Source organism: Sceloporus occidentalis, unplaced genomic scaffold (genome assembly GCF_023333645.1).
Source record: "Sceloporus occidentalis isolate IW3139 unplaced genomic scaffold, rSceOcc1.0.p SCAF_2, whole genome shotgun sequence".
Classification (NCBI taxonomy): domain Eukaryota; kingdom Metazoa; phylum Chordata; class Lepidosauria; order Squamata; family Phrynosomatidae; genus Sceloporus; species Sceloporus occidentalis.
Window position 1 is genome coordinate 121,220,615 of NW_028316982.1, and position 60,687 is coordinate 121,281,301.

The 60,687-nt window shown below is 42.0% G+C and overlaps 2 protein-coding genes across 4 annotated transcripts; one reads left to right on the forward strand and one right to left on the reverse strand.

Moving 5' to 3' along the window:
* Positions 1-9,126: 9,126 nt before the first annotated feature.
* LOC149318937 (sphingomyelin synthase-related protein 1) lies at positions 9,127-38,574 on the reverse strand. 3 transcript variants are annotated; one of them, XM_089510735.1, is made up of 7 exons: positions 38,378-38,489; positions 32,265-32,354; positions 25,423-26,018; positions 16,567-16,662; positions 14,630-14,747; positions 12,657-12,807; positions 9,127-11,500 (listed from the first exon to the last, which is right to left on the reverse strand). In XM_089510735.1, exons 3-7 carry the CDS (start codon positions 26,004-26,006, stop codon positions 11,196-11,198), a joined length of 1,254 nt encoding a protein of 417 aa, XP_089366861.1. In that variant the 5' UTR covers positions 26,007-26,018; positions 32,265-32,354; positions 38,378-38,489; the 3' UTR covers positions 9,127-11,195. The 3 variants fall into 3 exon arrangements, with proteins under 3 accessions (XP_089366861.1, XP_089366859.1, XP_089366860.1); XM_089510733.1 differs by lacking the exon at positions 32,265-32,354 and having other exon boundaries at positions 38,378-38,574; XM_089510734.1 differs by lacking the exons at positions 32,265-32,354; positions 38,378-38,489 and adding an exon at positions 27,391-27,891.
* An 11,546-nt stretch (positions 38,575-50,120) lies between these two features.
* LOC149318938 (dual specificity protein phosphatase 13A-like) lies at positions 50,121-53,861 on the forward strand. The gene is made up of 3 exons (XM_089507926.1): positions 50,121-50,302; positions 52,578-52,795; positions 53,644-53,861. The coding sequence occupies exons 1-3, from the start codon at positions 50,136-50,138 to the stop codon at positions 53,856-53,858; spliced, it is 600 nt and encodes a 199-aa protein (XP_089364052.1). The 5' UTR covers positions 50,121-50,135; the 3' UTR covers positions 53,859-53,861.
* Positions 53,862-60,687: the final 6,826 nt, after the last annotated feature.

The following is a 60,687-nucleotide window of genomic DNA, read 5'->3' on the forward strand; positions in this document are numbered from 1 at the left end:
CTGCTCAGGACAGAATGACTGTGCTAGTCTTTGTAAAACAAAGCCAGTGTGACTTTGAAAGGTTGAAACATGTACTTGTGCATTTTGGTTGGCCCGATAAAGGTATCATTATTTGGATGTTATTGGATTTGCTATATGGGCAACACAGCTAGATGTTTTTTGGATTTCGAGATACAGCATTTTAGCCATCATAGGGGAATCCTAGAGAGAGCCAGTGCACTGGGACCTTGCCACCCGAGGCTTCTGCCTCCAACAAAGGTAAAGCATTTTTTCTAATATTGGGACTGATCGGCATGCTTTACCTCTACACCTCCTAAAGTTTTCCTGATGCAAAACATGAAGGCGTCTTGAGAAATTCAGTGTTCTTTATCTACATAGGAACCTGTGGCTTCACAAAGGGAGATATGCTGGATTCCAAGGGAACATCTTCTTTGAATTGCAAATGGACATTAAATTTCCTTGTCTTCGAAAATTTACCAATGACCACATGGCTAAAGGGGGAAGCGCCAGCCTGTAGATAGCCTTCCCTACCATATGAACTAAGGCCAGAAATAGTAAATGCAGGCCTATGACTAACATTTTCAATTTTTTTCTCCTGTTTGCCTGATGAAGAAGCCAGTGTGACTTCAAAAGCTTGCAACATGTGGATTGTGCATTTTGGTTGGCCAATAAAAGTATCATTGTTTGGATGTTATTGAATTTGCTATATGGCCAACACAGCTACCCCAAGATGTTTATCAACAATACTGTTTAGGGTTGCTGGGAGCTGCAATTGAGCAATCATTGGAGGGCCACACAATTGTCACCCCAACAGATACAATGCTCTTCTTCAGGGCATCAGAATTATACAAGATTTCACAATATTTAAATGTTCACCTACTATGCTGTGACAATACTTGAAATGAACAGTCCATTTCTTCAGGACAACACAGCTTTATAAACCCAGTTACCAAATTATTTTATATTAGGTCTAAACACAGGTGTATTCTCACCCAACTCCACATGCAGGTAAACTGGTTTCCCTCTTTTTGTTTTGTGTAGCAACAGAATAATGATTGTGACGCAAGGTTAGTCACTGTGGTTGAATACACATATCATAATAGAGTGTAAAGGGCACAATGAGCTGTTTTTATGGAAATATCTATTGCTGCCATTTCAACTTCTTTCTGTTTTAAGCATCTGTTAGGGAGCACTTTGTCTCTTCTTTAAAAGAGGCAGAAAACCAGTATTTACTAAGTAATCAAGCTGGGGAGGGGAGCAAAAGCAAGCCCTTGTGTTCAATTTACAAATTCCAAAACCACTTGAAAGATCAGAGTTGCTCTCTCCTGTTTTCTACTCAAAAACCATCTTTTTTTAAACCATTTCAGTCACAAAGTTATCAGTGCAATTAGGTATTCTTATATTCTAGACTTGATCCCCCCAACCCTCTGTTTACATGCTAACAGGTCAACATCTTCAACATGTGGTAAGCTAGCCTTGCTACATTTGGGGACCTTCCTGCTCATCCTGACAAGTTGGGCCCAGCATATTGCCACCGCCCTGCAAGTGCTGCTTTGAAAGCACCAGCGCTCAAAATAGGGGTTTTTAGACTTTATAGTTACTGTCTCCTAACTGGAAGATAGAGCATCACTTTCATCGAAGACTGTGGAGATCAAGGAATGTGCGCCTTTGTTCTGTCGATATTGTGATCACTTACTGTCATCCCATTGGGTGACAGCCATCTAGATTGTTGTGAAAATGCCTTTAGAAAGATGTTCTGAAATATAGAATCATAAGAGTTAGAAGGGGCATCATGAATCTTTGAGTCCAACCTCCCGCTCAGTGCAGGATTTCCAACCCACTTTGTTTATATGAAATTGTCTTCTCAGAAGGAATAAATCCCCCACCACCATCAATTTGTCTACAAGGTATATCTTTGTACTACACAAAATTTTAGATTTAGTGGTTACAAGTCAGCAACCTTAAGCATACCTTTCAGTTTGGGGCAGTTTCAACAATACATTTGCTGAGGAGTTTCACAGGGCTTGGGCTCAACAGTATTTACCGCAAAGAAGTATATGACATACTATAGGATTCTGCCTTGTAGTCAGGTGCCCTGACTTCACACAGAAATTATTTCAGAGCAGCACAGAAGGGAATAGAAAGCAATAAGCTAAGAAAAGATAGCTCAAAGAAACTAGTGGAAGCAGGAGCCTAGAAAACAACCAGATGTTTTAAGACAGAACAACCAGAGGCATATAGCGGTAATAGCTTTATCCACAGAATAAAGGGAAGGGACCAAACAGAATAAGAAGCAGCAGCAGCAGCAAAACAAAGCAGTGAGTTTAGGGAGGGCTGAGATGAAAAGAGCGGGCAACTAAATAAGTGAAATGTTTTCAGTTGGCTACTATTATAGCAACTAGCAATGCAATCTTACTCCTGTCTATGTACAGGTTAGCAGTATAAGCAGTCCCAAAACCATCACACTGATGCAGGAGTATAAAAAACAGAGCCCATGACACCCCCATATACCTGTTTTAATACTCTTTCAATAGAAAGGCGAGTTGCACTGATGAGTTAACGGGAATTTGGGATACATTTTGCATCTGTTTTGGTTTAAATCTGCTGCAGATATTCAGGTATCCTTTATAATACCTCTCAGCATAGAAACATTTGCATTTCACATGCCCATCTGTGGCCTTGCCTTTACAATTCATTTAAAGCATTAATCTAATTAGGGGTATTGGTTCTGACTCCTTAAGCCAATAGTGTAATTGGGTTTAACAAAATGCTCTTGCTACCATTTTTTTTTTTACTGTACATTTATAAAATTAGCAACTCACAAGAATGTCATTTGTTAAGATGTACGCAGCCTGGCAACTAGATCAAATATATTAGTCTGTGAAGGACTTTAAAACTGCCCAGCTCAGGCAATTTTGAAACTGGATGTTCTGTTGATACCAAGTGCATGATTAACACATACAATATGCAAGAAAAGGGTAACCTTCTAGACTGTGGGAGGCTTTGCTTAAACAGAGGCCCTGAGACTTACGTGCATTGTCACAAATCACGAAATGCAAAATGGGAGTCTCAGCAGTATTTGATTAGACTTAAATAACAGGATCTGCTCTCTAATGGTCGGTGCAGTCTTCACTAAAGGTGACTGAGGCCCTATACAGACAGACCAAAATAAAGCTGCCTTGGGTCACTTTGGAGGTATGCCGTTTAAATGATGCATGTGTCCTAAGAGGCCGGAAACCACACCAAAGCCATGTTCCAGACCTTAGGACTGGGGCATGGCTTTGGTGCGGCTTCCGGACTCTTAGGACACATGCATCATTTAAACAGCATATCTCCAAAGTGAACCAAAGCAGCTTCATTTTGGCCTGTCTGTACGGGCCCTGAATTTAGTCCCATCCAAAGCAGACATATATTAACCAACTCCAGTAGACTGATTAAAAAGAAAGCAGAAAGGCCAGAGCAGCAAAATGTGCAGAGATCCACCTAACTCTTCTGTAGGTGAATATTTTTGGCTTACAGAATCCTTTGAGAAGTGAACTCACAGCACTCAAGTTCTCATGTGAAATGCAGCTGGGAAATGGTAATTCTAGACTCAGTAAATGCAAGACACAAAGAGCAGCGACTTGTAGAAAAAAAAGTTTAGCTACTTGGACAAAACAAAAAAGCATCATACGTAGGATTAGTCATTTTTAAATTTCATTTTAGATTTTATTTAGTTCTTCAATAGTTTAATATAATACATACAAAACAATATAAATTAAATCTGGGTTCAACTTTGAGTGAAATCCATCTTTATATACACACCTGTGCTTCAGATTCATCAGCAGACGAAACATCCAAGTCTTCCAATAACACTATATTCTCTGGGGCAAAAGAAAGTTCCAAAATAAAAGGATCACGTTAAGAATCACGGACTCTAGACCAGACACTTCTCTCCAGTTTCCCTGGTTGCACTACAATTCCTGCAAATGTGTCATTCATTTAATGTATCATAGAATCAATATGACTGTGGAAACCTGTTCTTGCAACTGGACTTCCTCAGGGCAAGTTAGGCCACTTAGAATATAGGAAAAATCACTGTGTCTCTTTGGGTATAACCTTGGGGGTTCTCCTGAATATACGTATTGGGTGCTGGCTTCTTCCAGGATCTAGTCCAGATTTGGCAATCCTGAAACTATTTGTCCATCAGTCCATTAAAAACCCAGTGGAACTAAAAGGTTCCCAGGGTTTTTTTTTTAACTAAGTTTATAGTATTTTAAGATGTAAACATCCCAATATTGTCAATATGGCTTTAGACCACCATAATGTCATGCATCTGAAAACAGGGAGAACAGCGTGTGCAAATGTGTACACTCTATTACAGACTGAATTCTCTCACAGAACGATTGTTTGAAACAACACTTTCAAAGAACGATTGTTACTATATAACCTCTTCTATAAATCAAGAAAAATTAGTTTAAAACCTGAATCAACTTATCAACTGGTCAGTATAAGTACTGTATCTTAACTCTTATTAAAAAAACTAGAATTACTCCTTCTCTGAGTAGAGTATTGAAATTTGAGCTCAGTCCATCCCAGGTGAACATGAAAACAGCACCTTCTACTCTTTCTGCTCTGATGCTGCATCTGGCTTTTTTAAATGTCTGGGTGGGAAAATGTTGACTGTAGCTCTTTGGTGCTTCCCGTCAAAGCAGTGCCAAGTGAGTAGAGGCGGTCGGTGATTGTTTTAGGGTCTCCCACGATGGACTATGCTCTTCCATTTTGACACTCTGAGAAGGGGATTCCAATGATGTTATTCCAGCAATGAGAAATCAGGCTTTCAAGGATTTGAATAAGACACCTATGTATGTTTGTCAGCTTTTCTGGGCTAAAATCAGGCAAAGTTAGCACATTAAAGTTAAAGGCTGTAATCACTAGTAACCAAGTAGCCATTTTCTTTGCTTTGCCTTTACATCCTTTTTGGCATGTACACATTTCTTTGCCTTGCCCACATCTGGTTGCCTCTTCTACACATTGCTCAACCACCATTTACCATTATTCTCTCCTCATCTATCCAGCGTTTAGGGAGACTACAGTTATGCCTGCTTGAATTCTGTAAATTCTTTGGCACTGTTTTCCTCTGCTTCGTCCTTTACATCCTTTGTTAAAAGTCTGTAGGTTTTACCCTTGACTCACCCCACAGGTCATATCAAAATCCATAATTTTGGCCTCAAAATCTGCTCTCAATTTATATATGAGGACAATGTATAAATGAGTTTATAAGTTAGTTGGGTTACTCCAACGAAGTACCGTTGAAAGATAGCAGTGTACACAGTCAAAATACCTAGCTTTCCCAATTAAAAGGAACCTTAGCACACCACAGATTTTGAATAAATAATACATTAAAATATTCATTTATCTAACAATCTAATTAGTTTATCTATTTCTCAAGTTTCACAGCAAGAATTCGAAAATTTAAACACTTTTACCAAATTATAATTTAAAGCCTTAACATAGTATCCAAGTCACATGTTAAGACACCATGAAAGAGAATCAAGAGTGGACATTATGTGGATATTATGCACTTACATCAATGAGTACAATGCACTTGCATCAATGATGGCCTTCATAACTGCTAGAGATCTGTTATATTTTCAACACCAGTTTTGAACACCTGTTATATTTTTACCACCACTTTCCATTCCAAACACATCATTTTCCAAACAAAGACAATACTGCCTGAAAGACCAGGAAATAAATTACAGTGTAATACATATTTAACTTGTTCCGCACCCCCCCCCCCCCCGTGTAAGGAAAAAAATGTGGATGGTAATTTTTTATACCCCTGTGGCGGCATGTGCGCCATTCTTTTCTAACGTGTGGCACTGCAACTTCCGGCACTGCTTCCAGCATATACTGGAAGTCACCTAAGGTGCGCCCGCATATGATGGGGTGCGCTGTAATTCTATTCCACAATGGACAAATGTTGGAGATGCTGATGGATGTATCTTTTCTCAGAACGAGCAAATGTGTAATTAAACACAGGATAACAAGTCACTAAGGCCCGTTACACACGGGCTCTTCCGGCGTCCCCGTGACGTGCTAGGGGTTGGCCGAGGACCTAGCGTCCACACCGGCCTCACCCCTAGCACGTGACGAGGGCGTAAAGATAGCGGCGCCCTAAGCACATGGGCACCGCCATCTTTACATGCTGGATGCATAGCATCCGCACGTCACGCACCGGATGTGACGCCGCAAGTGCGCAAGTAACGCCTCGCGGCGTCTCATCCAGGGCAGAAGAAGCAGCGCCATTTCGTTGCTTCTTCTTTGCTGCGTCCAGGAACCGCAAGGTTTGGATGCTGCGGTTCCCGGACGCAGCAACCAGCAGCGGCGCAAGACTGCCCCTTCTGGGCCGTCTGTAACGCGCCTATGACTATTAACTATTTAAAACAGATTAATCCGTAGAATGGCTAGTTTGATTAGAACCCAAAGTGCAAATCTAGTTCACAGGACTATTTTTTAATTTGAGAAAAAAAAAGAGGTTATACACATTTTATACTGTTATGCTTAAATAATGTTATCTCCTCAAAAGGTAAGTTAGTTTTGGTTACTCTTTTTCCATACCCTCCTTCCTTTCTACTGTGTTAACTAATATACAGCCCTAATTTAACTAAACTAGTCACAACTAAGGAGTTTATTGCACCGCTAAAAAAACCCAGCTTACCTCTCCCGAGTTAAATTCTAATTTGGGAGGCAGCCAGGTTCTATCGCACATAATATGCCACCGAATCTGCCGGCCGAATACAGCTCAGATGCAGCCCAGGTCACAGGTGTACTCAGCAAGCTGATTTTCAGTTGGCTGTATTCAGCTGGCAGAGCAAGTGGCAAATTACGTGCGATAGAACCCAGCTACCTCCCGAATTACAATTCATCTTGGAAGAGGTAAGCTGGGTTTTTTAGTGGTGTGATAAACTCCTAAAACAACACTTTTATGCTCGCTAATTTTCAAGTAAGTCCCAGTGATGTCATGTTTCAGTGCTTGTGCTATACCTCTTACACCAGTGGTTCCCAACATTTGGTCCTCCAGAAGTTTTGAACCTCAGTTCCCAGAATTCCTGACTGTTGGTCAAGCTAGCTGGGGGCTTATGGAACTAAAGTACAAAATATCAGGAAGACCAATGGTTGGCAATCCATTTTAGACTGAAGCGGCAATTCTCCAAATTGAATTCTCTTCTGTACAAAATATTGTTTACTGAGCAGAAAGTATCATGTCCCGGAGAAAGATTTTTAACTTGACCTTCTTCTTGGCACTCTCTAGTTTTCTGTGTATGGTTTTCCTTCCTGGGGGAGCACTCAGCTGTCACCTACAGCCTGAGTGACCATAGTCTGCACAGAGATTAACCACCTGCCAGAATAAAGCCCAGCAGGACTGCTTCCGAGGGAACAGGAACTGGATCATACTACATGTTGAATCCCACTGCTGCTATTCGTTTATCCCACTTTACCAGACCGGGGTAACTGTTTCCATTTGAACTGACAAAAATAATACTGCTTACCATGTAATGTAAATCTGAACTGTAAACTTAGCTGTACATTTTGATGGATATGGTACTAGTCTTCTACCAAGTTTGTAAACTTAAGGGAGTACATATAGCTTGAATTCCCAGGTGTGTCTGAGATTTCTTGTAAACAACCAACACTACAAGCTCCTTACTATGCTGTATTTTCACTCTTCCTGTGGAGCAAAGACCCAGTAAAAGTTAGGGTATATATCACTAGGAGTAGGACAGAAAGAAAGGTGATATTTTGGATCTTTCCTCTTGTATGCCACATGAAAAATGCTATCCTAAAAGAAAGCATAATTCTATTCAAAAATGCAAAGATGAGTATTTACCATTAATATTTAGTAAAGTTAGAGTAGTAAAAATGCTGCAACTGCAATTGCATCTGAGAGGCTTCTTTTTGATTTAAAAAAAATGGTGCATTTAAGTACAGTGGGCCCTTGGTATCTGCTGGGTTTGGTTCCAGGATCCTCCATGGATAACAAAATCTGTGGATGCCCAAGTCCCATTAACTGCAATGGCATAGTAAAATGGTGTCCCTTATATAAAATGCCAAATCAAGGTTTACTACTTGAAATTTATACTTTTTAAAAATATATTTTCAGGATGCTTGAATCCATGGGTAAAAAAATCCATAGATAAGGAGGGCTGACTGTATATCAGTAGACTACTTCCTTAAATATATGGAAAAGTTCATAGGTATCCCTACCATATAGTCCCATCCCCTCATTAAGCAAAAGGTAGAATAACTAACAAAACCCAGTGTAATATACTGGTTTGACCATTGGACTACGACCTCGGAGACCAGGGTTCGAATCCCCACTTGACCATGGAAACCCACTAGGTGTCTTTGGGCAAGTGGCACTCTCTGAGTCTCGGAGGAAGGCAAAGTCAAACCTCTTCTGAACAAACCTCGCCAAGAAAAAAACATGAGTCTGAAATGATTGAAGGCACGGAGCAACAACACTACTACCTCCAACCCAATTTCTTAAGAAACCAATCATTGCATACCAACAATCACATACAACATAGGAGCCAACACATTAAGGAATGGTTTACAACAGGTACTTGGTTATAGAGTGTTGACTCTGAAACAGTGCTGACTTAGTAATTTGTGAAGAAATAAAGGAAGCTCTAAGATAATATTTCCCTTTTAAAGTAACACATAAAAATACTTATGTGATCATTTAACTGTGTACAAATATATTACTGTTGCAATATTAAATATAGCTAGAAGATGTTTGGGTCTGTACATACTTTGAATGTGCAGATTTGCAATTTTACTAACACTTATTTCCAGTTCAGCATACTTTTGGAAACATTTCTTCAGCACTCCAATGCTCAGCAATATTTAACAAAGAATCAGAAAGGAAAGAACGTTTAAACCAGGGGTAGGCAACCTGCGGCCCGCGGGCCGGATGCGGCCCGGCGAGGCCTTGGGACCGGCCCCAGCCCGGTCCTGCCACCGATTGCCACTGGGGCCTTTGGGGGGCAATTGTCTATAGAAGCCTCAGAAACATGCATTTATATTAACATTTTTTAAAAAATCAGCAATTTTTTTCGCGTGTCCTCCATTTTTTTTAAAAAAGTGTCTTCCATTTGAAAATTTTGTCCTACATTTGTCCTGGTTTATTTATATATTTAATTTTTTTTAAAAATTATTTAATTATTTATTTTTTGGCTTCGGCCCCCCAGTTGTCTGAGGGACAGCAACCCGGCCCCCGGCTCAAAAAGATTGCCTACCCCTGGTTTAAACTCTATCCCATTCTGGAAATGAAGGCAAGTAGCTACCTTTTACTTCTGCTAAGGATAGCTCCTCAGTAATAATCAACTATAAAAGCAATGTATGTTTTGTGTGGATGGCTTAATTTAATTTCTAGCAAGGTGCAGCAGAAATGGGGCTTAACCAGATGCCAGTGGCAAAACAAAATTATCTAACTTCCACATAGAGGCTCAATATAGTTATTCAACCTGTTATTCTGTTACTTGGAAAAAAATTCACAACCAATAAAACTTTACTATTCCATGTTATAGAAGTTTTAGCATATTGCATGGGCTTCTTATAAGTGAAAATCTAGTTTACTTGACCACAAGTTTTAATGTCAACTTGGGTAAATTTATCATTTTGGGTAATCTGTGTACATAATGTGACTGAAGACCTTTAAATTACTAAATTAAAAATCTAAACCACCCATGAATGTTCAGTTGTATAAGCAAGGCAGCTTTTGACAGGTATTGTTTAATATACAGAATGGAAATTAACCCAACTTAAATTGTGCACCAGCATGTACTACCTATTTTGAAATAATGCAGTATAAATCACTCTTGAATCAATGTGCTAATAGCTATGGCTGTGTAATTCACATAATTTTTGAACATTTTTTTACTCCTAAGTACAACTTCTCATTAAATAGATGGCTTTAAAAATTAATTGAAAACCTGAGTATCTTCTATAAAAGCTAGATTTAACAGGAAAATATAGGGTTTTAATGAGTACCAAGTGCTGTGCACTAATTCCTGCAAGACTCCTAATGCTTTAAGCCATAGTTCTTTTCGTTATTTTTCCACAATCAAAATACTCTGAAGTACTGAACTCTACTACAAAGATTAAGCTGATTAAGACCATTTTAACTTGTGAAAAGAATAGCGCATTTGCAGAAAATACTATCAGAAGTTTCTCAGTCAACCAATTAAATCTCAACATTTACTAATGCTACACAGAGTAAAATGAGATGCCTCTGAAAATTGTACAGTGACTTGGAGAGAAAAGAGACTGTTGTTAACAGATTTTGCAAAAGCTACATTTAACATTTACGTCAATAAAATAAAAATAAACTTTTCCTTTGTTCAATGGGACATTGCTTGCTACACTCCCAATGAAACAATACTATTCCCCCAAAAGCAGTGTTTTAAAAGCATGCAGGGATGTTAAGTGTTTAATACTGTACTGGAAAGAAAAATTGGTGCACCCAAACTAAATCAATCTCATTTCAAAAGATCAAGCATTTGTTTCTTATCAACTGGGTGAAATGTAAACAAGGAAAACATTTGGATAGCAAAACACTATGAAGTGATTTACTCCAAGATAGTGATGCCTTCTTCACAGCTGCCACTGCTCCAGAAGCTAACAGTTTGCCCCTTTGCTTACACACCAGGCACAACATGTATATTTCATAGTAAAGGTTCTGTGGGCCTTTTCACCAGTTGAGTGTTTCCTTGCCCACTTACCTCCTATCGTACACCGTATTCTTTATGTGACAGACACATTATTTTGAAAGTATGACACTTGTGTTATTTATTAGTTTGAGACACAATAGCTAACTAGGTAGTATTTGATTCTATCTAGATCCAAAGTCATTCTCTCAGCTCAGAACAGTTTTGAAGTCCTCCAAATGAACTCATTCTAAGAATTGCTGAAATGGTAACTTAACTTTATCCTCACTCGTGCAGAACCTTATTACAGGTTAACAACTCTGACTACAATTTAAAAAAAAAAAACCACTAATAGGGCTTCCTTTATTCTTGTGGCTAAATGAGAATCAACAAGGCTAGAAGAGGTCACATGGTTAAGAAGAAACCTTTTTTGCCTAGCCCATTCTTGAAGCAAGTTAGTCACAAATAATTCACACAGCTGTGAATTAAATCCAATAATTTTTAGCCAATCAGTCTTTTCATTATAGTTGGTTTTGAGAAAGGCCAACAATACTCATTTGGAACAGTGCCATTTACATTGCATTCAAAAAAAGAGAACATGGGAAACCAGATTCTGGCCCTCCTGCTTTGCTGATAGGCTCTTGTGTTAGCCAACGTGTGATAGTACAAAAATAGTCTTGTAGTAATATAGAAGGCAATGAAGACATCAATAGAATAATGTTCATGTGCAGCCAAAATGAAGAAGATTCCAAAGAGATTCAGCACCCAGGACAGAGTGTGCAAGAAGTTCCAGCTTCTTGGTGTATCTAAAGAAGAGAATAAAGCATTGAAACAAACATAATTTCTAATATTTTATAACAACGAGACAGGTGAGAGAGCCAGTGTAGAGTTCTAGTTTGAGCCTTGGACTATGACCCTGAAGACCATGGTACGAATCCCTGCTCAGCCATGAAAACCCATTCAGTGATCTTGGGCAAATCACACTCTCTCAGCCTCAGAAAAAGGCAAAGGCTCTGTACAAATCTGGCCAAGAAAATCCTGTGACAAGTTTGCTTTATGGCTGCCATAAGTTGAAAATGACTTGAAGGCACACAACAAGACCCACTCTGGAGGGCAGCTAACCCAAAGGAAATGCAAGTAATTGTTCAGTAGTTTTTGGTCTTCTGATTGGTAAGTGGGATTGTTCCCAATTAGAGGACCAAAAAATACTAGGTAGTTACTTGCCTAGCAACTGCATTTCTCTTAGCAAAATGAAGGATAGCATAGACCTCATTTGGTTTAAATGTCTGTCAACAACATGCCTCCTCATTATGACATCCTTACATTGATCTTTCTCTTATACGTTTACCCACCTCTCCCTTTTCCCTTGCAATGTTCTTTAGGTTGTAAGTATGAAAAAAGGGTAGTGTCTTGCTTATTTATTTATTTTCTGGAGCATCAACAGTAACTTGGTACTATATGTGAACAGACACTTTTCATATTATATTTGCACCAATAAAAAAATAATTTAAGACGGTATCAGCATACGATCAGTTTACATGTAACATTTTAAAAATATGAGCAAGAATGCACTCCTTGAGCATTCAGCATCCAGTCATTCTTGCCTTTCTACGCTTTCTATAATTAATCCAATCACCTATTATAGTGGACTTTTCCGAGCCACAGGGGTTGATTCTGAAGGGGCCTTGTGGATTGGAAAAGCATGAACAGTCGTGCCTCATATTATTCAATGGGCAGTGATAAGTGCACCTCTGTGTTAGTGCATTCTGCGTGCATGTTCCTCATGCGGCAGGCCCACTGTGCAACCATCTATCTATATAGTTTCCTGTCTTTTCTTCAGTTGAAACCTGTTTTCTCCCCCATCTTTTTAGCCTCTTGAATAAAAAAGCAAGATATGACAATAGTTGTGGAAGTAGCGACACACTTGATTAATGGCAATAATCTTTTTAGTGTTGCACTTACATTCAGTGACGAAGAAATTTAGCATAGTCAGAACAACAGTATGGCCACTGAACATGTAGTCTCCACAGGTATGCACTCCAGTTAGTGTCATTCCAAACCCGCTCCAAATTGCAAAGGCCCGCTGAAGTTTTGCCCATACGTTGCCATAGAGCTAGAATTAGAATCATACATATATTCAACCTAAAAATATATTTTCATATTTTACAGCTAATATATATTGAGGTCCTTAAACACATTCTGTGCATATGTATGTCTATGTATCTATGAACCATAATACATAAAAAGACTGAGCAAGATCTACGTCTTTTCACAGCTCTCGCATTTTTAATGAATGTTTATGTAACTTTGCCTTTATGAAGGTGTAAGTGTTCAAATAGCTTCATCTTCATCATTTCGGAATTCTGTGCAACAACTCTGTAGAGTAGTTCAATATTATTCCCATACTGTACATGGGAAGGTGAGATACAGTAATTTGCTAAGATTATTTAGTGAGGTCATGACTGAAAAGAGATTTATGACTGTGAAAAGCCCACTGAGGAATTCTATTTTAAGCAGCACTGATTCAAGTCTGGAAGAATTATCTTATGATCAACTCATTTCTCCATTCCCCCACATCCATGAGATACAGTGAGCTACAAATTTTTGAAATGTGCTCTTTGGGCTTCATGGTACATCAATCAACACAAGAAAATCCACTAGCCTTCTGCCATTCAATACTGAAATGGCAAAAACTGTCACCATAATTGGACAATGTCTACCTATAAACACAGTAAATATATTCTAGAGAACCCATGTTGCTCATATCAGCTAAAGGGAAGGCTATTTTCTGAACCTTTATATCAAGCTACTGAATACAGATTTCAACAACCAGCCTTCAATACACTAGAATTCAATTTGGAGGAAAGAAGCATAGATCAGTTCATGCTCTGTACACAGAAGGTCCCTAATTCATCTCTGATATAGCCAGTTACAACAGGGATGGACAAAATGTTTCCTCTAGGGCTGTTCTTTCTACCTGCAGATCCCTCCACACACACATACACAGAGCCAGCTTTTGGGAGGCAGAAAACATTACTATACAGAACTTTTGACACTTCTAAGGGTAGCAGTTCTTTAGTTTTTTGAGGCAGGATCAGAAGCCTCCCAACCCTTCTGATATTTTCAAAACATTTTTTTTTTTAAATTAAACCAAAAGCAGGCTGGAAACCACTTCTATGTTTTCCTTTGATGGAGGGCATCTGGGGGCCTGGTACAGCCTGTAGAGATTCCTGGCAGTGGAAAACTGGCCCCCAGAATGTTCTGTAGTTCTCCATTCAAAGTTTAAAGGTTCAAGTAGGTGGTGATGTTGAATCCCCTACCCAAGTCACTGGAGAGCTGCTGCCAAACCAATCAAACTATCCTCCCAGAACCTATTGCATTCCAGATGTGTGTTAGCATGACTCCTATTACATCCTGCCATTAACTATTTTGTCTGAAGATGATGAGAGATGTAGTCTGATATGAAAAGGGAAGGCTGGAGTAGACAGGACTGGACTGAATGGGCAAAGAGTCTAAGCTGAAAAAAAGGGACTTCTTATATTCCTAATTTGAAAGAAGGGCCCTCCCTTCTAGTCCATCTGCCATCACCCTGGACTCCGATGGAGAGAAGGGCAGACATAGCTCCATCATGCCTAGCCCAGAGAAAGAATACCATGGCCCTGGTATCAGAGGGAGAGAAGAACTACTGGACTTGATCCCCTTCCCCACTACCATTCTCTCCTCCTTTTGTGTCATGTCTTTTTAGATTGTAAACTTGAGGGCATGGAATTGTCTAATTAAAAATTTGTAAGCCACCATGAGACCCTTTGAAGAGCAGGGTATAAATACTCAAAATAAATAAATAAATAAATAAATAAATTTGTCAGAAGTGTCATTTAGTCCCAAGAATGCAGCAAAAGAAAAGAAAAAACCAAGCAATGGAATTGGGGCCTTACCTTTCCAGAACACTGCAAATGTTGGCCTGGCACAGACAGGGAGGTCACAAACATTGTAATGCAACGCAATAAAAATACTGTACCCATCAGACTGCATAATCGACGTAAAAGGATAGATCTAGAAAGAAGCAGAAGAAATTGGCTTCAGTATTCAATCCTCAAATAAGGTAAACTAAAGAAATTCATGGAAGAAATATATCTTGTCCCTGCTATACCAAGGCATCCCATAAACTGCTGTAGAGAAGTGGTCAAGTGGGGGGACACCTCTCCAGAGATGCTTTTCAAGGGATGCAGGTGACTGTTTGAGAACGATGAAAATGAATACTTTTCTTCCAGGAGATACACATGGAGTGAACGAACCTGCTTGCATTGATAGCATTTGGACTCAGGTTTTTTTTATTTTGGTTTGCTTGGGTGCAATGCAGATGGCTGCATTGGAAGAACAGGAATCATGTTTCATTGCTCAACATAAGAGTAATGAGATCAATCTAATTTCACACACAAAAAAAAGTTGTCATGTCTTTCAGAAGAAAGTATGACATTCTAAATTATTGCTGGATTAGACACAAGCAATCAGTCTGAGTACTCGGTTGAAAAAATACCCATTTTTTTAAAAAACAAAAACAAACAAACACGTGTTTGTTTTGTTTTAAGCATTTTTTAAAATGTTAATCTTTTCATGAAAAAGAATTAAATCCTGCTTATTAATACTGTGAAACATTTTATGGATCATACGTGATCATCCATGTTTTAATGCTTTCTAACATTAACAATCCAAAGTTATTAGGCTTTGATATGATTTACATCTTTCATAAAACTTTGGGTATTGACAAGTTGGTAAACTAGGAGTATAAGACTCAATTAAATAGCAAAATACAGTTCAGATGTTATGTCTACTAGCTTAAATACTTGTTTTAAAAGTGTTCTTTTAAAGCAAATTGTTTTGGTTGAACTTCTGTTAATTGAAGGATTTGTTTCTGAATGGCATTTCTTGCACGATAAAATTAAGTGATTAACAAGGAGCAAATGACACTGGATGCTGGTCTAACAAAAACCAATAAAAAAGTCATTTGGTTTAAACCAAGATTTAAACCAACCTGGTTTAAACCTGTCAACTCTTGTCCTCAGAAATCCAATGTCATAAAGCAGAGCACTATACACTGTCCCTACAGGCACAATGCAAGATCATGGATGCTGCCTATAAAAGACAGCACAAAACTGTGGACCTCATCTAGAAGCACTTTGCTCCACCTATGCAGCACCTTATTAAAACATATCCAACATGCAAATTGCACCAGGTGAGTGATCACAATAATGTAATCTTCCTCCAAGTACAGGTTTTACTATGCAAGTTGCATCTTCATGGGGCTCAAACGTATTAGCAGTAAAAAAAGGGGGAAAAAGATTGCATTAATTTTCCAGGCATCAAAATAAGATCGCGATTGGCTGCCCACCAATCAGTTCAATATCAATAATTATTGACATTAACATCTCCTGCTGACTGAAAAGCTGCTGGTAAGCCTCAGCATAAGGACCTTTTGAAACAGAGTATGTGCAGCAGTTGTCCCATATACTTGTGGCAATGACATACCATCTTCTTTTTCACAGCCAGATATACACTGGGCTAGTACAATGTGCTGCAGTTTGCCATACATGTCTCTCACAGTTTTTCACACGTCAATTCATTCTCAACTGTTTTGTGGTACTGACTGAACATGTGGCAAACTGCTACACACCTGTGCCTCACCGTGTTGAGTAGCTGCCATGGGTTCAGTTTCGGCCTCCCATAGTACTTCTTTGTATCCAGTGGACTTTAGTATTCCCAATTAATGGCAAATCAAGTTCTCCTTGATTCTCTTCCAGAACAGTGGTAGATAACAGATATGCTGAAGTCCTAAAACAAGGTAACCTATTAATTCAAGACACAGGAACTATACCTATGTTTATGAAGTAGGAGAACGAGCAACCAGATGTAGCAGAGAATCACTCCACATACTTCAGTCATGGCAAAAGCCCATGGTATCCTAGGAACACTAAAAATAGAAATGAAAAATAACATGATATGAGTATCTTAAAAGTCAAAGTCACTGACCTGCATTTTCAGCAAAAGAAAATGGAAGTTCATATGTAATCACATCTTTAAAAATCTAACTCTGTTCATGTATATGACCAATTACACATCACATTGCTTGTAATGGCAGACAGGTTTATTTGAACTCAGTCTTGGTACTTAAACATGGCATATCAAGGAGTAAATCTGAATTTATCAGGACAAAAATTATGTGGAAGTTAATAGTTTATATTTATTTTAAATTTGAATTTTGCTTAGCTGGTCTAAAACTGGGAGGAAAGGTAATTCAAAAAGACAACGTGCAAGACTATCTATCTAACATTCTGCAGTCATAATATGGCTCTGCCACAAATAAACACATTTTTGAAGCCAACTAGAAAAATAGTATCTTGATCTAGTAACAGAATACATTAGTAGGCATCAGTCATGCAGATAATATGCCTATTGAGCCAAAGTGTTATAAGGCCACGGTAAAAAAAAATGGCTAACCATGCAAATATGTCCCCCTTTACTACTTTTCTACTGGAAATATCAGAATTAATAGATATTACTTTTTATTAAAAATCCTCTTTTTCCTCTTTCAGATATATGGGTAAAATGTAACATCTTAAAATATTGCTTTAGCTTTTCTTTACTCTCTCAAAATGCTTTCTAAGTAATATATAAATTACAGTAATAACTCTTATAGACCTATACAGTATGTTTAGTCTAGAGAAAAGAAGGTTAAGGTGTGACATGATAACCATGTCTAAATATTTGAAGGTCATATCGAGGATGGAACAAGCTTGTTTCCTACTGCTCCAGAAACTAGGGAACAAAGCAATGGATTCAAGCTACAAGAAAAGAAATTCCACCTAAACATTATGAAGAATGTTCTCTGATAGCTAAGAGCTCTACAAGAGTGGAAAATGCTGCCTCAGACAGTGGTGGGGTCTTTAAACAGAGGCTGGATGCCCATCTGTTAGGACTCAGGAGTGTTTGATTGTATATTTCTATATGGCAGGGGGTTGGACTGGGTGACCCTTGTGGTCTCTTCCAACTCTATGATCCTATATACCACTTCCATATCTTTCTCCCTTCTTCACATTGATCCATCTTTTGCTACAGTTGAACGAAATTGGTCTTTACTTGGAAATAAGAGAAAAATTCAAGTTACAAGCTAACATACAAAAGGTCAAAATTCAATCCATACAGAACTTCAGTTTTCAGGATGCCATGAAGATTAAGAGTGAGTTCAGAATCAAATACTATTAATCCTGCATAAACTGATTCTACCCTGATGAAACATTTATAATCTCTTTTGAAATCTGTAAGTGACTGAGTATCAAAACAAGAATCATGACATGAAAGTAGTCTTGCTTTACCATTCACTCTAATTTTAATAACTTATTGGACACATTGGCCAGCATCTTATATAGAGTCAAACCTCTTGCCTATTGGATTACTCCATATATGGTTTGTTGTTTCTATGCAAGGAGATAATGAAGACCTCCTTACACAAGCAGTAGCCACATCAAATGATGGCACTGCAACATGGTCTACCTAGCAGAGGACATCACAGCCACCTGTTATATTTCTACTGGCCTAGGCCATTTCTCTTCCTCGTTTTTCTTAATGTCTCACTCTGACCAATTGTAACCAAGGCACTATGTGGAAGGATGGGGGAGAAATCCCTTGTTATAAAGAAATAAGCAATATCCTAAGCCACTTCTGCCTTGCATCCAAAGACTGATCATCCCATACTGTACCTCTGTCTGGTATCCCTCTAGGAATTTTGCTCCTTATCCATGTTTAAATACATAAACTAAAGTCGGCTGAGAAAACGGTTGTAGAAAGAAGGTTCTAGACTCAAAATCCCATGCCCATGATTTATGGATTACTGAGCTAGACCTGTCCCCAAAAGCAGTTATGCTCTTAGTGATATAGCCTCCAGATTTAGTTCACGTGAAATTGTCACTCTCATATAATGAATCCTCACCATGCCTACAAAAAGAGCCAAGTCTGCAAGTAATATATAACACTTTCAATTTTCATTTTGTACTTGAAGCATCATAAATCTCATAAATGCATTAGGAGAGATGAAATAAATGCCAAATATTTTTTCAATTCAATGCTTTTATTTCAAGGCAAGTTACAAAAAATCAAGCCTTCATGCGTTTCTGAGGTGTACATAAATCTGTCCTGACACAAATGTCTGGAGAGGACACCAGCTAACAGTACTGATCACCTGACTACAGAACCTAAGAGAATTTTGCTATGTTCTTCCAGAACTACTGTTCTAAATCTCTGAGGTTAAGATGAGCCTTCAGCCCTTTACGGTGGGAGAAACCAAATATGGGGCTATGCATTTCACTTAATTATTAATGTCGATGGAAGGCTATTCATGGTCATTCATTTTCAAGTAGTACAGACACAGCCAACCCTTATGGTCCTGTGATGTCCTGAGAGACAAAAAACAACTATGACAATAGAGAGGGAATCAATCCTGAGAAATTTAGCATTTAGAACATCTTTATTGCTGCTTCATCATCTGCTTCATCACTGCTGCTGGGTCTTGACAGCATTCTACACAGGACAAATGTGCACCTGATTATTCCCAAGAAACAAGTACTTATTAAAAACACACACAGCTACCTACATATGTAAAATATGCAGCGATACAAATAATCTAAATCAGTAATTTAAGCTCTGTAGAGAATACCCATGAGGGAGACTGTCACTTCTGGGAGAATCTCTAAATAGAACCCAGACAACATTGAATCTTGTAACCTACAGCCGGATAACAATTTTTTCTATTTCATAAACACTGTCAGTAGACAGCCCTAAACATATGGAAAAGCTCATAGGTATCACCACCATATAGATTTTTTAAAAATTAAACACAGGATAGAATAGCTAGCGAGAGTCAGCATGGTACAGGAGCTTTGAGTGTTGGACTGTGAATCTGGAGATCAGAGTTCAAATCCCTGCTTGGGCATGGAGACCCACTGGGCAAGTCACATTATCTCACCCTCAGAGGAAGGCAAAGGCAAAAACCTCTTTGAACAAATAATGTCAAGGAAATAATGTCATGACAGGTTTCACCTTAGGGTTGCCATAAGCCGGAAACAACTTGAAGGCACACAACAACAGGACTAGCTAGTATATCTCTAAAATCTTCATACAGAAAGAGCAAACATTCCAAATGAATGAAGATGCCAGCCATAGATGCTGGCGAAATGTCAAGAACAAACTCTTCTAGAACATGGCTACATAGCCCAAAAAACCCACAAATACTACGGAGGCCATTCATGAAAGCCTTCGACTTCACATTCTTAATATGACTGAATCATGTAATAAATTTAAGAGCTAAGCTACTGATGACTTAATCTGCAATAATGGCTCCTCTATCTGTTCAGTCATTGCATTCTTGTTATTCCCATCTATTATAAGCCAATTATAATCAGGGAAAAGCTCAGGCCTTTTTCTTGACCTACAACTTCTAATGAATATTTTAGCCTTAAGTGCTTTGCAATCAGCACCAGTGACATATCCTTCTGGGAGAGAGCACATGCGTTCTGTTTCATCAGCCCAAATATACAAATGCTTGAGAATTCTGCTGGCGTATGTTCTGCAGTCACATGCCCCCGTGTTACAAAAGGATAATAAGAAAGAAGCCACTCGTGATTGTTATTTTGGTTTTGTTTTGCTGCCTTGTCTTTTAGCACTCACTTCTCCAAATCCATCCCAGAACTCTGATACTAGCAGTTCTATCTAACATTTAGTATACAATCTTTATCTTTAAAATATTGACAAACTTAATTTTTTTCAAAAAAATACATGGGCTAAATTCAGTGTCAAATTCTGCAGACATTACATCATGTGAATCAAAAACAAAGGATGCCTTGTGGCTACAGAAATGATAAACTGGCCTCAGTGCTAGCCTAGAGGACCAAAAGCTGTTGCTGGGTGACTGCATCCCTTCCTCCCAACAAGAACTGCTCATGTGATCTCTACTGCAGGACAGCAGGCTTTTTTTAGCAGTGCTCAAAAATTGATTTGAAATAGTCCATTTATGATGTAGATGTTAAAATATGGTGAGCTACCCAAAGTGGTAAGGATGAGCAGGATATAAATGATCAAAACAGCAAATAGCTTTCTTGTGTTTCCGTACTAATTTTGAATTGCACTGGCTGCCAAGACAATACCTGCAGCTTACATAACGTCCTGCAGTTCAGGACCAGTCCACCTTGAAAGCCATCTTCTCCCATATATACTGCATGGTCTTTTTGTTCAGGAGCAAAAGGAGAGGCTTTGCTTACTGTGCTAAAGCCAAATTAGGTCTGTGTGGCTGTACTGGGCAGAAGGGCTTTCACTCTTGTAGTATCCACTGAGCAAGAGTTTCCACAAAGATGTCATGCAATTCCCAGTGTTAGATTTTTTTTTAAAAGGCTTATCTGTTTATCACACATTTCACGATTATCCATCAGGAAAATAATGTTACTATTCATTCCTGAGTATTTATGTAGACCAGGGGTAGGCAACCTTTTTGAGCCGGGGGCCGGGTTGGTGTCCCTCAGGCGACTGGGGGGCCGAAGCCGGGGGGTGGAGCTTCCACCCTCCGGGGCGGGGCCGTGTGCCGGGGGCGGAGCTTCCACCCTCCGGGGCGGGGCTGCGTACCGGGGGCGGAGCCTCCACCCTCCGGGGGCCAGGCCTCCCCACCTTTGCTGGCCCCTGACGGGGCCCCAGGCCCCGTCAGAGACCGGCAAAAAAGCTGGTGGGGGCCACCAGCGCTGGAGGGCCCCCTGGAGGGCCCCAGCGACAGCACCGGGCCTCCCAGAGGCCCCCTGCCGTCCCTCGGAGCCCTCCTGGAGGGCCCCAGGGATGGCAAAGGGCCCTCCAGAGGCCCCCTGCCACCCTCGGAGCCCTCCTGGAGGGCCCCAGGGACGGCAGCAGGCCCCCCAGAGGCCCCCTGCCGCCCTCGGAGCCCTCCTGGAGGGCCCCAGGGACGGCAGCGGGCCCCCCAGACGCCCCCTGCCACCCTCGGAGCCCTCCTGGAGGGGCCCAGGGACGGCAGCAGGCCCCCTGCCGCCCTTGGAGCCCTCCTGGAGGGCCCCAGGGACGGCAAAGGGCCCCCCAGAGGCCCCCTGCCGCCCTCGGAGCCCTCCTGGAGGGTCCCAGAGACGGCAAAGGGCCCCCCAGAGGCCCCCTGCCGCCCTCGGAGCCCTCCTGGAGGGCCCCAGGGATGGCAGCAGGCCCCCTGCCGCCCTCGGAGCCCTCCTGGAGGGCCCCAGGGACTGCAAAGGGTCCCCCAGAGACCCCCTGCCGCCCTCGGAGCCCTCCTGGAGGGCCCCAGGGATGGCAAAGGGCTCCCCAGAGGCCCCCTGCCGCCCTCGGAGCCCTCCTGGAGGGTCCCAGAGACGGCAAAGGGCCCCCCAGAGGCCCCCTGCCGCCCTCGGAGCCCTCCTGGAGGGCCCCAGGGATGGCAGCAGGCCCCCTGCCGCCCTCGGAGCCCTCCTGGAGGGCCCCAGGGACTGCAAAGGGTCCCCCAGAGACCCCCTGCCGCCCTCGGAGCCCTCCTGGAGGGCCCCAGGGATGGCAAAGGGCTCCCCAGAGGCCCCCTGCCGCCCTCGGAGCCCTCCTGGAGGGTCCCAGAGACGGCAAAGGGCCCCCCAGAGGCCCCCTGCCGCCCTCGGAGCCCTCCTGGAGGGTCCCAGAGACGGCAAAGGGCCCCCCAGAGGCCCCCTGCCGCCCTCGGAGCCCTCCTGGAGGGCCCCAGGGACGGCAGCAGGCCCCCCAGAGGCCCCCTGCCGCCCTCGGAGCCCTCCTGGAGGGCCCCAGGGACGGCAGCGGGCCCCCCAGAGGCCCCCTGCCGCCCTCGGAGCCCTCCTGGAGGGCCCCAGGGACGGCAGCAGGCCCCCCAGAGGCCCCCTGCCGCCCTCGGAGCCCTCCTGGAGGGCCCCAGGGACGGCAGCGGGCCCCCCAGACGCCCCCTGCCGCCCTCGGAGCCCTCCTGGAGGGCCCCAAGGACGGCAAAGGGTTCCCCCAGAGGCCCCCTGCCGCCCTCGGAGCCCTCCTGGAGGGCCCCAGGGACGGCAGCAGGCCCCCTGCCGCCCTCGGAGCACTCCTGGAGGGTCCCAGAGACGGCAAAGGGCCCCCCAGAGGCCCCCTGCCGCCCTCGGAGCCCTCCTGGAGGGCCCCAGGGATGGCAGCAGGCCCCCTGCCGCCCTCAGAGCCCTCCTGGAGGGCCCCAGGGACTGCAAAGGGTCCCCCAGAGACCCCCTGCCGCCCTCAGAGCCCTCCTGGAGGGCCCCAGGGACGGCAAAGGGCCCCCCAGAGGCCCCCTGCCGCCCTCGGAGCCCTCCTGGAGGGTCCCAGAGACGGCAAAGGGCCCCCCAGAGGCCCCCTGCCGCCCTCGGAGCCCTCCTGGAGGGCCCCAGGGATGGCAGCAGGCCCCCTGCCGCCCTCGGAGCCCTCCTGGAGGGCCCCAGGGACTGCAAAGGGTCCCCCAGAGACCCCCTGCCGCCCTCAGAGCCCTCCTGGAGGGCCCCAGGGACGGCAAAGGGCCCCCCAGAGGCCCCCTGCCGCCCTCGGAGCCCTCCTGGAGGGTCCCAGAGACGGCAAAGGGCCCCCCAGAGGCCCCCTGCCGCCCTCGGAGCCCTCCTGGAGGGCCCCAGGGACGGCAGCAGGCCCCCTGCCGCCCTCGGAGCCCTCCTGGAGGGCCCCAGGGACGGAAAAGGGTCCCCCAGAGGCCCCCTGCCGCCCTCGGAGCCCTCCTGGAGGGCCCCAGGGACGGCAGCAGGCCCCCTGCCGCCCTCGGAGCCCTCCTGGAGGGCCCCAGGGACGGCAGCGGGCCACCCAGAGGCCCCCTGCCGCCCTCGGAGCCCTCCTGGAGGGCCCCAGGGACGGCAGCGGGCCTCTCAAAGGCCCGCCGCCGCTGCCGCCGCGGCTGCCCATCGCGGCTTTTCGCCGCTCTGGGCGCCGCCATTTTGGGCGGCAAAATGGCGGCGAAGTCTCGCGCAACCTCCCCCAAGGTCGCGCGAGATTTCGCCGCCATTTTGGGTATAAAAATGGCGGCGCCCATAGCCCGAGAGGCCGCTCTGGGCGCCGCCATTTTTTCAGCTAAAATGGCCGCGAAGTCTCGCGCGACCTCGAGGGAGGTCGCGCGAGACTTCGCCGCCATTTTGCCGCCCAAAATGGCGGCGCCCAGAGCGGCGAAATGCCGCGACGGGCGGCCGCCGCGGCGGCGGCGGCAGCGGCAAGGGGAGGCAGGGGCCGGTCGCCAGGCCTCCGCGGGCCGCATCCGGCCCGCGGGCCGGAGGTTGCCGACCCCTGATGTAGACCTCCTGCCCCTTTTATCAGATCCTGTGGTACAATATTCTGACAGTAGCAAAAGCAAAAAAATCATGGTGATCTTGTGGATGACACATCTCCAAGACACACTGTTCTCCTAAGCTCTCAAAGAGTCATACTCATGACTTCCTTAATTAAGTCCATCCATCTAGCATGTGGTCTTCCTTTCATTCTTCTTCCTTCCAACTTTCCTAACATTATTGTCTTTTCTAATGATTCATGCCTTCTCATAATGTGGACAAAGTATGACAGTGTCCATTTAGTCAACTTTTACCCAGGGAAATTCCAGGTTTCATCTTCAAGGACCCATTTATTTGTTCATTTTGCTGTCCACAGTATCCTCAGCACTCTTCTCTAGCACCACATCTCAAATGAATTTATTCTCTTTTTAAGAGGTTTGCCTTTGCCTTCCACTGAGGCTCCAAGAGTGTGCCCAAGGTCATCCAGTGGGTTTTCATACCCAAGCAGGAATTCGAACTCTGGTCTTCAGAGTCACAATCCAATATCAAACCACTATACCACATTGGCTCGGGTCCTCTGTCGAAAACACTAAGCCATGAATAACGTGACATGGATTCGTAACAAGGGATATCTGCAAGGTTTCTGCCAAACTCCTATACAGTAGAGGGGGATCAATGGATAAAGAATTTAGGAAATTATCTGACCCAGAAAAAAGGATCTGGGTGTAAATGCAAGAGATCCACAATTCAGACTAGAAGCTTTGTGCATACCTACCTTCAAATGAAACCTACATCTCTTAGTATATACTGTATTAAGGTTATATTAAATAATGATAAAAAAGCAAAAAAGAAGGGCAAAGAGGGTGGGAGAGATAATCTAGCAGCACATTGATTTATTTTAGCAAAAGCCTTCATTTAAATATAATAACAACTTCATAGATTTCAACTTATAGAGCCAAACAATAATGTACTTAGTTAATAAGACACAATGATTAAACAGAATTGTCCTCACAAATGATACAAATAGTTGAAACTGTATCATTCAGAATGTGGTTTAGGTCATTATAATCAATGCAGCCCTGGAACAAATAGAGAAAAGTGGAACACCAGGATAATCTAGTTTTTATATATTCACTCAGTAGTAAAAGAGCTCGATTACTCAAGACTAAGGATGAGCAGCAAATACTAAGAGCATCCAAAACTCATTCTATGCACACATTGCAATTTTTTTTTAACCAAACAAGTTTCATTTACATACCACTTCATACCGCCTAAGCAGTGTCTAAGCGGTTTACAACTGTAAGCTAATGATTGTATGTATTTATTTATTTCATTTTTATGCCACTCACAGGGCAAACTGTACTTTAATCAGAGCAGTTGAATATATCTGCATTAAGAGTTTTTCTTTGGAAGGTTTAAGCTGCACTTACCTGTCTAGGAATATGTCTGGTAGTGGTGGGTATGTCTGCATGTCAGGCACACGCTCATGAACGATGACCATGACAAACGATGTGAAGCCAAACACAATGAAAACATATATACAACTCAAAGCTGTTTTCCAGTACTCTGGGTTCAGTCTTCGTGTAGAATGTTTGTTTTTCCCATTTGCATACTGATACTGTTCCGCATTCAAGTCAGCAGCAGGCTCGCAGTCATCACAATCCCGTTGCACTTCACCATTACAGAACCAGTCTGTTCCTTGAAGAGAGCCAATTACAGGGGATAATGAACCAATGGGACTGTCATTGTTATAACCAAGCTCTTCCAGAACTTCAATATGGTGCTTCTGTAACTTGCGTATTGACAACATTAGCCTTTTGATATCACCAAGAACTTTGATTTCCAAAGGAGGAGACCTCAAGTCATATTCGGTCAGGGTCAGTAGTGTAATTCCATCCAGTCTGTGTTTATCACACAAAATGTCCACATATTCACAAAAACCTTCTTCCTTTAGCCACTTGGCTACATGTCTGGTAGACCAACGCCGAATGCAAAGCTGAGTGCTGCCTTCCATTTTCTCTATCTCCTAAAAATCAGATATTTTAAAGATAAAGTTAGTAATACACAGAGGTTATCAGGTTATAACTTCCTAAAAAAGTGCCTTACAATATACATACTAAAATTCCAATTTTCTTATAAAATACAAAACTGAGTCCTGCCTATCCTTAAGAGTCCCTGAATTAAAATCTAGAGAAAACAATCCACCTTCAGACATCAGGTTTCAAATAAAGAACATTACCATCCATATAAAAGGCTTAAGATCCCCAAGAGGTAAAGCAGTTAAGCAACAGAAGAATAAGAGTACTTTCCTCCTATATGCATCTGTTGATCAGTACCACATGCATGGGGACGGGCTAACCATATTATAAGCCAGGCAGGGAGCTTTCTGCAGCACTTACATTTCCTCAATGCACATGACACAACATGCTTGACAGACCCCCTGAGCATTACATAACTTAAAACCGATGGTGACATATTTCTGACAAATAATTCGTATGGCAATTACATATACGTATAATGGTCCATTATCATGCATTTCCATAGAACTACTTCTTGGGTGCACCAAGTAGACCTGTGGATCCCAACAAATGAGGGAAACAATAAACATGCATATTTGTATGTGCCTTCAAGTTGCCTGTTGATCTGTGGCAATCCCATGAATTACACATGGTTTTCTTAGATAAGGATTTTCCAAATCTGTTCTCTAAAATACAACCTCCAGCACTAGGTGTTCACTGGTGGTTTCCCATCCAAGTACTAACCAGGACTAACCCTGTTTAGCTTCCACGATCAGATGGGATTTGGGGTACTGCAAGCATATTTGTGATAAAAGCAGGCTCCAAAGCAGGGGTGGGCAACTGGTAGGGGCCATTTTTGTATCACACTAACAGGCCATGCCAGTACATCCACCATGACCAGAAGTAAGAACACATTATTTCCAGTTAAGTTTTCAGTCAATTTTTGCTGATTTTTTAAATGAACAATTGGCAGCGGTAGGGCTGCATTTTGCATGGGAGGGTCTCCATTTTGTAGTTTTGGGGGCAGAAAAATCACCTGTAAAGAAATTGTTTTGGGGCTTCAGGAATTACAAATTGATGCCCTTAACTGGTCTGATACCATCTTAAATAATTTAATGGCAAGTACCTTAAAGAGGCGTCACTCTTAAGTTATTAATTGTTCTGATGTTTTATCAATAAGTAGAAAATTAAAAAGACAACATCACTGGCACCACAGTTTTAATTCCAAAGTCTTAAGTACAATCTAACACTGTTTAACAAGGCACTTCAGTATTATATACCTGTCAAGATAAAGCAAGAATAAATATACTGCACCTTTATCAGGAAACAAGGAAAAGTGACATGCCTAAAAGTAGTTTTTGCTTGTCTACACATACTTACGTTAACAGTTTATGAAATCCTAGCAGCTGGGAAGAAGAGTAGCTCTTGGCAATTTAAACTAATTTTCCCTGTTTGCTAGTTATAAAGCAAATCTTCCATGCTGGAAGCAAGCAGTTGCTTTCTAGACAAATATACTTCAGAAAGTCTTCAATAGAATACATTCTGGGGTATTACTTCTCTGAAAAAACTAGTCACATGAAGAAAGAGCATAAAGAAAACAAGTGTCTTCATATAGGTTCCCCATAACAGGGGTCAGGGCAGGGGGAGGCATGCGTCCCTAATAAAAATGTCAAGGACTGAGAAAAATGGTGAAAAACTCTGGGAGCTCCCCCCGCCCCTCAATTTCTTTTAATATTTGAAAGAGTAGCTGCTTTTCATGAGTCCTTCACATCTCTAATCACAACTCCGGCTGCTCTTAATATGTGCTAAATGCTCGTCTACTAGAGCTGTGTGACTTTAGCTCTTCATCCTTTCTTTCCTTGCTCCCACCAGTACATACACTGTTAATAAAATTGTCTAAGCAGTGAGTCCCCATAAAACCTAGATGATGGAAAGGTGGGAAATAAATGTAGTTTGCTTTTCAAATGAAAACAACAACAAAAAAATCCTAAGTAAATCCAAGTATTACTTTACCAAGGATTTAGTAAAATTGCAAATTTGAGTTTCTTACCAAATCACAGACACACAGAAAACTGATTAGGAAAAAATTCTAACTTTCCCCCCAAAAAATACACAGCCAAAAGAGGAAAATAAAATGCAGACTCTGAAGAAAACTAGAGTCTAGACCAGTGATGGCGAACCTATGGCATGCGTGCCAGAGGTGGCACTCAGAGCCCTCTCTGTGGGCACACATGCTGTCGCCCTAGCACAGAATCTGCCAGAGTTTCTTACTAGAAAGCCAGAGGGACGTGGCACTTTGCAATAAATAAGTGGGGTCTGGGTTGCAGTTTGGGCACTCGGTCTGTAAAAGGTTCACCATCACTGGTCTAGACCATTTGATAAGTTCAGAAATCAATTGTTTGAAGGATTAATCACCAAAGTTATCTTCATCCCTCAAAAGCTCAGTCAGAATTACTCTAAAATAACTGCAAGACAATAATCTCCTCCCAATACTGTACAATAAGGAAGCATCATTCTTCAAATTTGTATATCAAATACAGTTAGCCCTCGGTATACATGGATTCGCCATCCGCAGATTTAGGCATTAGCAGATGGCATGCCCACGTTGTTTCCAATGGTGGTGGAGCCACGTGGCTGCGCCAGCATTGGAAACAATGGTACCTCTTGGCTGAGAAGCCTGTCCTGGCTGGAACATAAAAAGTTAACTTAGGCCCCACCGGGTTGCCTCTGCCCCATCTCTTCCACATTCTCGTCAGCCATTGGTTGGAGAGAGCCGTAAATTACCAAGCCCTGTTGTTCCTAATGGTGATGCGGCTGTGTGGCTGTGCAGTCACTGAGGTCAATGGGACTTGAACATCCGTGGATTTTGGTATCCGCAAGGGGAGGGTCCGGAATGGATTCCCTGCAGGTACCGAGGCTAACTTTATACACCAATACAACAAAGGTAACCTGTGACAGCTTTGTATTAAGAATAAAGTCTACAGTAAGGTCCAAATGATGGAAACTATTATTCCTGGCTATTTTTAAGCCTAGTTTACTGTGTACAAGTATTAAACACAACTCATTCTGATACATGACTACTTTGAGAAAGCTGACCAGATGAGGAAAATACATTATAAAGAGGGGCAAGGTCTCCATTTACATTTCCCACAATGGGAGCCAGGGAGAGAAGGAGACATCAATCTCCACTAGAAATGGGAAGCAGGGAAGAGACACAGAAATGTGGAAGAATCAAATGTCTGGGGGGGGGGGGGATAATGCTTTCTTTATTAGCATTCCAGAAAACTTCCTATGCCAGGGTTTATTGTTTCATTTATACCCCACTTTTCAGCATAAAGACATAATCAAATTGGATTACAAGTTGTTAAAGGAACATTTCCTCCTGCTTTACAGGAAATAAGTTCAATAAAGTGCCAATATTAAGTAATTTGCCTGCTGGCTTTACTGTAATCAGTAACATATAATACGCCTCCTTTTCTGGGTTCTACAGAAGCTAATCAGTACCTTCATAAAGTAGCATTGATTCTTTGAAATAATTGGATTTAGGGCAGGGTGCTAAAAAATTCTTGGCCCAAACAAGAAGGAAATGACCCAGAGTCATTAATCTTACATGCTAACCCACATATCCACCCCAAAACTTGGTGCACTTGGCACATTGTAATCCCTGCGAATAGAGGCGGGATTATAACAGAGAATAAAATCAACAATAAAATACAAGATATAGTATTATCTAAAAATACAATCAATAGAATGAACAACAAAACTACCACCAATCACTAAAATGACCAAATCATCGTCTGTTTTCCATGCTATCAAAGTCAGAAGTGGGAGTGTTCTTTGAGATCAGCTATAGAAGGTCAGATAGATAAGCCTCCCGGAAGAGATCCATCTTAAGTGCCTTCTTAAAGGCTTCTAAGGTGGTAATAAGACGGATCTCTTCTGGTAAGTTGTTCCATAGTTTAGGGGCCACAGCTGTAAATGCTTTATGGGAAGTTGTAATTAGTCTAGTTTTTGTATATTCCAATAATTTCTTCCCTGAAGATCTGAGAGTGTGGGGCAGATTGTGTAGGGAGAGGCATTCCTTTAAGTAATTCGGGCCCAAGCCATGTAGGGCTTTAAAGGTAATGACCAACACTTTGTATTGTACCCAGAAGCTGATCAGCAGTCAATGAAGAGATTTTAATATTGGAGTAATATGGTCTGATCTTGATGTTCTGGTCACTGAAATACTGCTCTGCTGCTGCTATCATCACTGAATCATTCAAAAACCTCCTTCCTTTCAAACTTTTTTTAAGGGATGGAAATGGGAAATAGTCATATGGAGCAAGATTTGGTGACTGTGGTGAATGGTCTATCCACTTAGGACCCACATTCTTCAAACCATCCATCTTCTTGCCAACCCCAACCTTGTGAGCAGGTGCATTATCTTGCAAAGAGAGAACACCTTTCAACAGCTTCCCTTCCCATTAATCCTTTAATGCTACTTTTAATTGTCAGAGCAAGTTAGAGTAGTATTCTGCATAAACTTTTTGGCCTTTCTGAAGATAGTCATCAAAATACCTTCCTTATCCCCCCCCCCCAAAAAAAAACCCTGCAGCCATGACCTTTCCTCCTGACCTTTCAGTCTTGAATTTCTTTGACTATAGAAAACCCAAGTGGCACCACTGCAAGGACATGTAACCACGTTTCATCAACAGTGACAAGTTGTCCCCCCAAATTATCAGTAGATCACCCCAAATGCTGCAAAATCAACTTGGATTTGTCCATTTGATTTCATTTCCCGGCAGCATTTCGGCACTCACTTGGCTGACAGCTTCTGAACAGCCAACTGCTCATGAATTATAAACCAAATGTGTTTCACTACTCTACCAAAATCAGGTCATGAAAATGTTCAACAATTTCAGGTGCAGACACTGTTGAAGGTTTCCCAGACCTTGCTGCATCTTTGGTCTGGTTAAATGTGGGTACTGCGGCCATCCACAGCCACAAAGTTGAGTTCAATGTTCAATTGAAATATACCTTCTATAACATAAATTTATTAGACCTGGTTCTACCTTCTTGGTAGAAAGGAAAAGATATTGACCCACGTTCAGCAAGTAATTGTGACACTTCAAAAAGAGAACGAGTTTATACATGGCTCCAAGACTTGAGCCTATCAAAGTCTCAACCATCTTCACTTTCCACTTACAACTGACATAGGAGAAACAGCTGGCAAAAGTGCTCTGAATTCCCTGGCATAAGGAACAAACCTTGATTTATTAGGCAGCAGCAGAAAAAGATAGGACACCCTGGGCCTAGGTCCACTAGGCCTAAGTGGCCTAGGCCCACAGACTGTGGGATGCCAACATAGAATTTAAAACCGTAAATCTATACACAAGTCTAGACATATTGATTGTAGGACTGCAAACCCTTCTGATAATGGTAGTCTAAAAAGTCTATGGCCTGTTACAGACTGCCAAAATAAAGCTGCTTCGGGTCTCTTTGGAGGTATGCTATTTAAATGATGCATGGGTCCTAAGAGTCCGGAGGTTGCGCCAAAGCCACACTCCAGTCCTAAGCACTGGAGTGCAGCTTTGGTGCAGCTTCCAGATTCTTAGGGTGCATGCATCATTTAAACAGCATACCTCCAAAGAGACTCGAAGCAGCTTTATTTTGGCGGTCTGTAACAGGCCTATGTTTCACTTGTATGGACATACTTTAGATCAGGTACAACAGAAAATAAAGAGCACAGCACAACATGAATGTTACAAAAATTTTGACAGATCTATTGCTGAGTTAGTTAGTACACCAAACATTCAACTCCAACTCCTGTTTTTATACTGCCTAATTCCCAACTATTTCTTCAATGAGAAATATATATTACTAGCAACAAATTTACTGTAGTGTAACGGTGACAGAAGGCATTTTATCACTACCACATGAATTATCAGGCTGCCTAGACTGACAGAATAATGTATTTCTTTAGTAAAGTATAAAATTATGTATTATACGTCTTTGTTTTGAAGCCAGATTTGATACATTTCTACCAACTTCACACAAAATTGCTTCCATGTCTGACTCCACTGCCCTGTGACAGACAACAGCACCCTGAGTACAGTTCTCTGCTCTCTTGAGAAACAAAGTTTATGAATGTTATCTGTGCAGTGCTACTGAATTCTATGAAAAAACATCCCTGTGCTGAATCAGCTCATCAGCCAACAGAGTCACTAGAGAAAGTAAAACGGCCTTGAAAATAAGCCCAAAAACATACTAACCTTGCTGAGGCTGGCAGAGAACCTGCTGCAGTTCTGTAGCGGATGTAAAATAGGGGACTTCCCTCTCTTGGCAGCCCAACTGGTTTCTGTCTTGAAAACAGCAGCAAACAAGAACTCATTCCTTCCTTCACCAAGCCTGAATGAAATTTCATCTATTTGCCTACATGCACGCCCTTCTCATCTACAGCTTGTTGTGTGCCTTCTCATGGCAACCCTATAATGAGGTTTTCCTGGCAAGATTTGTTCGGAGGGGGTTTGGGCATGCCTTTGGCTTCTTCTGAATTTGATAATGTGTGACGTGCTTAATGTCACCCAGTGGTTTTCCATGGCTGAGCGGGGATTCAAACCCTAGGCCCGGAACAGATGGATCAAATGAGGCAGCTTTTGGGCGCTTTGAAGGCATGGCGTTCAAACGACACATGCTTCCAAAGTGGCCCAAAGCCACACTGAACCTGCGCTCCAGTCCTTTGGACCAGAGCAAGAAGCCAGGATAATCAGACTCTTGGCAGCACAGGTAGGGTCCTACTTTGGGAGTGAGTTGTGCAGCCAGTGCAGTCCTGACCCGCTTGCAGCCAGAGGGAACTCGGGTCATTCTTTCATGCCCATGTGCTCTGGCCCCTAGTCTTCAGAGTCATAGTCCAAAGCTCAAAATACTACACCATGGTGCCTCTTGTCTACAGGAACTAGACTTAAGTGCAAGCCCAAAGAATTCTACCAGTCTACCTGTGCAAAGCTTCCTCATCTCATGCCAGAGGAAAAAGCTGTGAAACCATACCCACAGTTCAAATATCTACGGTAAATAAGCTGTTAGTTCTCACCACTACCACCAGCAAGAAATCTGAGCAAAGGAATAAAGCCTAATTCAAAGAATAAATAACTGCTACATCTTAAGCTATCATAAATGTAAAATATTCATTCAAAAATTCATCCAAAATTAATTTAAAGCAGCATTCCATGTATATTGCAAACACGGGTGCTTCCTTTTTGAGCTAACTCCAATCTATTCCCCAGCATACAAAGCCAAGGAAACTATCAGGGTTCTTTGAAAGGAATTTGCCATTACTAAGTTCATTTTCTGAGCCTCAAAATCAATCCAAAACACAAAAATGAGGCAGATATATGACACCTGTTACACTTCATAGAGGGATGAATTATCTAGCAATCTGACACCTATTAGCTCAGGCCTCAGCCCAAAAACCGGTGTGTATGATAGAGATGTGAAATTCTTGGGCAGAAGGCAGTCAACTTCCCCCAGTCTCTTATCCCCAGGAAAAATGGGAACTAAGTTGGGAGAAAAAGAACTTTATTGTTTTCTTCTTTCTTTTCTGGGGATGGAAAATGGGGATGTTTTTCTAGGAGTGTTGAAGTAGGCTTTTAATAGGTAAGCAGTTAAGCTGCTCACTGGAGTGCGTTTATTTATTTTAAAAAACTTTTGTGTTTTAAAATGATTTTGTATAGATTTTTTTTAAAAATGTGTTTTAGGTGGGGTTTTTTTTAAAGACTCTCTTTGGGAGAATTCCGGCATACAAATAAAAAATGTCTAAAAGTCCCACCCAGTTCATTATGATTCATTCCCTTAACTGTGTGCATAGAACTGCAACCTGTATGTGATAATATACTGTTGCAAAGTTCCATCAGATAGGCAGAATCATTGCTGCTCCTTAAGTACTGGAATGATTACTACCCCAAGCATACATTATCTCTCATATATATATTAAGTGTCTGTTTCATGGCGACACTGAGGTCTCTGCACAGGTCTAAGATAATACAGCCTTCTTTTAATTAATCACGGCGCCTATGTTTTTACTTGTCAATTTGCTTTTGCTTTTTCCAGAAATGCAGACAGAAATGCCTGTTTTTCCAGGATGCAGAGGGCTTCAGGGGACATTTGTACATACTGCTTTCAGTAAAACAAAAACATTTATATTTATATATTTATGAAATAGTTGGAGCTATTGAGTCATTGAGCTAATGGGCTAAACCCAACATGAACAACAAGTGCTATTCATTTCAGCAAATCTACCTTATTTAGTCCTAACACTGGATTAGCTCAACCCATCTGATGTTCCTCCTGTACTAAAGTACCATGAAGTCTGATAAGGGAAGTACAGTTGCCCCTCCCAACTTGCGGGGGATCCGTTCCAGACACCACCCCCACAAAAATGGCAACTCGAACATATGCGAATCCCATAGAAAATAGTGGTGCACCCAGGCGTGGTGTGTGTGCGGGGTTGCGCACATGCCCGTTTTAAAGATAACAGCTTGTTCCTCCCATGAAGAGCGAGACCAAAGACTCCCAGTCCACACATATGGAGGGACAACTGTATTTCATTTCCCTCCCCCCCCCAAAAAAAAACCTCCAAAGTTTTTCCTGTCCATTTCTAGGATTATTCTTAGTGGCAAATGACAAGGCAATAAATTCTTTTCCCCAATTCTTCATATTATAACTCCATGATAACTGTCATCCTTCGGCCTGCAAGGGAGTGAATAGGCTGGCCCAGCTGCACCAGGGCTAGCCTGAAGAAGAAGAGCCCTCCCTCCAGTCCATCTGCCTCGGTCCAGGCCTCAGAGGGAGAGAAGAACCAATGGACTTCATCCCCTTCCCCACCACCATTCCCTTCTCTTTTTGTGTCGTGTCTTTTAGATTGTAAGCCTGAGGGCAGGGAACCGTCTTATTAAAAATAATAATTGTAAGCCGCTCTGATAGCCTTTAGGGCTGGGTATAAATACCATAAATAAATAAATAAATAATATTAGCTAGTTGCTCTGTAAACACACAGCAAGAATTGCAAATCAATAAACCTTGTCACCACTTCCCTAGACAGTCTAGCAACATAGCACAGAATGATTTTTAGATTCTTTTACAATAAAAAGTTTATGGTGACAGTCCCATTATAGATAATATTGGCCTCATACAGACAGGCCAAAATAAAGCTGCTTCGAGTCACTTTGGAGGTATGCTGTTTAAATGATGCATGGGTCCTAAGAGTCCGTAAGTCGCACCAAAGCCACACTCCATTCCTAAGCACTGGAGCGCAGCTTTGGCGCAGCTTCCGGACTCATAGGATCCATGCATCATTTAAACAGCATACCTCCAAAGAGACCCCAAGCAGCTTTATTTTGGTCTGTCTGTATCAGGCCATTGACTCCAGGCATCAGTTTCATCTTCCCTGCTGTTTCAGAGGGGAGAGGGGTCCACATGATGGGTTACAGTAGGGGGTGAAAATCTAACACAAATACTGTACATATACCCTTTCCATAGTCAGATGCATACTCCATGTGTCTGAGAAAGTAAACTCAAGTTTTCAAAAGCTCATGCTATCAGCATCTTTCTTTCAGTGAGCCTCAAAGATGCTACAACACGACCCCTTTGCACACTGATTTTCCAGACTAACAGGGCTGTGCCTTTGAATTCCCCGTTCATACTGTGCAACGTCAGTCCTGTTAGCTGCTGTTAAAAAGATATGCATCTAACAATGAACTATGGAATTAACACTATATAATTAACTGTGAGGGGAAGAGCTATCGTGGCATAGTCGTTTGAGCATTGGACTATGTCTCTGGGGAACGGGGTTCAAATCTCAGCACAGGTATGAAAACTCACTGGATGACTTTGAGCAAGTCACACTCTCTCAACCTCAGAGGATGGCAATGGCAACTCTCCTTTGAACAAACCTTGCAAAAAAAAAATTGATAGGTTTAGAAACAACTTGAAGGTGCACCAACACACCACAACAACAGGACACATGTCTTTTGACTCCAACTCATCCTACGTTGTGAAGTCGAAGGCTTTTCATGGCCGGCGTCCATAGTATTTTGTGGGTTTTTCGGGTTATGTGGCCATTTTCTAGAGGAGTTTATTCCTGACGTTTCGCCAGCATCTGTGGCTGGCATCTTCAGAAAATTTCTCTGAAGATGCCAGCCACAGATGCTGGCGAAACATCAGGAATAAACTCCTCTAGAACATGGCCACATAACCCGAAAAACCCACAAAAAAACCATCATCCTATTTCAGTTGCAAGCATAAGACGAACTGCTGCAGAATACACCAGTACAGCATACAACAGGTACAGCCTCCCAGTTGAAGGGAGCTGGGAGAAAGCAGCTCAAACAGCAAGCATGCCAGGTACGAGGACAGCAAGTGTTCCCCTGTATCCATCCTCCAGAACGCAGCCAGGGACCAACGAGTCCTAGTCAGCCTGGCCAACGGTGAAGGGAGCAATCACTCATGAAAATTGGAAGGGCCACAGGCTTCCTATCTGATCTAGAAAGCATGGTGACAGTATGGTTTCCTGATACACATTTCACCCCAGGGACATAGCCAAGGGGGGGGGGATCCTTGGGGTCCAGACCCCCCCCCCTTTCTATTAGAAAAATGAATGGTGCATGCTGCTGTACCGCTGCACCCAAGCCCCATTATAATGGTGGCACTTAGTCTGGACCCCCCCCCCTTCCTAAAATCCTGGCTACGTCCCTGCACACCCCTTACTTCATCTACACCCTGAAATCACTGCAATATCTAGCCCTTATCCGACTTTTAGCCCTTAACAGCCAGCCCCATGACATCTCCGAGCAGCACAGCACACTGATCATTTTTCCTCTGCTGTTTGTTCCCAGAAGCTAATATTCAGAGTAACATCTTGGTAGAATCAGAGTCGGAAGAGACCCCAAGGGCCATCCAGTCCAACCCCATTCTGCCATGCAGGAACTCCCAATCAAAGCATCCCTGACAGATGGCCATCCACCCTCTGCTTAAAGACCTCCAAGGAAGGAGACTCCACTACACTCCGATGGAGTCTGCTCCACTGTCGGACAGCCCTTACTGTCAGGAGGTTCCTCCTAATGCTGACGCGGAGTCGCTTTTCCGACCGCTTGCGTTTCCTGGTAGAGCAAGATGATCATATTGAGGCTGCCGTACTTTGGCCACGTCATGAGAAGGCGTGACTCCCTGGAAAAGACAACGATGCCAGGAAAGGGAAAGAGAGGCATAAAGAGAGGAAGGCCGCATACTAGACGGCTGGACTCAATTCAGGAGGTCACGATTATGAATTTGCAGGGCCTGGGTCTCTGGGGTGCCTCACCCACAGGGTTGCCATGAGTTGGGATCAACGAACAACAACAACAGCAACAGTATCCAAACTGGAGCCCCTATTGCCAAGGCAAGAGCGATGCACATATATGCGCACAGACACACGCATGTCAAAGGCTAATGTTTCGAGACGCGCTGGCAATCTATGAGGCGGCGTGTCTGGTGGAAATACTTGTTTTCCACAAACCATGAGCAACACCTGCACCAAGGTGTCTCCTCAAAGTACCAGTCTGTTTGGAAGATCCTGCTAAGAGCCCCAGAGAAGCTGGGGAACAGGACGCACTAGTCGCAGGGCAGCGATGGAGCATCTCTGCGGTCCATTGAGGCTCCAGTCAGGTGACCTGATGTCCTCCCTCCCAAGGAGGGAAGGCTCAGGCGCGGGGAATGGAGGACGCCCAAGGAAAAATGTAGGACACAAAGGACATGCCCAAATTTAATTAGATCCATTAGTCATATAAATAAATGTGAATTTGCAATAAATGCAAATTAATGCTTCTTAGGCAGGAACAAGACTGAGAGGACCTTCTGCAAAGTCTGTAACTGTATTTATTTAGGTGGTGAATGAATAAATGCACCCATTACTACGCTTCTTAGTCCTGCTCAAGACTGAGGGGCTCCTCTTTGGGGGCAGAAATGGAGGACGCGTCCTGGAAAAGGAGGACGCGTCCTTTAAATGGAGGACGCGTCCTTGAAAAAGAGGACGCGTCCTGGAAAAGGAGGACGCGTCCTGGAAAAGGAGGACGCGTCCTTTAAATGGAGGACGCGTCCTTTAAATGGAGGACGCGTCCTGGAAAAGGAGGACGCGTCCTTTAAATGGAAGATGCGTCCTGGAAAAGGAGGACGCGTCCTTTAAATGCAGGATGCGTCCTGGAATAGGAGGGCGCGTCCTTGAAAAGGAGGACGTGTCCTGGAAAAGGAGGACGTGTGCTGGAAAAGGAGGACGCGCCTGGCCCTGGTCCCTTCTCCATCCTCCCTATCCACCCCAGAGCCTTCCCCGTTCCCTCTTCCTCCTCCTCCTCCTCACCGGCGTCCCGGCGCTACGTCTCCCCGGAGGAACCTCGGGGCGGAGGTCTGCGTTGCCTGCGTCTCCTCCGACGCTGCTGCTGCTGCTTCTGCCGCGCCCCCTCCTCCTTCCCCATCACCCTCCTCCTCAGCGGCGGCAGCAGCACCAAGAGCAGCGGACGTCGACTGGAGAGCGAGCCCAGGCCAGACACGCAGCCAACTGCCCAGCGCGTCATCAACAGCCCCTGACGTCAGCGGAAGGGGCGGGGCCCCAACTGGCACCGCTTCCGTGAAAAGGGAGCCCGAGAATACAAGGTTCGGCGTGAGGGAGGTGCCAATCAAGCCCCGCCCACTTTTCCCCTACCCTCAAGCAGCTCGCGCCAGGAGGGCGTGGCTGAGGAAAACGGAGGCGACACCAAGCCCCGCCCACTTCCCCTCCCGCTTTCTACAGGAGGGCGTGGCTAAGGAAAACGGAGGCGCCCCAAGCCCCGCCCACTTTCCCCTCCAGCAGCTCGCGCCAGGAGGGCGTGGCTCAGGAAAACGGAGGCGCCCCAAGCCCCGCCCACTTTCTCCTCCCGATCGCTCCAGGAGGGCGTGGCTCAGGAAAACGGAGGCGCCCCAAGCCCCACCCCCTTTTCCCTCCAGCAGCTCGCGCCAGGAGGGCGTGGCTAAGGGCAACGGTCTCAACATTGGCAGTTGGCTTTTCCTCAGAGAGGAAGAGGAGGAGGAGGGAGGGGGGGCAGAGTCATGGCTAGCTGTACATTACTGCGGGAGCTTTAGGTCCCTAACACACGCACATATTCAGCAAAGGAACAATACACAGATTAACGTGGAAAGCACTCCTCCCTACCCAGGGTCACACAGTGTGTGTGTGTATATACTGTATACATATATATATATATATACACACACACACACACACACACACCACTCTCTTCCATGCCAGCTTTCTCTGAAGATGCCAGCCACAGATGCTGGTGAAACATCAAGAAGAAACTCTTCAAGAACATGGCCGCATAGCCACAAAAAACCCACAAAAAACTAAGAACTGCACAGATTAACGTGGAAAGCACTCCTCCCAACCTAGGGTCACACAGTATATATGTGTGTGTGTGTGAATATATATATACACACACACACACACACACACCTCTCTTCCATGCCAGCATTCTCTGAAGATGCCAGCCACAGATGCTGGGGGAATGTAAAACAAATTTTTTCTAGAACATGGCCACGTGGCCCAAAAAACCCACAAACCACACACTGCGAAAATCATCCATTTAATCTGCCTTGGTTCAGCGCTAAGGAGAAATGCTGGGAATTGTAGTTTATTGTGGCACTAGAGCTCTCTCTGAGGAGATTATCTCATTAGGCTCTTATAGTGCCCCTATTCCACTTTAACGGTTGCATATTGTTGCATTCTGGGATTTGCCGTTTAACGAGAGGCATTAAGAATATTCAGCCAGAGAGCTCTTAGGCTTTACTGAACTACAAACCCCAGAATGCAACAGGAGGCAGTCAGAGCAGTCAAAGTGGAAAAGCAGCACTATAAGAAGAGTTTAGTGTGGTAATAAAATGACAGAGAAGGCTAAATGTCTCACAAAACTGACAGTTCACAGAATTCCTTTAGCATTGAGTCAGGGCAGTTAGAGCAGTCTCGAACTGGATTATTTCTGCAAAGGGTTTTGCTTTACACAGATTGCGAACTAGACACCCTTCTATGAGGAGAAAGAAATAATCTGTCAGGAAGAGCCTCTCTGCTTATTAATGGGTTCGACCAGAGGATGTGTAGAATTGCAAATGCTATGCGCTGAGGAAGAGCATCTCCAGAGCATCAGGCTGCTTCACTTTAGAAATACAAATCGATACATGCAGCAAAAGGCCTGATCTGCCAAATATTTACACTGTGGTGGAATTAAAAAATATAGCCATGTTAGTCTGTAGAATCAGTATGGAGAGAGATCTTGTAGCCCACGTGAGACTTAACTGAAAGAAAGAAATTGGCTTCGTAGACTTCAGTCTACTTCCTCAGATGCATTTGGATCTGAGGAAATTTGGACTAAATGCATCTGAGAAAAGTAGGGACTGAAGTCTAGGAAAGCTCATGCTGCCAATTTCTTTCTTTCAGTTATGTCTCAAAGGTGCTACAAGATCTCTCTTAAGTATTTACACTGTGTGTAATTACCTCTTTTAAGTAAATGAATGAGTGTTTCACAAACAAATGATATGTAGGTTCTCTAGAGTTAAGGCGTGATTTCTTGTAGTAATGTTACGGCAGGAATCAGTAATTAGTAAACTTACAATGACGGAGACAACAGCCAGAAGTTCAGTAGCTCAGATATGCTGTTTATTTGCTATAGCAAAGAGACTGACCCTTTGAATCACTTCAAGAAGAGCCAGCCTCGAAGGTAGGCTGGTGGCTCTCCTTTATGCACAGAAACCACAGAAACCACAAGCTGTCACAAGTGTTCAGTTTGACCAGACAATTACACCATGTCTCATTCTTAGTTTCTGCAACTTAAGCTAGCAACCTAAGCAATATTTGCAATCCTTAGTGTAGCATCAGCAAGCTAGCAAGTTAACATGTGGCCCCCTTGTCCCCCATGTCTCCCCCTCCCCTATATATTTCCCGTTAGTCTAACCGCAGGACAGAAATTTCCCGTACAGCGAATGTCCAGTATACTACCTATGCAATTTTGGTTATCCCTTGTCACACATCTCTTACAGTTAGGTTTGGCAATTTCTTGTCACATAGCAACTTTGAATTGTCAATGGCTTCTAGTTATCATTTATTACCTTTAGCCCTTAATTTAGCCTCCTTTTTACCCTATCAGTAAGGCAACAGCCTTCTTGTTGTATGCCTTCAACTTAATGGTGACCCTCTAAGCCAACACTCTCCTGGGGTTTTCTTGGCAAGATTGGTTCAGAGGGGGGTCCCCATTGCAGTCCTGTTTATTAATTGTTATCTAGTTGGCTTCAGCATAGATAACATAGATATTTTATTTACAGTCATAGACCAATAAACGTGTAACATATAAGGTGGTTCAATTTGGCACACCAGCAATTAAAATACAAAGAACTATGATTAGTGCTAGAGAACAGATGGCATAGAAAGATATTCTTACTAACTGCTAAGACATCTTTTTGAAAGTTTTAATACTCAGCTTATAGCATCCCAATGAATTTGAGGTATCCAAGACACACTCTATGATTAACAGACTTGAAAACTTTAAGGGTGGCTTCCTTGATTGAATCTGTAGATTCAACCTGTAGATCCTCCCTCTTTTCCTACTATCTTCCACTTTACCAAGCTTTATAGTCTTTCTCAATGAGTCAAGTCCACTCCTGGTATTTCCAAACTACAATAGCTTCAGTGAATTCACTCTTTACCAATATTTTTTTTTATTATATAAGTACATACACAAATACAAAAATCACAATACAATATACAAACAAACAAGAATACTAACCTACTATATATAATTGCACTACAATTGCCAGACAAATATACATTTAACACGACAAGATAACAAATAAAATATGATGATACTATGTGACCGGAATACTGATCTTTGTTCCTCTAAAAAGCACTTCCACCACATATTATGGTACTTTGCAAAATTAGCTATGGACTATATTCCCTCAACCGAAATCAAAGAGTTTTCCACCTTTGTCGTCCATCTAGACTAAACACAAAAATAAGCTTAATTATATCTCCAGACCTGTTGATAACTCTTAAAAGTATGATAAGACAAATAAAAATATAGTATTAAATGAATGGAGATCGCAAAACCTTACAAGTCTACGGCATTATAGATCTACAGTATACATCTAAACATTCCCACCTCTTATATATCCTTTCCACATCCTTGTTCCTCATCATCTCAGTCAAAATATCCATTTCCTTTGCTTCCCTCAATTTGGATATCCATTCTTCTCCACTGGGTATTTCTTTCTTTTTCCAAAACTGGGCGTAAATAATACGACCTAGTGTGACCATATACAAGATCACCGCAGACATTCACTCTTGAGTAGGCAGCTGTTGCAGAATAAGTCTCTGGCAGATGGAATTTTGTATTCAGAAACAATAATTCAGCAACAGGGCTGCAATTGGAACATGTTATTTCTAAACTCATGCTACTAAAACTTTAAGATTTGTAGGTTTGAGCTAAACACACACACACACACACATATATATCAGTTATCAAGGGAAATGTGTGTCCGTAAGTTAGTTCAAACATTTGCATAAAGGTTGGCAAACATTTTCCCATCAAATTGAGGGAGTACTGATGTTTACTGAGCTGGACTTAAACCCATACTCGAAGGACAAACCTTTGTGTGTGTGTGTGTGTGTGTGTATCCTACTTACATATCCCATTAGTGTTCAGCTCCAAAGTACAGAAATGCAGAATCTGAAAGACGGTCAAAGGTATTCTGCTCCAACCACCGCTGATGCAGAAAATGCAATATTCCAGTAACCCAATACCTTGTAAGTGGCTATCCAGATTTTTCTTAGAAATACCTAAGAACATCCCATGACTTCTAGTAATGTAACCAGAAGGAGAGAAGAGATAGGATGGATTGCATAAGGGCACTGGGAGAACCAAAGTAAAAATGACCTTAATAGATTAGAAAGCTGGGCCAAAGCTAACAAAGAGCCCAAACAGACAAGCCAAAATAAAGCTACTTTGGGTCACTTTGGAGGTATGCTGTTTAAATGATGCATGCGTCCTAAGAGTCCGGAAGCCATGCTAAAGCCACACTCCATTCCTAAGGACTGGAACACTGCTTTGGCACAGCTTCTGGCCTGTTAAGATGTGTGTGTCATTTAAACAGCATACCTCCAAACTGACCCGAAGCAGCTTTATTTTGGCCTGTCTGTTCAGGCCCAAAATGAATTTCAGTTTGGAGAAATGTAAGATACTGCACTTTGGGGGGGGGGGGGAATGAAATGTGCATATATAGGATGGGGGACACCTGGCTTAACAAGACTACGTGTGAAAGGGATCCAGGAGTTCTAGTTGACTCTAGGAGACGAGAGCCAACATAATGATATGGCAGCTAAAAAGGCCAATGCGATTCTAGGCTGCATCAATCAAAAAGTACAGTGTCTAGATCAAGGGAAGTAATCGTGCCACTATATTCTGCCTTGGTCAGGCCCCACCAAGAATACTGTGTCCAGTTCTGGGCACCACAATTCAAAAAGGACATTGAGAAACTGGAGCGTGTCCAAAGGAGGGTGACTAAAATGGTAAAAGGTCTGGAAACCATGCCCTATGAGGAGCACCTTAGAGAGCTAGATATGTTTAGCCTGAAGAAGAGAAGGTTAAGAGGTGATAGGATAACCCTGTAACTATTTGAACGGATGTCATATTGAGGATGGGGCATACTTGTTTTCTGCTGCTCCAGAGAATAGGACATGGAACAATGGATGCAAGCTACAGGAAAAGAGATTCTACCCCAATATTAGGAGGAAGCTCCTGGCACTAAGAGCTGTTTGACAGTGGAACACACTCCCTTTGAGAGTGGTGGAGTCTCCTTCTTTGGAGATCTTTAAACAGAGGCTGGATGGCCATCTGTCAGGGGTCCTTTGATTAGAGGCATGGCATGGAGGCATGGAGGCATGGATTGCATGGCAAGAGGTTAGACTGGATGGCCCCTGTGGTCTCTTCCAACACTGTGATTCTATGGTTCTATGAGGTATAGCTAAAAAACCTGTTCGTCATTGAAGTCTCTGTGCCTCTCACAATGGGTGATTGAAAAGCTTGCCACTGGAAGTGGGAAGGGTCACCGATACAAAGATTGTAACACTCTGAGGCAAAAGCTTGCACTGTTTCTAGCCCTGGAGTCCAAGTGACAGTATCTTATGAAAGCCAAGGGCTGAGACCACATAGGATCTTTGCAAAGTTCAGATAAAGAAATGCCACCAAAAAAAGGCTGCACATGTTGGAACCAAGTTAACGGAATGAGTCTTGACTGAGGCTGGAAAGGGCTTTTTGGGAAAAGAATGGTCTGTACCATAGACAATGAGATCCTCGGGGGGGACACATGTCCACAGTACATCTAGATTAATTGAATGGTCCAAAAAAACATCCTGGTAAAATTATGTTCTGATTAATATGCAAGTCTTAGACCACTTTTGGGAAGAAGATGATACCAGGAAGAAAGACTGCTTTGCCTCTATGCAAGCACAAAAGAGGCACATCAGATCTGAGAGCGGCAAGCTCACAAGTTTTTCAAGCTGAAATGATAGCCCCAAGGAATACCACTTCCATAGTAAGAAGATGCTCTTCAATGGTGGTAAGAGATTCAAACAGAGCTGAGAGAGGACTAAAAACAAGGACTATAGGGTCATTGGCAAAGTTACTGGTGGATACAGTATCATATAGCAAATGTACATTGGATACTGAGGAGATTACCGCACTAGGGTAAAAGCGTTCCCCAATGCGTTCTCACGGGCGCGAGCCTGGAACGTGATGAGAACCAGAACGCTAGTTTACCGCACAGCGGAATGCCGCCATCGCCGCCGGGCATTCCAAATGTGTTCCAAATGTGTTCCCAATGTGTTCCAGGGAGGCCATTTCTGGGAACGGTTTCCAAACCGTTCCCAGAAATGGCGTCCCTGGAACACATTTGGAACACATTTGGAACGCCCGGCGGCGACAGCGGCGTTCCGCTGTGCGGTAAACTAGCGTTCTGGTTCTCATCACGTTCCAGGCTCGCGCCCGTGAGAACGCATTGGGGAACCCTTTTACCCTAGTGCGGTAATCTCCTGAGATGCACCAAAGAATTTCAGAAGAAAATAAATCTGTGCTTTATACATTATAAATCAAGCTGTACTTTATAGATTAGCAAAGACTTTGTGTAGATCCAAGGTACCCAAACTCTTTACCCTTGAGACCTCACTTTACATCTATATGTGGATGTCCCCTCCTCAAAACAGTATATGAATAAAAATATTTTGTTCTTTAGTGTGCGTATATTCATTCACACATTCATGTATATTCATATTTTAATGTTTTATAAGGAAATAACATCATTCAAATTAGAACAATTTTATTTAAGTAAAGCCAATATCTAAATCAATGCATGTATAAATTTTAGCAGCTCTCACCACCACCCAGATCCCACCCCACTGTTTGAGAACCACTGGTGTAGATAATAAGAAATTATACTTTCATAGAATCATAGAGTTGGAAGAGACCACGAGGGCCATCTAGTCCAACCCCCTGACACGCAGGAACTCTCAATCAAAACATCCCTGACAGATGGCCATCCAGCCTCTGCTTAAAGACCTCCAAGGAAGGAGACTCCACTACACTCCGAGGGAGTTTGTTCCACTGTCGAACAGCCCTTACTGTCAGGAGGTTCCTCCTAATGTTGAGCTGGAATCTCTTTTCTTGTAGCTTGCATCCATTCTTCCCCGTCCTGTTCTCTGGAGCAGCAGAAAACAAGCTTGCTCCCTCCTCAATATGACATCCCTTCAAGTATTTAAACAGGGCTTTCATATCACTTCTTAACCTTCTCTTCTTCAGGCTAAACATCCCCAGCTCCTTAAGTTGTTCCTCATAGGGCACAATTTCCAGACCCTTCACCATTTTACTCGCCCTGCTTTGGACATGCTCCACTTTGATGTAAAAGAAATGAGAGTGCCACAACATCTGATTTTCCTGATGTGTAAACTATACTCTGGACAAAAAGCCACTGTCAGGACACAATGTGGTGAAACAATGGTTTCCTATTGACAAGAAGGTCAAACAAGAGTGCATGTTTTCACCCTGTCCGTTTAATGTATATTTAGGGATGTAGGGAAGGGACAAAGTCTAATAGTGTTGAAAAATATGATAAATATAGTCTTGTATATTTGGGCATAGAGATATTTAGTTGCTTTCTCCAGGAGTGGTTAAAATATAAAAGAAAGAAAAGGCACAAAACAGAAATAAAAAAAGTATAACAGGAGAGAAATGACAATTGCAGTATCAATGTATCTTGCTTCAAGGTGCACGGAAATTATTTCAGTTTTTAAAACACCTATTAAAACATACGCACAAAATATTACTTGCAATGTAATTTTAAAATCACCTGCAGGGATTCCCAAAAGAGTGGCTCTAAACCTGGCAGCTGATAATTTGAGAAGTAGGAGGCAGAGATTATCATAGCAATTCTGTAGCAGAGTGGAAATCAGGGGATATGTGAAAAATAGTCCAACCCATTTAGGTCTAGAAGTATTTAATGGTATTCCTTGGGGGCTGTTAAAAGATAAAAGATACATAAATCTTGCATCAAGTTGCACTCGAGAATTAAACTGTCCAAGGAAGAAAGACTTTTTAGATGAATCAAGGACACTCAGCTGCCAGCTGTGGGACGATAACACCCGCTGATCTTCCCAAAAAAGAAGAAAGAAAAACTAACTACAGAATAAACTGCAGTTTGACTTCTGATACTATAACTTCAAAATTGCAAAGTAGTATCAGAAAATATTGGCCCATTTTGAAGGACATACATGGGTATAAAGAAATGGTCCTTCTTTCTTTAAAAGAACTCATAGCATTCGTGATTTCAAAACACATCAACACTCCCATCTCAATATGCTACCACCATCCACAAACCCAAGAGGCCAATACCTATGTGGAGATTGTACTTATTGTAAGTACACATTCAAGATAACAGAATCATAGAGTTGGAAGAGACCACAAGGGCCATCCAGTCCAACCCCCTGCCAGGCAGGAAATCCCAATCAAAGCATCCCCGACAGATGGCCATCCAGCCTCTGTTCGAAGACCTCCAAGGAGGGAGACTCCACTACACTTCAAGGGAGTTTGTTCCACTGTCAAACAGCCCTTACTGTCAGGAGGTTCCTCCTAATGTTGAGGTGGAATCTCTTTTCCTGTAGCTTGCATCCATTGCTTCGGGTCCTAGTCTCTGGAACAGCAGAAAACCACCCTAAAACAATTATCAACTTGTAGCACTCTGTATGTGATTTATGCCGTCAGGTGTCCCTGCAACAAACTGCATAAGGAAAAACATATAGTGCCTTAAAAATTCGCATACAGGAACATCTTAGCAATATCAGGAAGGGAAAATCATATGCCCCTTCAGTTAACCATTATGTGGAACATGATCACTCCTTTAAGGATCTGTGGTTTTGGATACATGAGAACCCCCCCCCCCCATGATGCTGTTTAAAAAAGAATTGGATTGGATATAGAGATTTGACATATTAGTCCCCATAGTCTAAATGTGAACTACATCCACCTATTTTAAAACTCAAGTTTTCAGCTATCCTGTAACTTTCCACTCTGCTGTAGCATTGCTATGATGAGAGTGTCCTTGATACACTGTAGAAAATATTGGAACAGGATAATGCTCTGATAATGCTCTCAAGTTGCCAAGCATAAGCTCTGGAGATGCTCTTTTTGGAATACCTTCAGGCAGTTTTAAGCTTCTACTGTAAGTAATATTTTGTACTTGTGTAAGTTTATTTGGGATAATAGGCTTTTTAAAAGTTGAGACATTTTACAAGCAACTAGATGCAAGATATATGTACACCAAATTGATACTGCACGTTGCAACTTGTCCTGTTATTTTGTTGTTGTTGTTGTTTATATATTGTTTCCTTTCTTTCTTTTATCTTTTAATAGCCCCTGAGGAAAGCCATTAAATACTTCTAGGCCGAAACATGCTGGGCTAATTTTAAAAATAAAATTATATTTTTCAACCCTCTGACATTTTGTCTTTTCTCTACCATCGTTTTATTGGATGCTACCAGTCTACTTTGTGTTTTAATTTATATGTAGAACATATACAGAAAGCAGGAATAAGACTCAGTAAAGAGCATGAAAACAGGGTGAAAGAACATCAATAATTTAAGATATGCAGATGACACCAAGTTATTTGCAGAAAATAGTAAAGACTGGAACAACTAGTCATGAAAGTTAAGGAAGGAAGTGCAATAGCAGAGTTAGAGCTGAATAATAAGAAGACAAAAATAATGACCACAAATTATTCATGGAACTTTAAAACAGGTAATGAAAACACTGAAATAATTACATATTTCCTATGCCTTGGTTCAGTGATTAACCAAAACAGAGAGCATAGTCAAGAAATCAGAAGAAGATAAAAATATGGAAAGGCAGCCATGAAGGAACTACCCAAGATGCTCAAGTGTAAAAATATATTATTAAATAATACCAAAGTTAGCATAATCTAGGATACAGTATTTCTGATTTCTATGTACAATTATGAAAGCTGGACAGTAAATAAACCTTACAGGAAGAAGAGCAACTCATTTGAAATGTGCTCCTCTAGCAAAGTTCTATGGATACCCTTGGCTGCTAACAAAGACAAATGAATGGGTCTTAGAGCAAAAAAGTAAAGCTGACTAAACTACAGTTGCTGTACTTTGGACATATGAGACAACATGACTCATTGGAAAAGGCGATAATGCTTGGCAAAGTGGAAGGCATTAGGAAAAGAAGAAGACTGCATCCAGATGGATAGACTCAATGAAGGAAGCTACAGCCTTGGGTCTGCAAGAACTTAGCAATGCTGTGGGTGACCAAGGTTCTTGGAAGTCTCATTCACAAGGTTGCCATAATTCAAAGTCAACCTCACAACAAATAACGGCAACAAATATTTTTTTCTCATATGAGAATACTGATATCTTCTTTTCTGTTTTAAAAGTCATTAATGATAGTTTCTAAGAGTTCAAGATACTGTTGCTGGCATAACCCTTTTACTTGCTTCTTAACTGAGGCCATATACCCAAAATGGCTATCCCTGACAAATTCACTCATAATCAGGTACTCAGTAAAGTGTTTCTCTGACATTAAAGCTCTTTCAGTTCTACATCGGGGATGCTTGGAGCATTTAGATGATTTTAAGGCCCACTCATGCAATCTTCCTCTGATAAGACTTACACAAGTCAACCTGCTGCCATAGGATAGCCAGCTGATCTGCAGCAGCAAAGTACAGTTATTTCACAGTGAAAAAATTGTATCTTTCTTTACTCCTTGTCACACATAACCATCCCCAAGCCAGCTCCTTATAGAGTTTTCATCATCCCAATGGTAATCGACTATCATTTTCTCCATTAGCCAGAGCCTCCAGCCAATCTATTTGCTGTTTAATTTACCTGATCCAGGCCCTTTTCATAAATATTAAAAGGGATGGTCTCCCTATCCTCCCTTTCAGAGTCTGTTCCTAAGCAGTTAATGTGAACCAGAACTGTAATATAACACAAGGCTTTAAAATGTGACTGCTACACTATTGCAAACACCAAAGGTCACAGAATTCTTTCCCAGAATGCAAAAATATACAAAGTCTTACTTACACAACATTTCCCAGGGCCTTTATTTGTGAACATAATATGACTTAGAAGGGCTTTCGTATGCTAAGATTCTTTGTCTCCAGGTTTAGAGCCACATCCAGAGGTGAAACAAGAGGCAGAAAGACAGTCCATTACAGTGTTGACATAATCAAGAGAGCTTACTTGCAAGAGAAATGGGAGTTCTAGCTTCAAAATATTTTTCTTTGGTAATGGTTTATTACTTATTAGAGCTGAATTTCTAGTGTAGGGTGTTGCTGAATGATGGTTTCACCTTAGGAGTGCTACTAATTGCACCCCTTTGCAATGTTGAATTCAACTGGATAACTTGCTTTACCATCGCCCAGCACCTGTCATCACTGTTGGATTCAGAATGACAACTGGAAAGGCTGTTGCATAAACAAGCAAATGTGGCTCGCTTTCTCGGATTTCAGAGGGGAGAGCTGCTCTTTTGATGATGATGGCCGAAGAGAATGTACCACTCTCCAAAGACCCTGAGGGCTCTGAAACATCTACACCAGAGACCCCGACTCTTAAAGACTTAGAAGAGCTCCTGAATACTGGAAGGCCCTCCTGTAATCATGTTGATGAAGTATGGCCTAATCTTTACTTAGGAGATCAGTAAGTAAATCCTGGTGGAACAGTTCAGCATATCTTCATTCCCTTACAACAACTACTGCACCATTAAATATTGTTTCCAAGAAGTGCTTAATTCTGTGACTTGCCTGGATACCAAACTAGTTATGCTGCCATTTAAATGAGTATATGCATAACCAATTTTCTATGCATAAACAGTGGTAGTATTGCATTCTAATATTTTACAGATGCTGTGTATCAATAGTTTGAGGGCCTAGCACTGCATCACCGCTATAGTGGTTAAATACCTGTACTGCAACCACTCACTCAAAACCACAAAGTTGCGAGTTCAATACCAGCAAAAAAGGGCTCACGCTCGACTCAGGCTTGCATGCTTCGGAGGTCACTAAAATGAGTACCCAGATAGTTGGGGCAATTAGCTTACAATTGTAAACCGCTTAGACACTGTTAATTCAGTATGAAGCGGGAAATAAATGAAAAATGAAATGAAGTTTTGTTGTCTGATGTTGTGGAGTAAGCCTTGGGGAAAAATATCAAAAACAAAGCACAATATAATTATTTACACATTATAACCACTTTGAACTGCAGAGATAGGTTAAGATGAATTAAGTGTTCTCCACCCAAAATAATTATGTCTATATAGAAACTTAGCTCCAGGGAGAAGGGTGTTGGTTTAGCCTAGCCTCCTCATTGCCACACACTTTTAGGCTCTAAGGATTTTTTTTAAAGGGCAACCATATAAAATCCCACTTACATTTGGAAATAGTACAGCTGAAACACAGACCTTAGTGGATAGAGGCATTTCGTACAGGATACCAAAACAGCTACAGTTTATCAATAGCCTCTAGGAAAACACCCAAATATATTCTACAAAGCTAAATCAGGCCATGGTATTAACCGTAAACCTCCAGTCCTTTACACACCAGTAGCTATGCCAAATATTTGTGCTATTTACATGCTACGTTTGGGCTACAAACCCTGGCTTCTGTGCTGTGAAAGATCCACTCTCCAGGCTGGACCCACATTTCCAAACCCTTGGACTCCTCTCACTGACCTTGCCCCTTCTCCCTTCAAGATCCCTCCCTGGATCCAATGCTTGGGCTTCAAGGTGGATGTGTTCATTAAATTCACTCTGGTAAGTGTGACCAGACTCTATCAAAACTGAACAAGAATAGCTAGACACAGTTGTAAAAAGAAATGTATACATAAAATAAGGACAAGTTTGTTCAAACACCATTAGATCACATATTAACCCCTGAACTATTTAATCATTCACAACGCTCCAAAACCCTATTCATTTTCCCCCTCTGGCTGACTGTCCTATCTCTATTTCAGCTTTTCCCGATCTCTGTACCATCTTTCCCCTATCTCTCTGCAATCTTCCCCTATCTGCCTTTTATCAGAGACAAATCTCTGTTTTGTATCCTTTCTCCCCCATGGCTATCCCATTCATAGCATTCCCTGAGCTTTCAATTGGCTGGCATCAACCAGGCTTGCTCAGCTCCTCCTTTCACATATGCCACCATACTGAAGTGTGCTTTCCTGAAGCACAACATATGCATTTATAATGAATGTACATTTCTTTTTGGGCATGCCACTATGGGCATACTGGTTTTAACAAATACTAGAAAGAAGCTGGCCTCAGACAACCTGTAACTTGCACAGATGTGTGGCATAGGCCCAGAAAGGATTTGACAGTGTTAGCAGGCATTATTCTAATGCGTAGCTGTACACATTTTATGTAGCAGGGAAATAAAATGTGCAGTAGGAAATGGGTTTATGTATAATTGCCATATGGGTTTTAATCAGACACTAGGTTATTTCTTAAAACAATAGGTCCGAGAAAGATAAACAGTGATATCTTTATCAGCCAACCAAAATGCAAAATATACATGTTGTAATCAAAGCTTCTTCAGCTGTCCCTAGATTATGGAACTCTCTGCTGAAAGAGATTGGACATCTGAATACGCTGTCTGAATTTACAACAGCAGTAAAGGATAGTTTCTTCCAGCCAGCCTATCCAGATGATTTTTAAATCATGGATTTTAAATTATGAATTTTAATTTATGGATTGATTGCTTTAATATTTATTAGTCTTGTATGTTCTTTTAAAAAGGTAAGATGTGTTTTAAACTGATGTGCTGTATTTTAATCTGTTGTTGTTCCTTGCCTTGATCCATGGGGAGAGAGGTAGGTAAGAAATAAATCATCATCATCATTCTTAAAAAAAAAAAACCCAAAGCAAAAGAAAATAATTTTCCTACTGTCAATCTATCCCTTCTTTTTGTCTTTTCTTCAGTATTGCAGCCCACAGCAGATTTGATTTATGGAAAATGGGCATTAGCCATGTCTTGAATGCTGCCCACGGAACAATATATTGTCAAGAATCCCATGACTTTTATGGCACTACTATTGAATACTATGGCGTACCAGCTCACGACCTTCCTGATTTTGACATAAGTCCATATTTTTATTCTGCTGCAGAATTTATACACAAAGCCTTGACTACACTAGGAGGTAGGAAATCATGGGTGATGTTGTGGTTTTAGCCTGACATGCTGTGGAATAGATGTCAGGCTTGACATAGGCTCCCTGTGGCCTATCATGGAGTGGAGCTAAGTAGATCATGAAACAGCCTTGCTGCCTCCTTCGATCTCTTGCATATGAGTCAGAGATCCATGAAATCTCTCCTTAGTTCCTCTCCTTCTGAGCATTTTCTCCACAGTTCCCTGGCTTTGCCTACCTCCCACTTCCTTTTCCTACCCACAAATATTCACAGTCACATCACCACATCAATAGACACATAAATAAATCAATACACACAAATTCATTTTCCATAACTTCCTTCACTTATTGATACTGGGTTGTTACTGAAAATTTTAATACCTCTTCTATATAACATCAAAAATTTGTTTCTATACTATCCCTGAAAACTAATTTCTCTAATGTGAAGTCGAAGGCTTTCATGGCCGGCATCCATAAGTTTGGGGGGTGGGGGGGTGGTTGGGCTATGTGGCCATGTTCCCCTTCTATTATAACGATGATTTATGACAGAGTGAAGCAAAGAGCAGCCTTCAACTGCAATCAGACCGGGACTGTGGCAACCACACAGCCTGCGCCCAAAGCAGGCCACTGCCACAGGCGCCAAGATGTGCCAGCCAGGAGTCAATATTAATTGACTCCTTTTTAATCCAGTCCTTTGGACTAGAGCACAACCTCAGCATGGCGTCTGGAAACTTTTGGGGGCATACATCATGTAAACACCATGACCCCAAAGCAGCCAGAAGCCACATTATTTTGTAGTTTAAAATGTCATACTTAACATTTATGCATATTGTTCCTTATTTTTTTCCTTTCGTTTGCAGCTAAAATCTTTGTGCACTGTGCAGTTGGGATAAGCAGATCATCATCTTTGGTGCTCGCATATCTCATGATATACCATCATCTTTCTTTGGTTGAAGCAATTCAGACAGTGAAAAAACATCGGTGGATTTTCCCCAATTCTGGGTTTTTGAAACAACTGAGAAATTTGGACATTCGGTTAAGAAAAAAAATTGAAGAAAAAGGAAAAAATATTTGATCGTCTGGAAAAGTAGCAATTAGCCATTGAATATTTCCACGGTTCACTGTTCTTCATATTGATTTTCTAGTTGTCAAAACGATACATGCTGGAAGCCATATTTTCAGAAACTATGTTCATCAATACTATTTATGTGAAAGCTGGCAAAGAGTGTGCCATATTTAAAGGCTCTTTCAAAAATCAGGGGAATTTCATATTTTCTTTGTTGTCATGCTTGTTTTTCAAGACATTGAGGTAACACAAAAGGATTGGGAGGACCAAGAAAAAGAGTCCTCCACCCCAGGAAACAAACAAATCCTATATCTGACCTAGCCATAAATGTTTTAAATAGTATTTATCACATTTCAGAACCACTGTTTCCAAGGAGTTAGGGCAATATGTACAAATTAGCTTGTTTTATCCTTGGATTGACCTAGTGATTAAAGTTTAAGACAAAAAGCAAGTAACTAGCCTAAAATCATACGGCACAATTTCATATCAGAGCAGGGAGTTAGAAACCCTAGGCTCCTCAGTGCATAGATGATCTATTACGCTTGTAGTTCACGAGCTTTTGTCTAGGTTTTTTGGTCTTCAGTGGTTGGAAGTCCCAGTCTGTTTGACCAATGGCCAAAGATTTTGGGAACTAAAGTCCAAAACATCTGGGGGACCAAAGACTACGAACTACAATATTACACTAAAGTCCTGCTGTGCACCAGAAACTGATGTAGAACTCATATCTCTTGAATCGCAGTGTACTCTTTTAACTTGCTGTCCTTAAGAACTATTCATAGGCTTTTAAAAAATAATGAACCCAAAAGTATGTGGGATTCCAATCCATCATGATTAAAGGGTTTATCGTGAAATTCTGCATGAATGGAATTGCTTAATATAAGGATCTTTCATATTTGAATGAGTCCTCATGCAAAGATATTACAGGTATACCCCAGTTAACAAAATAGATGTTGTGGTCTGGACAGTACTTCTGTAATATCAGAGGAAGAAATAACAAGGAAAAAATTAGGATAGGTTCCTGCACCATTGAAAAGTGGATATCTTGAGCATGTTTCAGAAGATGTTTTAGTCAGAACTAAACATATGCACATGTAATATGAAACTTCTGTGTCAAGTAAGCATTGCATGAGTAAACAAAAACATTTGAAATCTTCTAGAGAACACTTCAAGGCTTCTTCCATAATGCATCCAGGCATGATTTATTTTTTCTTTCACCAGCCTCCACTTTTCTAATGATTTTAATTCTGATGGTCAAATTAACAGATCTACACTTCTCTGCTCTCCTCTCTTTTCTGTGTTTTGCTGTTCACCCATGCTCTGTAAAGGTTTCCAAATGCAGTTGCTATTCAGGTTCTGAAGTAACAAAGAGTACAAAGCACAACTGTCAAGAAGAAAACATTTTTTGATCTTGGTGTTTAAAAAATGACTTTCAAGGGATTCAACAGCAGGTGATGCTCTTTTTGAAGTGGGGGCTGCTGTCTTTAGAACTACCAGTGTCATGAAAATTAAGTTAAAAAAGAGATTCAATTCCTTCCTTATTATTGATTGATTGATTTTTATCCTTGAAGCTGTTGCATTCTCATACATCAAAACTATGTGTGCGTGTGTATTATTGCTGGATTAAATTTGATGGTGACATCTTTTAACAAGTTAAAACAATGCTTCCCGAACCTTAGAAAATATTACATTAAATTAAATTTACATTAAATTCTCGCAAGTGCACTCAGAGCACTTGGAAGAAATAAATCAATAGAAATAGATTTCATATCTATAGAGCTGCTTCATTGTATAGTTCTAACCAAAATCTGTCAACAATATGGAATATAAAAGAATAGCCCACAGATTGGAAATGATCAATATACATCCCAATCTCCAAGAAAGGGGATACCAGGGACTGCAGTAACCATAAGACCCTTGCATTAATTTTCCATGCAAGCAAAATGAAAGTAGGCCCCATGTCACAGATTGCATTTGAAATGTGCCCTGGATTGGAAAAAGTTAAAGTCTCTATGCTCAGGCCTATTCCTAACTAGGAAAGCATGACATTACAATGGCAAACCAGTTAGACAAAGTGGGAAAATTTATTCAGAATCTAGGAAAGCATTAATGCATGATGCACAGTGAACAAGACTGTAAGAGCAAGTGAAATATCCCAGAAAGTCAAGCTCCAAAATTAGTAAAAAGAATACAAAGTGCCATGGGCTCCATCTCCCATTCCTTTCATTGAAAAAAGGAGCAACCAAATGTTTTATTCTGGAAAGTGATTTCTAAAAGAACAATAAAGAGAATAAATGTATCAGACACATTGCAGGAAGGTTACATTGTGCTGCCTTCATGATCTTTGTTTGGATAGTTCATGATTTAATGTAGTTAAATCAACAGTGTTGCATTAAAAACTGGTTGTATTTTGATTCCGGCTAAGAAATTTAAAGGTAGCAAGTTACTGCAGTCTCTGTTAGTCCAGTTTCTGTGCCAAGAGATAGCATTGATGTATAATGAAAATGAGAACCGTTTTTCATTTTTCATTATCCATCTTTACCAATTGATCAGTACACAAGCAGATTGTACAAATTCAAACAGAGATCAGGAATGGTTGGAAGAAACATGGTAGCAAACTTTGGTCTCTTTCACCATAATCAGATCGTTACCTTCTTCAGTTGGTTGTTTTTGTTATTTGAATGCAATGCATTCTGTGTTTTTATTGTTATGTAAAAATGTAGCTGCAAATAAGTAAAATTAGTAGTGGCTTGACTGCCAATGTTGAACCCTCTGACCTTAAAATACTTCTAGAATCCCTGTAAATTTATAGAGAAAGAAGGAGTGGTAGGAAACAACATGATAGCAAATGTGAAGTTGAAGGCTATCATGGCCGGCATCCCTAGTTTTTTGTGGGTTTTTCGGGCTATGACACTGAGTTTCTTCCTGATGTTTTGCCAGCAACTGTGGCTGGCATCTTTACTGAATTTCTCTGAAGATGTCAGCCACAGCTGCTGGTGAAATGTCAGGAAGAAACTCTTCTAGAATATAGCCTCATAGCTTGAAAAACCCACAAAAAACGATGATAGCAAACTTTGGTCTCTTTCACACCACATAGGTTTTAGTGCTTTGACAACACTTCAATTGCCATGGCCATACCCTAATGGAATCCTGAAATTTGTAGTTTGAAGAGGCAGTAGGGCCAGCATGGTGTAGTGGACTACAACTCTGGAAACCAGGGTTCAAATCCCCATTTAGCCATGGGTAAGCTTGGGCAAGTCACAACCTCAACCTCTCTCAACCTCAGAAGAAGGCAAAGACAATCTTGCAAAGAAAACTTTGTGATAGGGTCACCGTAAATCAGAAACAACTTGAAAGCACACAACCGCAACAGAGCTCTCTGGCAGCTCAGTCTAAATACCTCACAAAACTATTAATCCCAGGAGTCCATAAGATGTAGCTGGGCAGTTAAAGTGGTTGCAAGGTGTTCCAACAGCGTAGTGTGAAAGAGTTCTTCAAACCAAATTAGACAGGTACATGTACACCTTATGCATATGCCTGCATGCTATACATGAAGTATATACATACTCTCTCTCCCTCTCCTCCCTCTCTCTCTCTCACACACACACCGCACAAACATATACACAAACATAGAAAAGGATTGAGAGAGAAACAGCTGCTTTCTTGGCAGGCCATGAAGACAACAAATCTCTCCCACAACATGACATACCTAAGAGCTAGTCTTTAAGGCTAGTTTCCACTGTGTTCTTTCAAGTCGTTTCCAACTTATCCTTCATCAAAGATGGCTGACATATTCAGAGAAAGTATCATGGGATAGTTACCCCTTTTACTTCACAGTATTAGTGGAGTTAAATCCCTGATCTGATACATTGAACATGTGTCACAAGTAACTGAATGGCCCTCTTTACCAGGCATACATACTAAACACCTCCCCCCCAACACCCACAATTTAAAATTAAATAGATATAACAGGTAATTATGCGCACAGGTAATACAGCTAAAACAATTCTGTGATCTCAAGCACAGTGGGAACAAACACCCTTAGAACAAACTTCTTTCTTCTCAATTAATCTTGAATGTATCCAAGAATGAACCAAGACTTTGCTGAATTCTTGCTCCTTTCTGAAATTGCCTTCCCTCACTCTGCTCCAAAACCTGAAACAGTACTCCAGCATTTTACCTTGGCAGTTGGAGTTGTAAGCACCCCAAAATGCCCACAATTCATTTTTGATAACTTTCTATATTTTTATGTTGCGCCACTGATGCTAGCATGTGCTTTTGGAGGTTGTGACAACATTTTAAAAACCAGAAAGGTAGTAGAGTCAGACCTCAGTATTTGCAGGGGATCCCTTCTGGACCCCCAGTGGATACACAAATCTATGCATGCTAAAGTCCCATTAAAAGTAATCGCAGCGTGGCGGGCACATGCATTCACCGCCATTAACCAAAACGGGAGCTTGCCATCCACAGATGGTTAAATCCGCAGATGGCAAGTCCATTAATAAGGAGGGCAGATTGTACTTGAATGAGGCAGGTAGTCCCCAGACATACGAATGGTCTAAACACAAAAGATTAAAAGGGTTTGCTAAAAGAGGCAATCCCACCTCCCATGGTCAGAATTTCCTATTGAAACAGAAAGCAAAGGACAGATTCTCACCAACAGATTTATTCCCTACTGTGTTCCCAAGTACTCTTCTCCCTCGGAGTGTGCCAGATCCTGTCACTGCTTTGTGAAGTCAATGATGCTACCATCAGTCAATTTAATCCTTTTCATCTTTGGCAATCTACCGCTTCAGAAACCCTTGTATGATCCTTCTGAAGGGCTATTACATCTTTGGTTCTCATGGAATCACCTTAGCCTGAAACTAGTTTTAAGGTATAAATATGACCAGGAAAACCTAGCCTTTTTGCCACAGTCAACCCCCCAGCTATGCCCCATGATTGTTGCTCTCAGAGATCCCTGTTTGAGCCATTATTGCTTACAACCCCCATCTCTGCTATCCCATTCACATTTCTGTTTTGGTCAACTCTGAATGCTGGATGCTAGAGTGAGTTATTCTAGTATGCATATTCTTTCATATTTCTTCCAAAGTTCCCCACAGCTGGAGTCTCTGTCAGTATAAAAAGATGCTTACAGTCCTAAAAGTTCCCACCATCTCTCAAGCCAAAATAACATTTTAAAAATAGATTGCTGTTGTTAGTGGAGGCTCTACAAGCCTCACACCTTTGTGGGTAAGTCATCAACTGATGACACAACTTCCCCCAGTGCTGGGGGGAAAAAACTCATTCTACAGTCAACCCTCTGTATCCACAGATTCTTTATCCACAAATTCAAGCATTCACGGCTTGAAAATATTCGAAATATATAAATTGCAAATAGCAAGCTTTGATTTTGCCACTTTATATAAGGGATACCATATTATCATTCCATTGTATTTGCTTGTGTATCCACGAGGGGGCCTTGATCCAAACCCCAGGAAATATCAAGGGCTCACTGTATAAATATGTATGCAGCTTATCTTGCTTCAAATTAATGTCTAGGACAATGTGGATAACCAGTGACATCATAAGCCACTTACTGTTAGGCCTTACTGTTTTTATGCCATCAGAATCTCTTCCCCAATTTGACCCTGTCCCCTTGGAAAGTGACACCTCCTAGTGGCTGTTATGGTATGTTTAAACCAGCCTTTCTCAAATAGTGGGGCGGGCCCCCCAGGGGGGGCGCGAGGCTCCGTAAAGGGGGGCGCGAGGCTCTGTTATGCAGAGGTGTACTTATAACAATTTTATAGACAAATGATACTATTTACAGTCGCGCGGGGGGCACAAAATGTTTTCTTCTTCCTAGGGGGGGGCATGACAGAAAATAATTGAGAAGCACTGGTTTAAACTGAGGTGGACTTAATATGCAGCTATCAAATAAGGTTACTTATTAAAGGGATATTTTTCAAATATGGGAATACTGAAAACTAAGAAGCTTATTGCACACACTTTTGCCCCCGATCTGGGCACAGGTAGGAGATGCACATTTTATCGCACACCACACTGTCCTCAAGGCCTCCCCATGCCAATGCCCGACACCAAGCCATCCCTGATCAGGGCTCAGGCCCTTGAATTTTGAAAAGCGGGAGCTTTCCAGCAGAGCAAAATCACACGGCTGATGACTTGGCACTGGGCCATGGCATGAGGCTGCCTTGAGGACAGGGTGATGTATGATAAAATGTGTTTCCATTCAGCCATGCACATCCCCTGCCTGTGCCCAGATCGGGGACAAAAGTGTGTGCGATAAGTTCCTACTTTGGGAGTTCCTAAGTAGTAAATTACTGTTGCTAAGGGTTCAAGAGATATGGATGCTGACACAATCCACTAAGCAGCTTCCTACCTCAAACCAAGTTCCCAAAATACCCATCCAGATAAATTCCCTAATAATCAGGCACTAAGTAAAATCATTCTTTGATACCAAAGCTTTTCCAGCTGTAGCCTTTTACTGGCAACCTGCTGCAATAACACAGCCATCTGATCATCATCAGCAAAGTACAGTTATTGTACAATCAAAGAATTACTTAGTATTTAATCCTCAACTATCCACCTCAACTTTCTTTACCCCTTACCTCATGACCCCATCCCCAGCCAACTCCTAATGAAGTTTTCATCACTCCAACAATCAATGGATGTCTTTTCTCCATTGGATACAACCTGCATTATTAAATCTGATGACTAGTTAAAATGAAATTACCTGATCCAGGCCCTTTCCATAAATATTATGAAATATAATGGTCTTCTTCTCCCTCCTTTCAGATTCTGTTCCCAAACAGCTAACATGAAACAGAACTGCTACACAGCA

Coding starts and splice junctions, on each gene's coding strand:
- LOC149318937 (XM_089510733.1), bottom strand. CDS start 26,006: ATGGAAGGCAGCACTCAGCTTTGCATTCGGCGTTGGTCTACCAGACAT. Junction 16,663..25,422: donor CCAGACATATTCCTAGACAG/GTAAGTGCAGCT, acceptor TTCTATTTTTAG/TGTTCCTAGGATACCATGGG. Junction 14,748..16,566: donor CTCCTACTTCATAAACATAG/GTATAGTTCCTG, acceptor GCTTCTTTCTAG/ATCTATCCTTTTACGTCGAT.
- LOC149318938 (XM_089507926.1), top strand. CDS start 50,136: ATGATGATGGCCGAAGAGAATGTACCACTCTCCAAAGACCCTGAGGGC. Junction 50,303..52,577: donor AATCTTTACTTAGGAGATCA/GTAAGTAAATCC, acceptor TCTTTTCTTCAG/TATTGCAGCCCACAGCAGAT. Junction 52,796..53,643: donor AGCCTTGACTACACTAGGAG/GTAGGAAATCAT, acceptor TTTCGTTTGCAG/CTAAAATCTTTGTGCACTGT.